The sequence below is a fragment of the Podarcis liolepis genome (genome assembly GCF_965112155.1).
Source record: "Podarcis liolepis genome assembly, chromosome: 4".
Taxonomy (NCBI): domain Eukaryota; kingdom Metazoa; phylum Chordata; class Lepidosauria; order Squamata; family Lacertidae; genus Podarcis; species Podarcis liolepis.
The window spans coordinates 15,937,423-16,009,511 of NC_139558.1; positions in this window are offsets into that span (position 1 = coordinate 15,937,423).

Below are 72,089 nucleotides of genomic sequence, written 5' to 3' on the forward strand. Positions count from 1 at the left end.
TCACACAGAGTCAATTAAGGTTTGGCAGACAGCCAGAAGGTCATGTGAAGGAGTAAGTCTGCCTGGTGAAAATGGAGATGTAGAGACAGCTCCCTGATTGGTCAAGCTCTCTGAAATGAGTGATAATTAATGGCCTACTAACTGGAATGTGTTAGTTCAGAGTTCAGTGTTCAATGGTTCAGTGTGTCAGTGAGTGTAGGAGTTGTGAGTCATGTCAGAAAGAGCTAGCTAAAGATCCATGTTCTGTTCCTGTAAATAGTCCACTGTATATAATAAACCCCTAACTACAAGTTCCTGGTTCCTGCTTCATCTATCCTGTCTGCAGCCAAGCTGCCAATTACTTCTGTGGATTCTGTGTGTACTCTGCTAAGTCTGGCTAAGGTCCTGCAACTAGTCAGAAAGTTGCGAAACACCAAATAGGTTTTGCCAATAGCCTGCCTAGCAAGACTGTTTCTATATTTTTTTTTAAATGTGCCTTGCCATGCTACCACTTCACCACACTATAGCACAGATCTCCTGCAGAAGCAGTCAACAAATATGTATGGATTGGAGAAGAGCATTCCCACCCCCATCCACATTCATTGAATGATCAGGAAATTGTCAGCAACAACATCCAAGGAGGGCTAGCTACAATCACAACTCACCGTGTGTTTTTAGATTCTATCAATGGGGTGAGGGGGACAGCGATCTGTGATTTTGGTGGTAGCTACCTGCCTCCTGTGCTTAAGAATGGGTGAATCTGTCAATTTTGCTTTCCCTCAGTTTATCTCTCTCTCTCCCCCCCCCCCATTTCTACATCAGTTTGTAATGGGTTGGGGAAATCCTCATGAAAATCCGTCTGTGAATTTCTCATAATTTTGTATGCAATTTTGCAACAACAACAACAATTTATTATTTATACCCCGCCCATCTGGCTGGGTTTCCCCAGCCACTCTGGGCAGCTTCCAACAGACTATTAAAATACAATAATCTATTAAACATTAAAAGCTTCCCTAAACAGGACTGCCTTCAGATGTCTTAAAGATGTCTTCTAAAAGTCTGGTAGTTGTTTTTCTCTTTGACATCTGGTGGGAGGGTGTTCCACAGGGCGGGTGCCACTACTGAGAAGGCCCTCTGCCTAGTTCCCTGTAACTTGGCTTCTCACAGTGAGGGAACCACCAGAAGGCCCTTGGCGCTGGACCTCAGTGTCCAGGCAGAACGATGGGGGTGGTGACACTCCTTCAGGTATCCTGGACTGAGACCTTTTAGGGCTTTAAAGGTCAGCACCAAAACTTTGAATTGTGCAAAGCAATTTTTCTTCAATAGAATGCATTTTGTGTGTTATTTTAGCAAATATGTGAATTATTAGGCATAGTTTACCGCAGCATATGCATTTTTGTGTGCATTACTTAGCTGTGAACCACATTGCAAAATTCAGAGTAGTGTGAATTTTGAAGGAATGCTGCGTTTCATTTCTCATATTGTTTTGGAAAGTGAAGATTAGGTCAGTTCATCTCTAGATGTGACCTAGATCATATTTCTCTACTATCCCTATCTAGTTCTGTCCTCAGATCAGATTAGATAAAAGTGGTCCAGCTTCCAGAAGAAAACCTGTATTCCCTGCCTGTGGTTTACAAGAAACATTGGTACGAATGCCGAGTTTGATTGAAATAAGTTATTTAGATCTATATATTGGAGAACAGCTGGCAATCAGAACCCTAGAGAGGAGGATGGAGACATTTGTTTTGTTTATATTTGTTATATTTGACATTGGGAATTCTAAAACTGTTACACCATTTGGGTGGGGGGAAATATGAAAGAATAACTTCTTAAAATGTAGGGCTATTTTTATCCAGGGATTCTAGCTATGGTAGCAAGTGAATTGCATGTTTTGTGCTGGGAAATGCCTGGGTTGGAGAGGGAGCAGAGAGTCAGGATGTCAGTCCTCAAGCACCGTGGTGAGACATATACTAGAAATGGGGGCAATAATTGGAGCATCTCAGGCTCCCACAAGATTTGAGACATGTTTTAAGTAAAGCATCGGAAAGCTGAATAAATTACTATGGGAAAATCATAATTCACTGTGGCAGGAGCCTGCAATGTACACAAGGAAGGTACGAGGGAAAAGGCAGGAGAGAAATTTGGGTCAAGAGTGTAATTAGGTTCTTTTTGGTAGCAAATAGATAACACTGGAGAGAAACTGAGCAGAGAGGAGGGGAAATAATGGAAAGCAAAGGAGGTAGATAGAGGTACAGGGAGAGGCAGTAGTAGGAGGTGTTAGGGTTGAAGAGTTAGTGCCATAAGTTAAAGTAACGTGCTTTGGGAGGAAAGTTAAAAGCATTTTCTCTCCTCCCCCAATGTCTGGGAAAGGTTGGGGAGTAGAAAGCAATCATTCCAGTGCTCTAGGGGAGGCAGCTCCATTAATATCTGTTAAACTTTCAGTGCAAAACAATGTCTAATCAACTCTCCACCAGCACGAGTGATCCATGTTGTGGATAAAAGGGTCAATTAAAGCTTCTGGCCTTTGTGTCTGCTTGAGCTTGCCTGGTTCCTTAATATACCATTTCTAGTCTTATCCAAACTAGTTTTCAATTTACCAAGCAACAGCTGTAAAATTTTCTCAAGCTCATTATGGAACATTTTATATATAGCAGATGTATGCAAGATAAGGCAGCAATCTGCTTGCAGCCATATTATATTATATTATATTATATTATATTATATTATATTATATTATATTATATTATATTATATTATATTATATTATATTATATTATATTATATTATATTATATTATATTATATTATATTATATTATATTATATTATATTATATTATATTATATTATATTATATTATATTATATTATATTATATTATATTATATTTTTTACACCTCCCCCCCCAAAAAAAACCCCTTGCCTTTTAGGACAAAAGTCTCACAAAGCAACTTGCATAATTGGCATTAAAAGCAATGTACTACAAGTCCGTACATAACAATTTGTGATCCACAGAAATTACTTTGTTTCCTGCTATAATTGTTAAGAAACCCCTATTAGCTTTGCACAGGGGAACCCATATCTGTGGATGAGATTCAAGGGAGGAATACCGGGAGAGAAAAATCCATCAATAGCATTGTTTTAAGGTAAAGGTACCCCTGACCATTAGGTCCAGTCGTGGCTGACTCTGGGGTTGCAGTGCTCATCTTGCTTTATTGGCCAAGGGAGCCGACGTACAGCTTCCCGGTCATGTGGCCAGCATGACTAAGCCGCTTCTGGCGAACCAGAGCAGCGCACGGAAACGCCGTTTACCTTCCCACCGGAGCAGTACCTATTTATCTACTTGCACTTTGATGTGCTTTTGAACTGCTAGGTTGGCAGGAGCAGGGACCGAGCAACGGGAGCTCACCCCATTACGGGGATTCGAACCGCCGACCTTCTGATCAGCAAGTCCTAGGCTCTGTGGTTTAAGCCACAGCGCCACCCGCGTCCCAACATTGTTTTAACTTATACAATTTTATTTTGTAACAGCCACCTCCTAGACCCCCTGGGACCTATTCTATCTGAGCAGAGGGTATTCCTGGCTCACACAGAATGTACTATTCTGCTCAGTCCCGTTAAAGTAAGAGGGCCTTCTTGGTAGTCACGCCTGCCCTGTGCCAGCAGATAAGGAGATAATCTGACTTTCAGAAGACATCTGAAGGCAGCCCTGTTCAGGGAAGTTTTAAATGTTTGAAGTTTTATTGTATTTTTAATATTTTGTTGTGAGCCACCCAGAGTGGCTGGGGAAACCCAATCAGATAGGCAGCATATAAAGATGATGATGATCCACAGCTACCAACAGACAAGGCTTGAACTTCCAAAAAGGCTTCCCCTTATCAACTAACCTCCAAATTTCTTCCTAAGGTTTTATTTTATCTTATACGCTGCTATTTTTTTTTTGTACCAAACTGTCTTAGTTAATTGTGGTGTAATTAGTTTATTCCTTAATTGTTATTGTTTTTAAAATGTGTGTGTTGGGCTTGTCCACATTGCCACCTGTCTCGTGCCTAGATAGCACAGGTCTGAGTGATTTTGTCTTTGCCCTGCAACTTTCCCTCAGAAAAACCCACTCTTTGGTGATAAATCAGAGCAAATGGCAGTCCGTGGGAAACCCAATGGTTGTTTGCTCTGGTTCAGCACCAAACCACAGTCTTTTCTGGGAGAAAGCGGTGGGACAAAGAGAAGTGTGGCTGAGCCCTTAGTTTCTGTGGTAAAACAACAACAAAACATTTACATTATTCCACTTGTTTTTTCAGGCATTCTCTAAGGCTTGTTTCTGGGTCATTTACCATTTGTCTCTCTTCCAGATCAGAGGTTGCTTCCTGTGGGTTGACATTTCTCTCTCTCTCCTCCCCTCTCAAATACAAAGATAGACTATGTTTGATGGATGGAAATACCATAATACACAGCAGCCTAGACTATCTTGCACACTTGAGAAATATGACAGAGTGCTGTGACATTGGAATTATTGGACATTTAAACTCCATTATTAAGATGCAAAAAAAAAAAAAAAGTTCCTTTCAGTAATTACTTCGATCCCCCCTTCCTCTCTGCCTCTGAGGGATATTAAAGATTGGAAGAGTGATTCATTAACCAGATCTTCAAAAGGCTATGTGCTTGCCACTCAAGAGAAGAAAGCATCATAGCCACATAGTGACAAAATCAATGTTAGTCCTCCACATCCATAGCAACTTCTTTTTAGGAGAAACAGCCTGTTTGCCCTAAGCTCCCTTCTCATTCCCTTGTCCCATGGATGGGGAGCATATGGCCCTCAACATGTTTCTAAGCTGATACAACTCCCATCTCCCATGCTGGTTTGGGCTGATGGACGCTGGATTCCAACAACATTTGGAAGACAGCAAGATCCCCATTCTTGCCTTACCTAATTTGGAAAAACTGAGCAGGTCAAACTTTTGGAGAAATGGGTTGCACGTCAGATAGCATTCATCTGGAACCCAGATGGTAGTAATTAGTTTTAGTTCCAGAAAAAGTGGATCCAGCTCACCAAATCTGAAAAAATATGGAAACAAGGAGCAGATCTTCTCAGTAGAAAAATGCACAAGCAGCAACTCTAGAAATTTGAAGGTAAGGGGGACCAGGGACACGAAGCACAGGTGTTCACAGTTCCCCTTCCCTCCATTTTGCACAAGTCCCAAATGGAACTTGTACCTTCTTTCTAGTACTGATAGGTGTATGTGGAGACTGGTTGTACTGATAAAACCACAAGGGCTATTTTGGATCAGATTGAGCGCCTGACTGGCATTCTGCTTCTGGCCACAGATACCCAGATTGATAGCCATTTTTTTTTTCTAGGAAGCCCACAAACAAGGCATAAAGGCAAAAAGTTCAGGGATTGAGCAACTGCTCCTGAATCTGATAAAAATAAAGTTGTACTCTCACCCCTGAAACCTCTGCTAGTGTTTGCGCGTTGAGGTCCCCAAGACACCCCCCAAAAAACACATAATTGACACTTAATTTTTGTTTAAGGTTTTTGGCATAATTTTGGCCACAACTTTATTCAGATTACAGCAATGTGAGTGGTTGCTTAGGCATTGGTAGCACTAACTGATCCCGCACGGGGACAGCTCTGACATTCGCACCCCCAGCGAAGTCAGCAAGGGTAAGTCACCTAGGGAGAGAGACAGGACTGGGAACCATGTCTCACCTCTCCCCAGAATGCTCCCAGGGGCTTGCGTGGCCCTAGCCCCTTGCCAGGGGGTTTCGGACAAAAGCATGGGGAGCCCCTGGGTTCCTTTAACGGAAAACCCTTGCAGCAGCAGCATTTTGGAGGGGCAGGCACAGCCAAATCCATACCCCTCCACCAACCAATTCCAAGACCAATGCCTAACCGCAAACCTTACAAGTTGTGACGATTTGCTACGTAGTAGGCAAAAAACCAAGTGGCACACACTAATCAGCCAAATGGACAAAATTCCTACCGGGCCCCTGCCCCAAAGCAGACGACCCCATGACAGGCATAGCAAGGTCAAGCAAACAGCCTAAAATTAGGGAAGGAAGGGCGGGTGATCCGAAGTAAGCAGCGAAAAGAGGAAGTCCGTTGCTGTGTGCATTGTATTTAACAAATAGGGCTGTCAATCAACAAATGGCAACATCTAGATTTTCCCAGTAACAGCCCGCCCCTGTTTAAAGGATGGCCAAACCATTTGCCTAGCAACAGTGAGGTGTCTCGTCAGCCCCGCCTGCAACCCGTGCTCTCCATGAGGGAGAACACACTTTGTTGATGTTAAAAAACCAAGGAACAAGAGGCAACCCTGAACTGTGTCACAGAAGAAGCTGCTACAGTGGGTGTAGCAGCAGTCACCCACAGTAGCAAACTATTCAGACAAAACATAGACTTTGTTGTGGCACCTTAAAAATGCCTTATGACATAGGTTTTCATGAGCTGCAGTGCATTTCATCAGATGCACTATAGCCACAAATAGCTTGTGCCAGGGATGTCCAACAGGTAGATCACAATTTACTGGTAGATCGTGGTGTGTCCATGGTAGATCTTGCCCCCCTCCCTGAAAGCTCAAGAACTTTGGCTCCTTAAAAAAAAGCTCAACTTTGGTGGTTTACCACCAGTTTTTTTATAGTGGGAGTAGATCTCAGTATGTTGAAAGTTGGACATGCCTGGCTTATGACATAGCGAGATTGTCAGTTTTTAAGTTCCTGCAAGACTGCATTCTTATTTTTTTCCTTCTGCTGCAAAACAGCTGCTGCTCTGGAAACTATTCCAATTGTTTCATAGAAATCCTATAAATATAACATGAATTTACATTGGAACTTGATGAATATAAAACTGTTCCCATCAGTCATGTTTATTTCATAGTTATCATTCCCGCCAAAATTAATACTGCAAGACTATCCTGTAGTAAACTTATTTGTCTTTTGCCTTCCTTCTGAAATATAGCCTGTGGCACGAGGCTCAGCATTATAATATTAATATACCACCATTCTGAGAAGTTCAGCAAATTTGACTTTGTTTAATGGAAATCTGTTTAAAGTGCAGGTTTCTCTATAGCTTGTGTGTGAATCAAACTTGTGAATCTGTTGAGGTTCTTTGAAATTGGTGCTTTTCCATTTACCTGCAGAATTCTCCCTGATAATTCTGTCTCAGGCTAGCTCTTTTTGATTTCCCCAGTTTAATAGGAACATCCCCTGCAATGCCTGTGGTAAGGAAGATGCCTATCTATATAGTCTCTTGAGTCTCAGCACAGATATCTTCCTATTATCTGTCTGAGATGAGTAGGAGCTGATAGACTTCATTTATCTTTAGACGGGGATCGTAGGTATTCACCTACAAAGACAGCAGATACATTGGTAGTAGGCTGCTGCACAAAATGCTACACTTTCATTTACCATTGATACCCATTAGTCAGTTTCAATCATCCCCCCTTTTTTTAATCCCATCATTACAATGATCTACAATTAATTTATATTTATATTTTCATATGAGACTTGTGCTTGGACGTGACCACTGTCAGGACTGTAACTCAAAGGAGATTGCGTCTCCTCCTCCATTGCATTCTCGGTGAGTCTCCCCTTTTCAGAACAATTGCAGTATAGCAGGAAGAAATTCCCTATTACTCCTGCAAAACTATATGTCTGGAAGACCACCGGTGTATATGCATGTTTTGTCCTAAAAGTTAAGCCAGGGGTAGCCAGTTTGGGGCCTTGCAGACTTTGGAGCACAGGGGCTGATGGGAGTTGAAGTCCAAAAACACTGAGGAAGAATGTGCCACATCAGTTAGGTCAGCAGTAACACCACAATTTTCAGTCTCATATGCTCCACCCTTGTATTTTGTTGCCATGAACAGGAGAAAAGGAGAATCCAGTACCATTTTAAAGGTAATCACAGTTTGTTGTTTATGGTCTTCTTCTGATTGTGGCAGAGCAGAATGGAAGAACTCAATCACAGAATGCTAAACTATCTTTCAGCATTACATTTGAACTCGATATCTGTCTCTTCCACCCATTACAACTACTGATTTGCCAGTGAAAGTTGATTAAGCAAAGCAGATTTCTGCAGCCGATGGGGTTTCAGATATGTGTGCCCTTGTGCACTGTTCTGGGAATTGTCAGCTTGTGATTGCCTACCACAACAGCCAAAGATGTATGCAGACAATTTGATCCTTTACACTTTGCTAAAATTGGCAGCCTCCCGTTCTAATCAACAAGCAGGTGGGAGAAATGAGAGATGAAGTGAAAGCCAAACTTTAAGTCAATTTTGTAAGGTTTATAGAGTTTGTCATAGATTTAGAACTTTAATGACTTTGAATAATTCAACACTCTCATAACTTCAGCTGTGAGAACAAATGGAGGCAGGATTTCTTTTTATGTGCCTTCTCTTGAGCTGAAATTCACATTAGCATAGGATGAACCTTGTGCATTTAATTCTAAGTAAATGGAGGGTATGTTATCAGTTCTCCGGGGATAAATGATTGATTGCATTTGTAAAGGGGAAGTCCTGATACAGAGTTTTTAAGCACGCGGTGATACACAAGGAGCAAAAAAAAATTTTTTTTGTGGCACTAAGAACAATGTCATGTCTAGAACGAAGGGAATAGGAGGATATCCACCAGATAAATGTGCTTGATTTACTTTTTGAATTCATCCTAATTGCATGTCTAAAGGCAATTATTTTATAAAGGTCATTAACAAAATGATGAAATTATTTGTAATTACTCAAACTACGATCCTACTCTCAATTTTGGGGCTGTTGAGCTGAAGTATTACCCATCATAGAGCTGGATAAAGAGTAATACTCACACATAGTATTACATTGACCCTTGGGGAGAGTAATTTTGTTTTGTGAACAGTGTGTACAGATCACCATATTGGATGGTTGATCCACCATGAATTTCTATGGTGGAAATTCAAGCCCTATACTTTAAAAAGCTGCAACAACCAAACATCCCCAAGAAGAAGGGGTTCTAGGACTTCCGGGTTAGCGCCTCCGGCAATGGCGGATTTCCTCTGACCGGGAGGAATCCGCTTCATGGAAATCAGGGTCTGGACCGCCACGGCGAGGCGGAGACCCATCAAAAACCACAGGCGGGAGAATCCTGTGGACGTGGGATTTGGCTGGCACCTTTTGTGCCTCCCCTACTCGCAGGGAAACCTGGTTTCGGGGATCCAGAGCAACGTGGGGTGAGCGGCGCAGTGCTTCGAATCGACTGCTCTTTTCACGGAGTGAAGCCGCATTGCTGTTGCCGGAGAGCGCTGACTTTTTCCTGTGGACAATTGGACTTTAAACAACTACCCATGAGTAGGAAGTCCGCCTTCCGCTTTTGTAAATAGATTGAAGCAAAGACATTGCAAGCTAAAGTCTGGAAAGTCTTTTGTAAAGGATTAAACCTCCATCGGCTAAAATTACTAAACCCCCCTTGGAAGCAGGAGAAGAGGGGTGAAATTTCAGATTGTTTAAGCCTGCAGAAGAGAGAGTGAAGAAAGATAAATTACCACCGTTCTGAACCTGGGAACAGGCTGCCAGGAAGCAACGTTTTGGGAAAGTTCATTGACTGTGAATAAAACGTATGTTGACAGATAGTCAAATAAGAGAAAGATATTGATTCCAATGTTTCCTTTTGCACTTAAAAGGAGCAAAATATCTGAAAATCGAAAATAACTTTGTTGCTGGACCTGCTTGTAAAAGGACGGATACGATTAGAAATTGTTTCCCCTAGAGGGAGCTTTTGAAACTGTTGCAGGAGTGGAGCTGGGGAATTCTCCAGCTGCAGAGATTAAAGACCGTGAGAATTAGACATTGACCTTGGACAAGAATGTGGACAGAAGAAGCCTTAGTGATTGCTTTTTGCAAGACAAGTGCCTTATTGGAACAGCTTCATGAGAAGACGGATTTGATGATTACTAAAATTGACAATTTTGGACAAAAAATGACTGATTTGGGACAAAAAGTGAATACCTATACAGAAACTGCTCAGGAACCGACCCAGGAATCTGTTTTGACATGGCAAGCTGTGGAGAAGATAAAGGAGGAGGTTGTTGTTGAACCTCGAGTAATACAAGTGGAGAGAGCCTCGGCCTTGTATGAACATAAGCTGTTGTTTTTGATGACCGAATCTGGAGAAAGCCAGATTTGGAGAGATGGAGTCCCGCTTGGATTGGAGAAGGAAAGTTGGATAGATCCCCTTATGCAGGGACGTTCTGGCCTTTGAGACCTGGTTTTGGGCCAGGGGGAGATTGGAGTGGTGGGGGCCTTCAACTGTGGAGGGATTTTGAAACATGCTCTGAAATATTCTTTGGATTTTAGTTCTGACTATGGAGAGTGGGCTGACCCGTCGAGAAGGAATAAAGACATTGTTAGGTTGGAGCTTCCCAAGATCTACTCCTCAGTGTTAAAGGAAGGAAATTAAGAACAAGATCAGCAGAAGACAAAGTAAAGTGCAGGTATAAATATGAGGAAGATCTGCAGAAGGGACATGGAAGAGAGTTAAGAGCCTTGGACAGAAGGTCACCAGGTTGATGGACTATATGGAATGGATAGAAAGGACTGACAGAACCCAAGACCAGGGGGAAGAGACGGTGGATGAAGATTGGAAGAAAGTTTAAATTTTTTTTAGAGAAATACTGTAAAATTAATGAGTGTTAGAAAAATGTTGGAATGAAACTATTTTAGTAGAAATGTTATAAGGAGTTATGTACAAATAAGTTTTAGGGGGTTTTTTATGGTAAGATAAGGCTAAAATAAATTAAGACAATTAAATGACAGAAAATAGTGAAAGATGGAAAGGATTTGCTGAAATAATTAATAACTAGAATACAAAAAAGGGAGGTGTGAGGAGGTCGATGAAACAAGTTAATGAAAGATAAAGATATGGAAATATTGGATGGGTTTTTAATTGTTTTTGTTTTTATTTTTGCTTTGATGTATTGTGTGCTTTGTTCTTTTTTATTTATTTATTTATATGTACTGACTGGTATTGTTTAATCTCTTTTCACTCTCTTTTTCCTATTTTTTTCTGTAATCTTAAACTTTCAATAAATATCATTTAAAAAACAACAAGAAGGGTTTCTAGATCTAGATGGGTGACAATAATCACATAACATATTTGCAAGGAACAACCAAGAGAACTGACAGCCCTCACCAAACAAATGGCTGCTTGACCGGGTGGTCTGTTCAAGTAGTCTCATAACAATCAACTAGAATTTCATTAAGAGTAAGGAGTTAACATTAAAAAAATAATAATCTTGCCCAGCCACTGGTTTGGGTCTGCTGAATGTTGACAACAACTACACAAAATTTAATTTAGCATTCAAATTTAGAGAACTTCTAGGGGAAATGGTGCTTGATTCGTCATACAGCAGAACATTTGCAAATTCGCAAACTGAACCAGATAATTACTACAAATTTAGGTGCCATTACTAAACTTACTAGGTCTGTGTAACATCATTTTGGTAATATTGTTTTATTTGGGTAAAAGATCAGTATCATGACACTGAAACTCAACATTCATTCTTTTGGGATTATGTGAAATGTTAGATTTGAAATTATGTATGTGAATATAGATCTATCAACTACCCATTGTAGTTAGTGAACCTAAGGTAGCCATGTTCATTAAATTCAGTGGATCTACTCACAATTCACAGTTGGTTACAATGGATAGTATTCAACAAATTTTGACTCAGAATAGACCCATTAAAATTAATGAACAAGTTCCTGTTCTGTTTTAAGAAAATGCATCAGAAGCAACTATAGTGGATTTCCTTTGCCGACGGAAGCCCTATGACAAAATCCACTTAAGTACATAGTCATCCACAACAGAATGGGACCATTTTTCTTTATTAAATCACTGTGAAGCTGCAAAGGGTTTCTGGAGTCTAAAAGGTGTTTCAAGGCAGTTGCCTATGCGACAACAGAGCTTCATTTTATGTGGCACTCAGTAAGAAATCGTATAAACCCCCTGATGTATTGCCCCTGACATGTTAATAAAACAAAATAAAAATGATAAAATAACTTTGCTGCACTCACATACTCTAGTTGCTCTTTCATTTCATTGCATACAGTGCACATGTTACTTCACTGTCATAGTCTATGATTGGTTCATGACAGATTTTCCAGAATGCATTACGGTAGAATGGTTAAGCAAATGCATGAACTTTTGGGGAGAGGGTGGAGCGTCGATATCTGTATGCATATGGCAGCAGTAGTACTCCTAAGACACAATAAAGTATGTCTGTACATCTATATGGTTAACATGAGATGAGTAATGTCTTCAGACTCTGCAATTGGACATGGAGGAGGTCCTAAATATTTTAAGGCTCACTCCAGTTTCCATCAGCTGCAGCCTACATGACCAGTGGTCAGGGAAAAGGTAGTCAAATAATGTGTGGAGGACCACAGGTTCCAAACCCCTGCTCTACAAAATTGTAACAATTGGGACACGCACACACTTCTTCCAAGGAGCTCATGGTGCCATGCATCATCTCATCTCATTAAAGCAACCCTGTGAGTTAATAATAATAATAATAATAATAATAATAATAATAATAATAATAATAATAATATCTTTATTGTCATTGCCCCCTTCGGGGACAACGAAATTACTTGACTGCTCCATAAAAACACTAATTAAACAATACAGTATAATACAGCAAGGGAGATTAGATGACTTTCAAAGTCCGGGCTTCCCATTCAGGGCTGAGATCGCTCTGGAGAAGCAGCTATTCTTAAGACGGCTCGTTCTTGTCTTCATCGTCCTGTATCTCCGTCCCGACGGCAAGAGCTCGAAGAGACTGTGACCAGGATGCGATGGATCTTTTACTATGTCCAGTGCCTTCCTATGGCACCTTGTGGCATAAATCTGCTCTAAGGTGGAGAGTGGGCAGCCAACAATGCCCTCTGCTGCCTTAACAACCCTGCACAACCCCATCCTGTCCTGGGTAGTACAGCTTCCGTACCACACACGTAAGCCATAAGTGAGCACGCTCTCAATGGCACAGTGATAGAAGGCAAGCAGCAGTTTCTGCGGAAGATGGTTTTTCCTTAGTATTCTCAAAAAGTACAGTCTCTGCTGCGCCTTCTTCACAAGCCCCCTTGTGTTGACACGCCAGGACAGATCCTCTTGTAATTCAATGCCCAAAAATCTGAACGTTGTTACCCTCTCCACACAGACCCCATCAATCAAAAGTGGCTGGACGTTGCTCTTCTGTCTCCTGAAGTCCACCACAAGCTCCTTTGTCTTCCTTGTATTTATGAGCATGTTGTTAGCTCTGCACCACTCTGTCAGCCGCTCCACCTCATCTCTATAATCCGTTTCACCCTCTCCTTCAGGGATGAGCCCAATCAAAACAGTTAGGCTGTGAGAAGGTGAGTGGCTCAGATTTACCCAGGGTGGTTTATGGTTTTGTAGCAGTATGATCCACATCTACCTTAGCCAAGTCCAAAACAGAAGGGAAGCATAAGAATGATTTAGGCAGGGCTGCAGTTCTACACACACACTTCCTTGCAAACTACAGTCGTACCTTGGTTCTCAAACTTAATCCGGAAGTCCATTCCAAAACCAAAGCGTTCCAAAGCCAAGGCGTGCTTTCCCATAGAAAGTAATGCAAAATGGATTAATCCATTCCAGACTTTTAAAAACAACCCCTAAAACAGCAATTTAACATGAATTTTACTATCTAACGAGACCATTGATCCATAAAATGAAAGCAATAAACAATGTACTGCAGTCAAACAATCAACCAATCAGTAGCTGAACTGGGTTCCACACAGTCACAAAAACAAAACAAAAAAGGCACAAAAAAATGCAAAATAAATAGCAAAGACAGACAGACCTCAGCGTAACACTCAAAACGGAAGTGTGGCACTCAGAACGGAAGTATGGCAGCCAAATTGGAAGCGTAACACTCAAAACAGCACGTTCGTCTTCCGAAAAAACTTTGCAAACTGGAACACTTACTTAAGAGTTTGCATTGTTTGGGTTCCAAGTTGTTTGAGTACCAAGGCATTTGAGAACCAAGGCACTACTGCATATTGTTGCATATGGTGGAGGCTCATCCATTAGGGCTAATGGTGCACTGCCGCATCAATTTCAGCCAGCCCCCACCTTCCTACCTTCTTACTTACAGCTGGTCCTGGGAGATGGTATTGGCTTTCAGTTTCCTCCTCCTTAGTCCCAGGGCTGAACTCATAAGGGAGAAGGATGGAGCTCATTATGAATGGACAAAGCTCTCCACTGGCTGCATGGAGAAGGGTTTGCATACCTAACCAAGTTCAACTGCAGCCTAAAAGGAAAACAGAGAGAATAGTAATTTTTTTTAAAAAAAATAATATTCAGAATAGTAAGTGAAAACACATCCATTCCCACTCATGAATAGTATTTGTAGGCAAATACTGCTTATCACTGTTTGTGCAAATACAATATTTTTCTTCCCTGGCATTCTAGTGTTGAATGACTTCTGTTTCTTAGAGGAGCTAGGGGACATGCAAGTAAACCACAGCCTGTTTCCTATAATGCAAAAACAGATATTATACTTGGAAGGCAGACTGAATGAAATAAGGGAAACCATTTAAAATCCTTCCTGACTAGAGAGTGTGTTGGTTAGATGTTGGAGACTATATATTAGATTTTTTCAAAGTTCCTGCTTTGCAGTCCTTCCCATGGAACTTCCTTTGTTGAAGAACCCCTGTAATGTTGGGACAGGGGGTTGTTCTAGAGTGCACAGTTAGTTCACACAAAGTTCTGGGCAGAACTTTTTTGTAAAATTTGTATTTGCATTTTCAAAAACAGGAACAGAGACCATATTTAACCCCCCTCCCCTTCCCCTGTCCCACTGTACAACTGTACCAAATACAGCATATACAGTGGTACCTTGGGTTAAGTACTTAATTCGTTCCGGAGGTCCGTACTTAACCTGAAACTGTTCTTAACCTGAAGCACCACTTTAGCTAATGGGCCTCCTGCTGCTGCCACGCCGCTGGAGCATGATTTCTGTTCTCAGCCTGATGCAAAGTTCTTAACCTGAAGCACTATTTCTGGGTTAACAGAGTCTGTAACCTGAAGCGTATGTAACCCGAGGTACCACTGTATCCATATGCCATATGATTTCCCTTCCACACTTTTCTTCATTACTTTGCTTTTCTACTACTATGCGTAATGCACATCTTTTTAATAATCTAATTTGTTATCTATTAACTACTGTACCTATTTCAACTCTGCTGGATTTACTCGAGATCTGCTAAGCTATGCATTTGTCTATAATGGTTCTTAAAATATTTAATAAACATTGTCCATTCCTCCTTGTATTCCTTATCTTCATTTTCTCTTATCCTGTTTGTCAGAGTAGCCAGTTCAGTATATTTGAACATTTTACACTGCCATTCTTCCTTAGTGGGTACTATACTTGTTTTCCACCTTTGTTCCAATAAGGTTCTAGCTGCGGCAGTGGCATATAGTCATAAACTCTTGGGATTTTTGGATCTCTGCTGTTACCATCCCCAAGAGGAAAATCTCAGGTGTTCTTGGTTAAGTTTTTTAAAGCATATTTTTAAATTCATTATATATAGTTTCCCAATATTCCTTAATTATTTTACAGGACCACCACATGTGAACAAAAGATCCCTCAATTTCATTACACTTCCAACACATACCTTTTTCTTTTTTAGACATTTTCACCAATCTGGTGGGTGTGAAATACCATCTGTGGGCCATTTGCATCATATTTTCTTTTATTGCATAACAAGCTGTAAAATTCATATTTATTTCCCACAACTTTCCCCATAATTCATAATCAATATTGTGACTCACATCTTGTGAAAGTTCTGGGCAGGTCTGTTGCTCCTCACCATAACCTTCTGATCCTCTGTGGATGTGCATTGTATAGGACAATCAGTAACATTGGAAAACAGTCATTTTGGGGGAAGTTGGTCACCATTGTTGAGTTTCTGATTGGGGACTAAAAGATCTAAGGCAGTAGAAGGACAGAACTCCTCTATGGATGGTAGATCATAATGGAGCCTTTCACACACTCAAACAGCTCATTCTTATTTAACAACTGAACCAATTCTTCTCATTTCTTCTCCTTGTTTTCAGTCAGAGGGAGTTGTCTTGCTTTTGTTCTCTGGAGGTATTTAAACAGAAGCATCAACCTGTCAAAGATGTCATGGTTCCATGCTACATTTCATATCTTGCATTGAAACTGTTGGTACCCTTCCAACTCTTGAATCATATGAAACAAATATCTCCATGATTTCAATCTTCTTCTTTTTGTACAGAGATCTTGTTGCTAGTTTCCAAGATGTCATATATGAACAGGTTATGCAATGAAAATGTATGGTCTCTCCCCCCCCCAACGTATCAGGATGTATGGAAATGCCACCTTTTCAAAGTCACTGTGGGCTGCTTCACACTGACATGCTCATAACTTGATGGCTGTAGTCATTATAAGTTGTAAATGAGCTAAAAGAGCCAGAGGTTTTAGATCTCCCCTGCCCAGGTCCTCAAATTTTCCCCAAAATGTTTGAAAGACTCAGCTAATTCCAAACTGAGACCATTGGCTTTCTCTCATCACAAATAGAGACTCAGTAGAAGATCATTATCTAGCAAAGTTATTGAAAAGCACACAGACACCTCCTCAAAATGGGGGCAAAATAAGAAATGAGGAAGGTACCAGAAAATAAATACTATTCCTAGTAATTATGGGTTATTTGGAGAACATGGTAGAAGATAGGGAATAGCCATGCATATATTTGGAGCCATGGTCTGATAGGATTTTATAAATCTGTATTCTGTGCAAACACTGTTGCTGGACCTAATAATGAACCATTATTGTTTGCCAATACTACAAGAAGACACTTGGTGTTGATTACACTGCCTTTTCTGCTCTTCTCCCTCACTTCCAGAGAAAATTCAGTTGTTTGGATGTGCTCAACCAAAAAGAGCCAATAACAAATCTCTCCAAAGTAGGCCTTCACAGTGGAAGGCATTCAATAGAGAGGTCATTATCACTTGTTTCCTTCCAGCCAAGCAAACTGCTACAGTCACAGAAGGGATAATAGACTATATGGAGTTATTTATTTATTTGCCTTTCTGTTTGTAGCACAGCCTTCACTAAACAAGCATACATCCTGAAATGAAACAAAAAAAGAGAGGTTTTCTTTACAGGAAATGGCATCTTTTTCCGTTATTTAATGGTAGCAACACAGTTTGCTTCGATACTTCCTTTAGACTTCGTGATAGTCAGAATCCGAAGATTGAATGCATGAGTTCTCTTGGGCATAGATTGATAAAAGCGTGTGGCTGGTTCATGCCTGCCAAAGGCCAACACACAATCGCCTCAGCAGTGTGTCAGGCCTCTCCATGCCAGAAAAGGGGAAATAACAAGAAATATAATGTGTGTCCCATGGCTAGAAGCAAATATCTGTGCTCTAAAACACGGATGGAAACAGCTGTGGCTCTTCAGTTGCTGTTGGAATCCAACCTGCATCCAGACCTTCCAAGTGTCCCTATTTTCCAGGGTTAGCCCTGGATTTACAGAGGCCGCCCCAGTTTCTGATCCCAGAATGCCTCATTTGTCCTTAGGATGTCCCTATTTTCATCAGAGAAATGTCAGAGGGTATGTGGAGTTATTTAACCCCAGAGACATCTGAAGGCAGCCCTGTATAAGGAAGTGTTTTTTTTTTATATATAAAAAAATTAATATGTTATTATGTTTTTATATATGTTGGAAGCCGTCCTGAGTGGTTGGAGCAACCCAGTCAGATGGGTGGGGTATAAATAGTAGAATAATAATGATGGTGGAATAGGACGTCCCTATTTCCATCGGATAAATGTTGGAGCGTATGCCTGCCTCAGCCCCAGCCATCATGGTAGATGGTCAAGGAACGATGGCAGCTTCTGTCCAACAACATCTGGAGGTTCCCCAAACATGCTCTATAACACCCAAACATTTGCTTGTGCAGCAAGCCAAATATTCATTCTCATTGCTTTTTGCCTCCGTAACAAACGAATGTGTCCCAGGCACCACTGAGAAACAAATGACTGTAATGTGATGTTTCAGCAATATCTTCAGATAGCTGAAGAGCTGTCATGCAGAAAATGGAGCTGACTCTGTGGGTGGTATTCAGTGGAGTTTTACACAAAGCATACCCACTAAAATGAATGAACATGACTAAGTTAGGGCCATTAATTTCCATGGAACTACTTGGAGTAAACTTAGTTGAATTCACTATGTTGTTCCAGATGGCAGGACTAGAAGCAATGGGTAGAAATTGAAAGGAGATAGTTAACCAGAATACAAAAAAATTCCCAAAGTTAACAAAGCTGTTGGGCTTTCTGATGTATCTGCCTTCTGTGAGGCCACACCCACACCATACAATTTAAAGCACTCTCATACCACTTTAACAGTCAAGGCTTCCTCCTCAAAATCTTGGGAATTTAAGTTTCTTAAGGGTCTTGAGAGTTGTTAAGTGACCCCTGTTCCCCTCACTAAGCCACAATTCCCAGAGTTCCCTGGGAAGAGCCATTTATTGTTAAAACACTCTTGTTACTTAGATCCTCATCCTAAGCATCAGCCGCACATTACTTTTAACCCTTTGTCCCAGTTTTACGCTAGAGCTTCACTAGGTAGATACACCTTTCCCCACTTTTCCTTCATCATAATCATACTGGGAGCTTTGTGGCTCTCTAGGTATGAATGCAGTCTTTTAAACCCTTGTTTAAATGCCAGGTTTCTGCTTCTTGCAAATCTGATCTGAGTTATATATAATCTGTCTGTCAAGAGAGGATGATATTGAAGGATTAAGAATTTTTCATCAACAAGGCCACTATTGTGACCACATAGACTTCTTTAGCTTGGACAATGGAAAAAGGATGTTAGGTCATCATGCTTCGTAAGAAAAAGAGTCGTTGCTAAATTGAAATTGCTCTCATTCATATTCATGGTCTGATACAGGCATGTCCGAAGTCCGTTTCGGGGACCTAATTTGGCCCTCTGGTCGGTTTAATCCAGCCCCTGTGGCAGTTTATTTCCTGGGGTAAAATCTTAAAAAAAACACCTCAACAACTTCAACTTTAAACAAAGCTCAACAACTCTGAGGTAAAATCATAAAAAAGCTCAACAACTTCAATCCTAAAAAAGCTCAACAACTTGACACAGTTTGAGCACCACTGGCTCTGATAAATTGTACCACCAGTCTCTTCTCATCTCTTCTCCAAATAGCTTTTAAGAAGGCCAGGCCCAAAACATTTTGGTGCCTGAGGCAGAAAATCCAAATGGCACATGTCCCAGTAGTAAACATCAATGTCTAATTACAATTAGTAACAATCAATCTTCTAATCTGCAGGGAAATATGTTACGAAGCACCTCTCAATGGGCATCACCACTGTGTAGTGACTCAGGATAGGGCCTTCTCTGTGTTGGTGCCCTGCTTGCTCCTTTTGGGTGTGAACTAATCAGTCTTATTTCTGAGTTTTCATCACCAACCTGAGACAGACCTATTTATCCAGACCTCTGTGAGAAATGAATGTTTTGAGGTTCCTTCTGTATTTTTCCAATTCTTCGGTGCATTGGCATGTGGATTTGTAAGCTCTCAATTTCATCTACGTTACATGGCTACTATTTTCACTCTTTTATTCTCATTGTAATCTTAACTGGATGAAGGACCGTCTATAAACAACTCCAATAAATAAACCAAATGATATTAAAGCTAAGGCAGGTGACCTTCTCTACCACATGATAGGACTAGTTTGGAGTTTCTAACTAGAAAAGAACAGATGCAAGCACTACTCAGGTATTCATTCCCAGATGTGATTACCATTGCATGAGAGGAACAACAAGGGTGCACTTTTGCAATGGGGAACGTGCTTTGTGTACAGTATGTAAGGTCATCTCACAATTTAGAGCCCTGGATATCAATGTTTGAAATTGTGCAGAGAACCCACATTGGTAAAAGGGATCCCTTCTGCATAAGTTCACTCCCAACATTTGGGGTGCTGCAAGAACAGTGACAGTCACACAAATGGGATAGGGCATGGGGGACACCCTCCCTCTTCCCCTCACATGATGATAATAATGTGTGAGAGAAATCTGAAAGGATAGTGATGGAACAGGACAGAGAGAATCAAGGCTCATAACCTTATTTATTATTATTATTTTATTTATAAGTACACCAACATGGTTCTCCCCCCATCATTTTATCCTCACAAAAACCCTGTGAGATAGGTTAGGCTGAGAGGCAGTGATGGTCCCAAGGAAAATCCGGTGAGCTTCATGGACAAGCTGGGATTTGAACCCAGGTCTCCAAGGACCCAGTCCAACACTCATACCATTACACCACATTGGATGACCTCTGTGTCAATTTGATTTTCTATGGCTTAAGTCAATGGACGGGATGAGAGCTTCTTGTAGAAGTAGGTTGTGAGGAGGAAGTAGGAATTGTCCCGAAGAATAGAACAAGGGCTCATAATGGCAGTCCTTGAGTAAATTTAACTTTAGTTTGTGCAATGGCAAGAGCTTTGTAATGAGCACACATTAAAAGATGCTTTGAAATAGGATTCTGCTCTTAATGAAGGAAGTGGTAAAGTGCGAAAATGTGTCTAATGTAGCCAGAGGCTGTGAAGTAACAACTCAGTTTCAGATTTAGAGGCTATAAAAGCTTCTTGGTGAAGTTAATGATGTAACCGTTCTGTCAAAACAAAATAAAAGGCTGCCAGCTTTGTTATGGATGTCCTATTTACTTCATAAGACAAAAGGAGAACTTGGGAGATTTTCAAGTCATGACAACGAATGAATGGCTTTCAGAAATTCAAATACCATTTACACATTAATCTCCTTCTCAAGGGGCTGTGCTTGCAAACAGGCATCATTTCACATTCCCCTAAGATACCACATCAATATTCTACAATGTTTTTACAGGTATATTGTCCTGTAATTACATTTCCTGCCATTTAAGATCATACATCCAATTTCTCATGGGCTATCATGAAAACCTGGGATGGCCATCTTCTGTGTTATCCAGGCATCTGTATTCTCTTAAACCTGATCATCCCTGCCAACATTTCTCCAGTGAAAAGAGGGACATTCGATTCCATCCCTTCCAACATTTCTCAGTTGCAAATGAGGAAATCCTATTGCATCTCCTCCAACATTTCTCCAATGAAAATACTGACATTCTTCAAAAAGGGCAAGTGGGACAATCTGGGATCAAATCAGAAACCGGGATGGATTCTGTAATTCCAAGACTGTCCCTAGGAAATCGGGACATTTGGAAGGTCTGCTTGCTCCCTCATAAATAGTCAAGTCCTTTAATAAAGCTGGCATTGCCAAGTTGAGAAGGGTCGTAGCTGTCAGGACTTACGATCTCAACCCTCACACCAAGAGACAGCAGGCTGGTGGTTTTATAACATTCAGATTTTCTGATATTTACTCAGTTCGAGCACATAGTTCAATCATCATCACTTGATGGGTCAGTTGAGCCCACTGGCAGGTGGTCTCTTTTCCAACAGGAAATACGCCATCGGCTCCTCCTCCTCTTGTAGGCTTGACGCCAAGCCTGAACTCTGCCCAATCTCTGAGAGCAATGAGATTCAGGAACAGACTGTCCAAGCTTGTGTCTCCTCCCCAGAGAGCATGTCTGAAATTTCTGGCTCCTCTGCCTGCCTTAAGTCGTCCTGAGAATTTATGACTTGCATTCCAGGGGAGAAGGGGCTCACTTCACTCTCTGCCTATGAAAAAAGCAAGCCTCCGTCTCTTTCTGCCTACCCCCCTCCTTGGTCCTCGGATCCCTCACTTTCACTTGGGGCAGGAACATTCCTGAAACTATCTCATTGGTTGAACACATGCTTTTCATGGAAATTTCCCCAGGTTCAATTCCTGGTGAATCCCAATAGGACTGGGAAAGACTTACATGAAACCATGGCAAAATACTGCAAGTCTATGTTGATCTGACACTACTCAACTAGATGGACAAATTTGGCCTGACTTAGTAAGAGACAGTTAACTGTGTTTTCACCTGTGCTTGGGTGATATGAGGTCATTGACTGGGGTGGGTGCAAATTGTTTCATGAAACAATCCCTTTTAGATATAAGATTTGTAATGTTTCAAGTGCCCCGAGACTGTGTTACAATAATATCCCTATGAAAGACACACAATAGAAGTATTATTGCTTCTTTTACTTGCTAGGGAAATGGCAAGGAAGATGTTTTACTATACCTTGTTTAAAATGTGATAAATGAGGGATGTGGGGAGGCAGATAAAGTTGGCCTGGGTGGCAGATCAAAACTGAGACAAGCACCTTCAGCTGGCTATCCCTATGGATCTCATTTCACATTAATTAAAGGGGGGAAACTTTAGGATTGGGGAGACCTGGGTTTAAATCCGATCCTCATCACATAGTTTGCTGAGTGAACTTAGGGTCTCCCCAGGCTATACACATTTGCATCCTATACGCATTTGTTGTTGTCGTTTAGTCGTTTAGTAGTGTCCGATTCTTTGTGACCCCACGGACCAAAGCACGCCAGGCACCTCTGTCTTCCACTGCCTCCCGCAGTTTGGTCAAACTCATATGCATTTACCAGCTTGTAAACTCAATGGAAGTCAGTGTAGCTTACTTCTGAGTAGACTTGTGCAGGATGGCACTGTCATTCTGCCTGTTGCTTAATTGTTACTTGTTTGGGGAATAAAACTGATAACTTGAACAGGGTGCTACAAATGATTTAGGTTTACTGAATTTATGAATCATTTCCCACAACAAAAAGTCCCAAAGTGGTTTATGACATCAGTAAAATACAGAAAGTCAAAATGAAAACTTCCAATCTGCTCAGATTCCCCAGAAAACAGAAATATCTTTGGTGCAAAAATGATGACAAAGTTGGAGTCAGTGTCCCAATCAAAGGAATTGCTTTATTATTTCTTGTGAGGTGGCCCTATATCTAGGGATTCTAGTCTGGCAGAATTCAGTTGGACAAACAGATGACTAATGTTTATATAAAGAAAACATTTTGATATGTTAAGGTATTGATTTTCTAAGTAAGATTAAAAATTGCACTAAATTCATGCATAGAAGTAGAAATTTCACAGAAAACTACAACTCATTCCAAAGACGAAGATTAACTGCTTTTGATTCTCCTTCATACTCACAGATGAGTAAATGCTGATTAACATGTACAACTTCCTCAAGGGCATTCCTATCGAACAGCAGGATACCAATCCTATAAACAAATAACGGCATAAATAAAGCTAAGCAGTAATTCTGATGTAACTTCTGAGTTTTAAAACCTATCTATCTTTTACACATATAATTCCCAATGCAGCAAGCCCCTTATGCATTGAGCATTTAGTTTTCCAAAGCTGTAGCTTCCCCAGTTATGTCCACTGGCTTAGGGTGTGTTTGAGAAGCTGATTTGAGAAAGTGTGTTCTCCTTCATGGAGAGCACGTGTTGCGGTGGGGTCAAGCAAAACACCCCCTCTTGGTTGCTGGGCAGGACCGTTTGGATGGCCATGACTGTGATTGGGCCAATTTGGGTTATTGGGGAGATTTTGAAGTTGCCATTTAGTGGGTTGGCCCAAAGGTTACCGTATTTTTCGCCCTATAGGACGCACTTTTTCCCCTCCAAAAATGAAGGGGAAATCTGTGTGCGTCCTATGGGGCGAATACAGGCTTTCGCTGAAGCTTGCAGAGCAAGAGGGGTCAGTGTGCACCGACCCCTCTCGCTCTCCAGGCTTCAGGAAGCTATCAGCAAGCCTGGGGAGCCCGCGGGAGTTCCCGCAGGGCTCCCTATGCTGCGGATAGCAGCATGCCGCCCGGCGCGAGAGGCGCCCTGAAGCAGAGCGCCCCTCGCGCCGGGCAGACATCGGCCAGCCCCACAAGCTCGGGGGACAGCGGGGAGGCGCAGCGCTGCCATACCGCTGTTCCCAACCTGGTTTGGTTTCCCCGATCTGGTTTTGGGGGGGAAATAAAGGGGGGATTTCCTTTATTCCCCCCCAAAAAAACTAGGTGCGTCCTATGGGACGGAGCATCCTATGGGACGAAAAATACGGTATATATTCTTGGCACGCAGCTTTTTTCAGCCTCTTTTGCTGCATGCATTGAATCGCCTGCCCACCCTCCCTAATTTAGGGCTGTTGCGTTTGACCTTGATATGCCTGTCATAGGGTCGTCTGCTTTTGGGGCAGGGGCTTGGGAGGAATTTTGTCCATTTGGCAGGTTGGCTGGTGCCATTTGGTTTTTGCCTACTGCGTAGCAAATCGTCACAACTTGCAAGGTTGCGGTTAGCCATTGATTAAAACTTGGTTGGTAAAGGGGTAAGGGTTGGCTGTGCCTGCCCCTCCAATGCTGCTGCTGCAAGGGAATTCCATTAAAGGAATCCAGGGGCTCGCCATGCTTTTGTCCGAATCCCTTGCAAGGGGCTTGGGCCACACAAGTCCCTGGGAGCATGTGGGGAGGGGGGAGGGGGTGGTGCCTAGCCCCATTCTCTCCCCTAAATGTTTTCTCTTACTGACTTCCACAGGTTTCAGTTCTGTCCCGGGGCGGGGACAGATAGTCGTAACCAGTGCCTAAGCAACCACTCACGTTATGTATTTAATAAAGTTATGGCCAAAATTATGCCAAAAACCTAAAACAAAAATCCTGTGTGAATTGTGATTTATTTAGGGGGTGACTTGGGGACCTCGACACGCAAAGAACACTTCAAACAGTAGTATTCTATAACAAAGTACAGGATACATAAGCATTCTGGTTAATGTTATATGAACACAGATAAGAAAACTCAGCACTGGAAACACAAGGAGAGCATCATAATAAACAGGAGTGTCTTACTGTGCCTGGTCAGAAATCCATGGTAGCAAAGGTAAGATGCTCTTCAGTGCCTGGTAATACAATACAGACAGAAAGCTTATTTCTATATGTAAGCCACGGGCAACCTCTTTTCACCCACAGACTTCCCCGAACCATGCATTTCACAGAAGTGATGTGGGTAGAGCCCATGAGTTTTATTGTCAGTGATAGACAAAACTTTTTTAAAGCAAGGATTCATCAGAGCATAGAATTAACTTCAAAATCTCTTCTCCCACCTACACCCTTTGTGTAAAGCTTTTTTTCAGTAGCCACAACTGAAGGGGGGGGGAGAGGGACAATGAAACAGTTAAATAGACATAGAGTGCTTTAGAAGGAGAGCTGAGGTACATACAGCCCAAAGTTAATGTGCCTCAGAGAAGCTAGAAATTGGATTAATATTGCTTGCTCATGCTTGAAGCACAGAAAATTGCTCAAAGGCAGATGGAGGGAGAACTAAATTCTAAAAATAAAATTCCCAAGAGAAATGAAGATTTTCACAGTTCAAATTGGAGTTCTTTCCCCCCTACTAGGTTACATGTCTCTGAACACTAAAACAAATAAGTTACAAGTGGAAATGTAAGAACATTATGTAACTTGAGTATATACCTGAAAAATGATACGGGGGGGGCGGCGGGGGACAGGACCCAAGCCTGTTGGTTTTCTGTCTCTTAAAAAAAAAATTTGACAGTCAAGGATAATAAAAGCATCAACCACTTATTTTAAAAGGTCAGTTTTGCTGACTAACTGAATTTTAGTTTGGCTTCTTGTAAAATGCCAGTATACAAGAGTCCAAGGAAGGAGTAAGTGACAGATTCTTGGAGCCACTGAACACAACAGAGTGTCTAATATTTCACAGCTCAACATGAACTACCCAGTGGATATTTGATCTGTATTCCAACCAACAGTCTTACCCAGGAATTGTTTGTTGTTTAGTTGTCTTAGTCGTGTTCGACTCTCCGTGACCCCATGAATCAGAGCATGCCTTGGAAACTCTCACTCTCTTCTCAAAGCTTCTCCTTTTTTATGTCCATGGAGTTTTCTTGGCAAAATACTGGAGTGGTTCCTTCTCCAGGTGAATCCCATTTAGTCTAAACTCTTGTCTATGACCTGTCCGTCTTGGGTGGCCCTGCACGGCATAGCTCATAATTTCTTGGAGTTATTCAAGTGCCTTCACCACGACAAGGCAGTGATCCATGAAGGAGTACCAGGAATAGCAGTTGGCAAAATATCAGGTAGTTCAAAACCACTATCTGTTGATAATGTGGTAGGTGAATATAGGAATTACATATGAATTCATTCCAGGCCCCCACCCCCCTCCAGTCATCCCCAGCATATATTTTTACAGCCTGAATTTGGATGTAAGGAAAACTCTACACAGTACACAACAATTTCAACTTCTATGTATACCCCAGTGATTTCCACACAATCATGTTGGAAGTTTACATCAAATTACAATTTGATGTAGAGTTGGAAGGGACCACAAGGAATCTTTGACCCCACATGGGACTCAAAACTATGACATTGAGATCAAGAGTCTTCTGCTCTACTGACTGAGCTATGCATGCATCTTTTAACCACGTTGCAGCTCCTAGAGCCCTCATTTGCCTGGTGGTCCCAGATACGTGCACACAGGTCAATAAAGACACACTTAACGTGATAAATGATTCCCCACTTGATAACACTGATGTAATGCCAAAGTATACACTTCAAAATGATTTACCCTGCATCACTCTCTCGTTCGCTTTCCCAGCAGCGCAGACATTGATTTAATTACCATGAAATATCAAGGGCAGAAAAACAAGTGGCGAGCTTTATGAAACCCAGAATTCTTGTTCAGCTCAAGTCTACAGAAGAGCTTCTGGCTTACGCAGGAAGCCCACCCACGCACCCATGTGTCTTGTTAGCTTTACAATTCCCCGAAGGTTTTTCCATTCCAATTATACTTACTAGACACTATGGCAGTACAGTGGTACCTTGGGTTAAGAACTTAATTCGTTCTGGAGGTCCGTTCTTAACCTGAAACTGTTCTTAACCTGAAGCACCACTTTAGCTAATGGGGCCTCCTGCTGCCACTGCATGATTTCTGCTCTCATTCTGAAGCAAAGTTCTTGACCCAAGGTGATATTTCTGGGTTAGCGGAGTCTGTAACCTGAAGCATCTGTAACCTGTAGTGTCTGTAACCCGAGGTACCACTGTAGTAGCAATGGCAGTAGCAGTGCCCCAACCATGGTTAGAGAAGCAGGAAAGTAGGGAAAGTCTGTGTGAGTTGTAGTTTACCTGCAGCGGCCATAGCAACTGCGGAAGAATCTACAACTCCCAAAGCCCAGCAAGGCTTTCCTTCCTGATTTGCTGGTGGTACACCAGAGAGGAAATACAGGAAGAGATTTTTTTCTGATAGATTGGCTCAGTATACAATTTTTTTGGGGTGGGGGAATAGTTTGGCTTATACAGAGCCCCTCTCATTTGGGCTGGTGAGAGATCTCCCATCTTAACTATAATACTAATACTACTAATAATAATTTATTATTTATACCCCGCCCATCTGGCTGGGCTTCCCCAGCCACTCTGGGCAGCTTCCAGAAGAATATTAAAATACTGTAATACACCAAACATTAAAAGCTTCCCTAAACAGGGCTGCCTTCAGATGTCTTCTAAAAGTCTGGTAGTTGTTGTTCTCTTTGACATCTGGTGGGAGAGCGTTCCACAGGGAGGGCGCCACTACTGAGAAGGCCCTCTCTCTGGTTCCTTGTAACTTGGCTTCTCACAGTGAGGGAACCGCCAGAAGGCCCTCGGTGCTGGACCTCAGTGTCCGGGTAGAACGATGGGGGTGGAGACGCTCCTTCAGGTATACTGGACCGAGGCCATTTAGGGCTTTAAAGGTCAGCACCAACACTTTGAATTGTGCTTGGAAATGTACTGGGAGCCAATGTAGGTCTTTCAAGACCGGTGTTATATGGTCTTGGCGGCCGCTCCCAGTCACCAGTCTAGCTGCCGCGTTCTGGATTAGTTGTAGTTTCCGGGTCACCTTCAAAGGTAGCCCCAAGTAGAGCGCATTGCAGTAGTCCAAGCGGGAGATAACCAGAGCATGCACCACTCTGGTGAGACAGTCTGCAGGCAGGTAGGGTCTCAGCCTGTGTACCAGATGTACAGTAACTACTGTGCTTCCTTCTACTACCATCTCATTTCAAGTTATTCTTCTGCATCTTTTCTCTCAGCTTGTCCTAAATTCAGGAGAAGGAGCCATGCAAAAGCATAAAAGAGCCTACTGGCTCCCATTTAATTCAGCATCTTGTTCTCACAGTGAACAACCAGATGCCTATGGGTTTTCTATTAACTCCTGACATAGTGCCTGGTTCAAAATAGCCTTGGATTGTTTTCCAGGCATATAACTCTTCACATTTTCTCTGAATATTCCCCATTGTTTGTATGTGTGGTGGTCATCCTTCCCCACTCACAATCCCCCAGCATGAAACTGTCAAAAAAATGGAAATCCTGAGGAATTTCACAAGCTTTCCTTAAAATTCTCGAGACATTTCATTATGAAAAAACTTCCCATTTCATCTTGAATTATTTAATATTTATTCCATAAATAATTGATAATTCTGCTCTGGGCAAATGATGTATAATTCTGTTCCGGACAACATTCAGTGGCAATTCACTAAGTAATTCCATATAACATACAATTTAGCATCATCAAAGAGAAGGGTATCTTCCAAGTGCAAACTTTTACCAATTATGAATTTGATTTCCTGTTGTGGCTTTAAAAAATAAATAAATAAACTGCCTCCACTTTGATTCTAAGCATTTATAACTGGAAGTTATTTCAATTCCAAGCTTGCTTTCCAGGATGTACTTGTGATATGGTTGGAAGGCTGTTTATGACAGTAATGGTTTAGGAATGGTGTTTAGGGATGCGGGTGGTGCTGTGGTCTAAACCACTGAGCTTCTTGGGCTTGCTGATCAGAAGTTGGCAGTTTGAATCCACACGACGGGGTGGGCTCCTGTTGCTCTGTCCCAGCTCCTGCCAACCCAGCAGTTCGAAAGCATACCAGTGCAAGTAGATAAATAGTTACTGCTGCGGCGGGAAGGTAAATGGCATTTCCATGTGCTCTGGCACTTGTCATGGTCCTGCGTGCACCAGATGCTGTTTAGTCCTGCTGGCCACATGACCCGGAAAGTTGTCTGTGAACAAACACCAGCTCCCTCGACCTGAAAGCAAGATCAGCCGCCACAACCCCATAGTCGCCTTTGACTGGACTTAGCTGTCCAGGTAGCATCTTAAAAGGCAGAAACATCACCTTACCAACAAAGGTCCGTATAGTTAAAGCCATGGTTTTCCCGGTAGTGATGTATGGAAGTGAGAGCTGGACCATAAAGAAGGCTGATCACCGAAGAATTGATGCTTTTGAATTATGGTGCTGGGGGAGACTCTTGGGAGTCCCATGGACTGCAAGAAGATCAAATGCATCCATTCTTAAGGAAATTAGCCCTGAGTGCTCACTGGAAGGACAGATCGTGAAGCTGAGGCTCTAATACTTTGGCCACCTCATGAGAAGAGAAGACTCCCTGGAAAAGACCCTGATGTTGGGAAAGATTGAGGGCACAAGGAGAAGGGGACGACAGAGGATGAGATGGTTGGACAGTGTTCTCAAAGCTACAAACATGAGTCTGACCAAACTGCTTGAGGCAGTGGAAGACAGGAGTGCCTGGCGTGCTCTGGTCCATGGGGTCACGAAGAGTCAGACACGACTAAACGACTAAACAACAACAATGCTGGCAAATCTGAGAGCTTCCCAGTGTCCCTATTTTCCAGGGACAGTCCCAGATTTACAGTAGCTGTCCTCCTTTCTGATTGATCCTAGAATTTCCAGCTTTTCCTTAGGATGTTCCTATTTTCATTAGAGAAATGTTGGAGGGTATGGAGGTATGAGACCCCTGAACCCAGGAGATTCTATACAACTTTTAGAATTAGTATTCATGTCATGGAATAGGACAGGCATCCCCAAACACAGCCCTCCAAATGTTTTGGGGCTACAATTCCCATCATCCCTGACCACTGGTCCTGTTAGGTAGGGATGATGGGAGCTGTAGTCCCAAAACATCTGGAGGGCTGAGTTTGGGGATGCCTGGAATAGGATGTCCCTATTTTCATCAGCTGAAATATATGGATCTGCCACAGAAATAACCCCTTAAAAATTTCACAGAATTACCAGAAGGAATAGTAAGTTATAGGAAAATCGGCCGCTCAGGTAGAAAATAACTCTTGACATAGAAACATGGATCTGAATGGGGTTCTCAGTGATAAATATATGGAAAAACAGATAATCTGTCTTTTAACATTAAGCCAAGATACACAATCTTTCTAAGATGTGGAATGTATAGTCCCTTTAGTCACCTCTGCATTACTATTTTTTGGACTTACTGGTTGCCTGTTTATGAAAACTTTAAGCAACAACAAAAGCAACAATGATTTGGTCACCTCTGTGTGAAAGGTCTCTTCAGCACTTTTTTATTTTTGCCAGAGTTCTACAGGGAATAAGTCGTATTTTGCTGAATGCTTATGTTATTTAGCTCGAGGGTTACTTTTCTCCTCTTTCAGCATTATGGGGTTTTCAGACAGGAGACAGCACTTCCCTAAGCTAAAGTACTTGTTACGTATTAAGTGGAATTTAGAATCTCACAAACACACCTTGTCATGAAAGCGAACATGCCTAGGCTACTGTTTTTCTAAGTGACACGACTTTTTTATCTCCTGAAACACCCAGTTTGTTATCTTCTCTAGTTGAAAACCTGAATATCTTAGGTGCTGCCAAGCAATCCTTTTCACCCATAAACCGTAGCACAGCTTCAAGTTATTGTGTAAAATGAAATACATTACTACAGCAAGTGCATTTAGAAAAAAACTGCTACTGGAGTGTTCTATATTTTTCCATTTCTGCACTTAAGATGTTTTTGTCCTCTCCATCTTCCATACATTTGTAAAGCATTGATACATTATACTTATTCTATGGCAATTTTAAATGTGAATTGGAAGTGTTTGGGTATACACTTTCTAAAATATTCTGCATTTATTTTCCCCCCTCCCTGCCTTTTTTAACAAAGCAATACCATTTCTAAAGACCCAAAGGTTATGAGCTGCTCAGCTAGTGGCGAGAGATATAAAATGATGAAATACAGTTTTTTATTGGATCCAGCACAGAATAGGTTGGGGGAACAAGGTATGCGCCAGCTCTGGGAGTTTTCTTCCCATTGTAATCAATTGAGGATGGGAATATGGAAGGGCTTTGGGTTTTGCAGCTTGTCTGCTTCTACACCTGCCTTTGCCACCTGGTAGGATTGTATAGTGGATTTTGAAATTTTGTCTTCCAGAATGTGATCAACAGCCAAAATCCCCACAGAAACATGGGCATATTCTCATGTTAGTGAATGCACAATGGTTAAAACACATGATACTCATCCACTTAGTCTAAAATATCATGGGACACATGTCTTCTTTACATATTTATGTATTGATATTTATATGTTTTTAATATTGTTTTATAGATTCTAAATGCTGCATTGATTTCTTAATCACATGACTTGCCATAATTGTGAGGTTTAGCTTATTTTTTTGTTGCTGTTTTATTAAGTTTTTTATAGATTGCAACTGTTTTATTGATAATTTGTTAATTGTTTTATATGATGTACACTGTATTTGCGATGTGCTATTACGTTTTATTAAGGGACACAGGAGGTGCTGTGGGTTAAACCACAGAGCCTAGGACTTGCTGATCAGAAGGTCAGCGGTTCAAATCCCCGCGACGGGGTGAGCTCCCATTGCTCGGTCCCTGCTCCTGCCAACCTAGCACTTCAAAAGCACGTCAAAGTGCAAGTAGATAAATAGGTACCGCTCCAGCGGGAAGGTAAATGGTGTTTCCGTGTGCTGCTCTGGTTCACTAGAAGCGGCTTAGTCATGCTGGCCACATGACCCGGAAGGTGTACACCGGTTCCCTCGGCCAATAAAGTGAGATGAGCGCCGCAACCCCGGAGTCGGTCACGACTGGACCTAATGGTCGGGGTACCTTTACCTTTATTACTTTTTATTATGTTTTGGTTATTTACTGGTTGTAAGCTGCTTTGAGATTCATTTGAATGAAAAGCAGCTTGGAAATACAATCAATCAAATCAATCAATCGATCGATCAATCAATCAATCAATCAAAAAAGTGTGTGTACACACACACACACATATATACATATTTACACAGTGTCAGTCAGTCAGTTTTATTGCACATAGCCATAGGCTGCTGCAATGTACACAGAATCATTCGACAATTAAAAGAAAATATACTGGATTGATACAAAAGACTTAAAACATTTATATTATCAAAACATTACGTACTCTAAACAGAGCTATAAAAGTACCCCAATATACAGATCAAGACATTAAACAATAAAATTCATAAGCTAAAATCATCACATGGCCACTAATATATCAAAAAACAATGTCAATTAATAAAGTGTGCAATTTATACTCAGAGTTTGGTGACAAAGGTAGAGCATAGCGTGATGTAAATAGATAGGGTCAAATAAATTCATCTCCTTTACAGTTGATAGCTATATAATTTGCTCTAATTTTCCTAGCAGCAGTTGCAAAGAGTGCTACACGCCAGGTCACACACTTATCTGTGTCTGCGAGGAGATATAAAACCATGTCATAGGGGTTCTGGCCAGTGGACCTTGTCATTATACGTACTAAAAATCTTTTTCTTGCATCATTATATAGGGGACAGTGAATATATACACAGTGGTACCTTGGTTCTCAAACGCCTTAGTATTCAAACAACTTGGAACCCAAACACTGCAAACCCAGAAATGTTCCGGTTTGCGAACTTTTTTTGGAAGCCAAATGTGCTCCATTTTGAGTGCCACACTTCCGTTTTGAGTGTTACACTGAGGTCTGTCTGTTTTTGCTATTTATCTTGCATTTTTGTTTTTGCACCTTTTTTGTTTTCTTTTTGTGACTGTGTGGAACCCAGTTCAGCTACTGATTGATTGATTGATTGATTGATTGTGTGACTTCAGTACATCATTTATTGCTTTCATTTTATGGATCAGTGGTCTCATTAGATAGTAAAATTCATGTTAAATTGCTGTTTTAGGGGTTGTTTTTAAAAATCTGGAATGGATAAATCCATTTTGCATTACTTTCTATGGGAAAGCGCACCTTGGTTTTGGAACGCTTTGGTTTTGGAACAGACTTCCAGAACGGATTAAGTTTGAGAACCAAGGTACCACTGTATATAAGAACTCCGTTCTCTCACCAACTACAAGAGCCCCACATCCTTTATCAGATATAAAAATGTTACAGTGCTTTCTCAGTGCTCAAGTATGAACACCAGGAATAAAGATTCTCTCATTCATTCAGTGGAGATGGCGAAACCCCAGTGGATCTTCATTATGAGAGACAGCATGACAGAGATATTTTTCATTTCAGAGAGAGAGAGAGAGAGAGAGAGAGAGAGAGAGAGAGAGAGAGACTTAGAAGCCCAACTTTGTGGCTACTTCACCCAAGCATTCCATGGCTATTATCCAAGCACTGTAAAAACAGTACTCTTTTTTATCACCCACTGAGCCAATTGCCACCGCCTTTCTTCTCCGACAGGTCCTGGACTTTACATCGAGTAAATTATGCAAAATGATTTCTTGAGTGGCAATAAAAACAAAATTGCCTGCTTGCGATAAACAGAGACAAAAGGAATCAACAAAAGGGAATTTAGTCCCGCCGTTCTTTTTCTCTGGTATTTATCCCATTTCCATGGGGAAATTGCAATAATTAAATCAACTCCCACACACATGCAGCCGAGTTCGTCTATGAACAGTGGCAATAGATGCAATTCTCATTACTACTTCTTTTTTTGCCAGTAAGTGGGTCAAGTGGCTATTCAAAGTCGACATGGGAATACTTTTGTCTTGATAGGTATGTGTTCTTTTAAAATATTCATGTCACACAATGTTGCCTTGACAAGATGTTATTCAACATCAGTGTCTGTTAAACAATCCCTGCAGCGCCAGAGGAAGAAAAAACTGCAAGGGATTTGCCCTTTTTTATGAGTACTCCATCACCTTGCCTTTGACGTGCAACTTTCTGTTCAGCAAATGCTACAGGCATGTTTTTAAATATTGCACCTGTTTGTGATGTATGATTCCATATTAAATATGCACCAAATTTATTAAATCCCAACTGCCAGGCAACTCAGTAGGCACATTTCAAGGTACCTGTGTTCCATATCCATAGAAAAACTAGAGTTTCAAATAGCTCTCAACTCTGCAGGCAAATTGATTTGGTAAAACAGGGAGATCCAGTTAATTAAAGATTTGTTTTGTGGATGGCAGAGCCACTTCTTCAAGTAGCTTTTTATTAAGTTTTTAGCTGTCATGAATGTTATGAATTTTGTAGAACTCCTTTCCAGTTGAGGTCAGGCAGGCCCCTCTCTACTGACTTTCTGGCACCAAAGTGAAGTATTATTATTTTTATTCCAGCAAACATTTTAACTGAAGTTTGATTTTATAGTTTTAACTGGTTGTGGGTTTTTTGTACTGTATCTTTTCAAACCACCCAGAGATTGTTGTAGTTAAGTGGTATATAATTTGCTTGAATAAATCCATAAAATTAAGTTAAAAACCTGTTCCATAACTCAAAAAGGGGGAGCTGCTTATGGGTTACATCCATCTTTTTCCTCTAGAGAAATCAGAGATTCAGGCAAGAAAGATCATTTTACAGGTGCAAATGCACTGAAAGGGTAAGAGGTTCAGAGCACAGGGTCACAGTGTTGTTATTTTGGTTTGGCATTTCATACTGGCAACTTGGTACAGTTATGCAGGTCCCAGGGACAATGGCCTACATGCAACAGAGCCATGCAAAAGATTTTTTTTGGGGGGTGGCAGTGAACATAACCTCCAATATTTCTCTGATGAAAATAGGGACATCCTATTCAATATTATTGTTGTTGCTGTTGTTGTTGTTTTATATATACCCCTCCCATTTGACTGGGTTTCCGCAGCCACTGGGCAGCTTTCAACATAACATATATAAAAACAATAAAACATTAAACTTTTTTAAAAAACAAGACAAAAAGAACTTCCCTATACACAGCTGCCTTCAGATGTCTTCTAAAAATTGTATCGTTACTTAACTCCTTGGCTTAATGAAAATATGGACTACGATAGAAGGACAACTATGACTTCAAGGAAGAATGGGAACTTCTTACAAACTATTTAAAAAGACAACAAAAGGATTTGGATTCCTTGGCAGGTTTTGACTGTTGTTGTTGTTTAGTCGTTTAGTTGTGTCCGACTCTTCGTGACCCCATGGACCAGAGCACGCCAGGCACTCCTGTCTTCCACTGCCTCCCGCAGTTTGGTCAGACTCATGGATCACTGCAGCACCCCTTCATGGATCACTGCCTTGTCGTGGCGAAGGGGCTTGAATAACTCAGAGAAGCTATGAGCTATGCCGTGCAGAGCCACCCAAAATGGACAGGTCATAGTGAAGAGTTTTGACCAAACGTGATCCGCCTGGAGCAGGAACCGGCAAGCCACTCCAATATCCCTGCCAAGAAAACTCCATGGACAAAGGCATCCACAAATTTATTAGTAGAACATAGGATAGATAAGTTAATGATATGTATAACTTTTTAACCTGCAGAGAATAATATGTGTGAACAATTCAGAGAAGGGAGCTGAGGTAAGTATCTGGAGGGTGGGAGAGGGAGGGATGGGAGAGAATAAAAAGGGGGGAAATGTAATTGGTTATATTGATGGATAATCTGTTTGTTAAAATTGTTCAATAAAAATATATTTTTAAAAAGAAAAAGAAAATATGGATATCCTACCATACCATCCAACATTTCTCCGATGAAAATAGGGACGTCCGAAGCGGTTTAGTCATGCTGGCCACATGACCCGGAAGCTGTATGCCTGCTCCCTCGGCCTATAGAGCGAGATGAGCGCCGTGACTGGACCTAACGGTCAGGGGTACCTTTACCTTTTTCAGGAAAGGCATCGGAAACGGCTTCAGTAAATCTGGAACCGTCCCTTGAAAATAGCAACACTTGGAGGGTCTGAGAGAAGTGAAGGGAAAGGGAAAAGTCAAAGAGGGCAACCAATATGAGTAGCTACATCGAAGAGGGAAATAGGTAATTGGGTAGCTTTTCTCTAATACAGTAAAGATTAATAGTTATATAGAATCCTGTAAGGTCGTGTGTCCCCGTCCGTTGTCCCCCCCCCCCCCGGCTCTCTTTTCTTTCTCAGCCTAGAGTTTGGCGGTTTCTTTACTACCTACTCAGAGCCTATTGCTCTATGACCATGAATGCAATGCTCTTTGAAAGCACAAATACAAGTCCTGGCTGCTTTTGTGATTCAAGGGTGAGCAGCACATGCTGTCAAATTGTATTTATAATTTGAGAGCTTGTACTGCTCATCCTTGTATCACAAAAGCAGGCAGGTCTAAAGGGTTTGTTATATGAGTGGCAAAGGCTAATCTCATATAACAAACCTGGCAGTAAAAGAAGAGGCATACGATTTCACCCTGTGAAGTATATTTCTTCTTTAAGTGGGTTAAAGGCTTTGGACTTATCCCTTTTGTCAGTAGCACAGTGTTCGTTGTGTGCAGGGCTGGGGAACTCAGGCCTGGGGGGGGGGGGTGTCAAATGAAGTCCTCCAAGCATGTTGACCTGAGCCTCAAAACTCTCCCTTGGCCACGACACCTTTCCAGTCTCACCCCCTTGTGGTTCAGCTTCCCACCATCTTTGATTGATTGATTGATTGATTCTATTTCTATGACACTTTTTATTCAAATAAATCTCAAAGTGGCTTACAAACAAGAGATAGAAATAACATAATGTAACATCATGAATACAGCATAAATTGTATAGAATACAATCATCAGTAAAACAATCACAAATCATAAATCAAACAATTACCACCTATGTAACACTCTTAACAAAAGAACTAAACAATAAGCTAAACATCACAGGTACACCAAAGATCATATTATAGGATTCACAAAGGACGACAGCATTTGTATCAATAAAGCAATATTAGTAACATTAACAAAATAGCAACAAAACAAACAAACAAAGCCTTGTTGAATTTGTACAGCTGTTTTCTCCACTGCCATGACTCATAAACTTTCATTCCATTCAATGCATCAAAATACACCTGCAGATAATGTTCCTGGCAGCAACTCCCTTCTGAAGGATCCTTGCAATAGAAGTGGTCAGCATCTTTGAGTGTCTTTGCCTAGCTGGAATGTGTCCTTGAATGCCTCTCGCTTGCCTGGATGGAAGATTGCATGGGGTTGTATGAATGTGCACAGAAACTAGCCTACTGAGCGATAGCTCAGTAAAGTGTGAGAGTCTTAATCTCAGGGATGTGGGTTCGAGCCCCACATTGGGCAAAATATCCCTTCACTGCAAGGAGTTGGACTACATGATCCTTATGGTCCCTTTCAACTCTAAAATTCATTTTATTATTTTATTTTATTTTATTTTATTTTATTTTATTTTATTTTATTTTATTTTATTTTATTTTATTTTATTTTATTTTATTTTATTTTATTTTATTTTATTTTATTTTATACCACCCTGTATCCAGGGGTCTCAGAGCGGTTCACAGAATAAAATCAAGATATAAAACTACAAAATACAATGACTGCTCCCCTCATCAAATGGGGGGTGCCTTTTGCACGGTCGCGTGCACCGCTCCCCCGATCCCATGTGGCTCCCAGCAGTCCAGCCTGGATTGTGCCCCCCCCTGGACATCTGGAGGCAGCCGCCTACCTCTGCCAGTTACCGAATCCTAGCTGGGGAGGCGTTGCCAGGAGAGAGTTGGCCAGATAGCCCCCACAAAAAAAACCCACATTGCTTGGGGGGCGCATAACTAGTTAGCATGCCAGAGTCTCGCTTGTTATCGGAATTAACCAGACAAATCACTCCACCAATTAAGAACAGCCATGCACCACCATCCACAGAATCAAGAAAGAGCTATCAATCTCTCAGTCCTTTCCGTGTCTGGGCTGGGTGAGCTTTCCTGTGTTCAAAGGTAACATTTGGATCCAGTGCTCCACCCGTTTTGTCTCCAGCCCTGGCCACCCCTTGCCCCTGTCCCCCAGAAAGGAATGTCATCAACAAGCAGAGAAAGGGTTCATCACTCCAGATAAATGTCTTCTTCCAAACTTCTGCTGGGTTAATGGCCATTCTGTGAGGCTACGTTTTCTGATACCATCACTTTACAAAACTTTAGGAGAGAGCACTGATCAAACTGTAGTAGTAGTAACAAAATGAAAAAAATCCTTCCAGTAGCACCTTAGTGACCAACTAAGTTTGTTATTGGTATGAGCTTTCATGTGCATGCACGCTTCTAGTAATAATATGTAAAGGTAAAGAACCCCTGACAGTTAAGTCCAGTTGCAAACAACTCTGGGGTTGCGGCACTCATCTCTCTTTACTGGCTGAGGGAGCTGGCGTACATCTTCCAGGTCATGTGGCCAGCATGACTAAGCCACTTCTGGCGAAACCAGAGCAGTGCACGGAAACACTGTTTACCTTCCCGCCAGAGCGGTACCTATTTATCTACTTGCACTTTTTGGCGTGCTTTCGAACTGCTAGGTTGGCAGGAGCTGGGACTAAGCTATCTTTTCCCCCTAGTATTATTATAATTATGTGTTTGGCCATAAGCCATAACAGTTATTAATATACTGCTTTATCAATGCAAAATAAAATCCCATTTCATTGTTACGTCATATATAGATTATTCAATTATACAGGTAAAAATAAATGACATAAGGAAGCGAATTTGTTTGATGTTGCTCTGCTGGAGCTATAATGAAAACACACACAGCTTGTATCATGTCCGTATCACCAACAGAAAATCAATTTATTTATTGTGCAGATTGTGCCTGATCCTTAAATAAAAATTGATATTTTTTTTTTCTTTGTGTCTTTCAGTAATATGACAACAGTAAATAATAACAAGGTTTCCATATTACTTCCACCAAGGAATTCAGGAGGTTGTAGTCGCCATAATAAAATGCCTGCTTTCTTCTTTAAAATCTAATCAAATCATCCAGATATTTCACACAGGAATATTGATGATGGATCACTGACTGCTTAGGTGACATATGCACAAAATATATTAACAAGTGTATATGTTAGAGATCAAATTAGGAAGTGTCTTGTTTTGAGACGCCATCAAAACTTGTATTCTGATGCAGCTGGAAAGCTCTTTGTGTTGAATCTTTTTCTTCTTCTTTTTTTTTTGCATTGCAAGCTCTATATGGTGAATCTTCTTACTTGCTGCCATTTTAATTCCTTGTAAATAAATTGCAGGCTTGAGTGCTGAAATGGTTTCCTTTCATATCACCAATTTTCCCCTTCATGGTTAGCCAGTATAATAACCCTTTCTGAAGGAAATCCGAATATGTTACAGGTTCTGCCCCAATAACCCCTCTTTTCCCATGCCAATAAATATGTTTAGTGCAGTGATATATGGTATCTAAAATATGCCTTGTCTGTTGCTGGTTTGGTTAGTCCTCTAATGCATAAGGATTATTTACTTTCATCCAGGTATGGTTTATGATCCAGAATCTATGATGATTGCGCCTGACCTTGGGGGAGCAAGAGCCTGAGATTACAGCTACCTAAAATCCTTCTATAGAAGTAAACACTAAGTGCCGTCGCTTTTCTCAATCTGCTCGGGAAAGCTTTTAAGCAGGGAGGAAATGTGGCTTAGAGCTTGTCAAGCCACAGAAAAGAAGGGAGAGGGAGAGAAAGAAGAGGGTGGGGGCAGAGAGATGGTGCAGCACAGTGCAGAAAAAGGAGATGAGATCAGCAAGTTACGTTTAAGGTTTTCTTCCTTCTCGCTCTCTCCAATGTCCTTTGGACAGGAAGCCAAACATAGGGCTCCATAAAGAGGTGGAGCTGCTACAATGATTCAACTTCAGTCCATCACTAACACCCTGCAGACAGATGCTGCAGTGTTATTCTGACTCACCCTGACAAATTGATGAATGTTGTCTGGTTTGCTGTAACAAAGAAATGCTCTAAGTGTGCAAATGGCTTGCAACAAACAGCTTGTTTAAGAGGTTGCTGAGAAAAAAAGGTTTAACTTTTAAACGGTGAAGGAAGGGGAGCATGATTTAACAGCACAATCCAATCCTGAGACCAGCCAGGGTGAGAGAACTTTGATCTGGTGGATCTTGGGCTGAGCTGGAGATTATTCCTGCCTAAGTTTCGGTTGCAGCCCAGCTGGAAGAACTTCAGCTGACATAAATTCCAAAAGGACATTGTGGATGTAGGGCAAAACAAGGAGAAACTTACACCTACTGTATTCCTTTCGGCTCAGGCACATGATCTAGCAGGACTTAGCCAGCAAAAAGAGTGTTATTGTAAGTCAAATTCCTCCTGGAATAGAGGAAACTATAGTTTGGATGGCTCTGTGTGTAATTTTCATTCAAAATGTTAATGATGCCTTACATCAGAACAATATCAGAAAAGAAATCCAGTAATGATCATTCAAAATGTTAATGTTGCCATAAATTGATCAAAGATGCAAAGCATCCCTTTCATAGTATCATAGAATTTTATGGTTGGAAGGGACACGAAGGGTCATCTAGCCTAACCCCCTGCAATGCAGGAATCTCAGCTAAAGCCATCCAACCTCTGTATAAAAATATCCAAGGAAGGACAGTACACCACCTTCTGTTCCACTGTCAAACAGCTCTTTCTGACAATTTTCTTGCAACTTGAAGCCATTGGTTCATGTCCTACCCTCCAGAACAGGAGAAAACAAGCTTGCTCAGTCCTCCATGTGACAGCCCTTTCGATATCTAAAGATGGCTTTCATATCTCCTCTCATTCTCCTCTTTTCCAGGCCAAACATACCCAACTCCTTCAACCGTTCCTCATAAGGCTTGTTTTCCAGACCCTTTATCATCTCGGGTGCCCTCCTCTATACATGTTTCAGGTTGTCAACGTTGTTCTTAAATTGTGGTGCTTAGAATTTTGCACAGTATTCCAGGAGTGGTCTGACCGAGGAAGAATAGAGTGGTACTGTTACCTGCTTAGATCTGGACACTATACTTCTGTTGAAGCAGACGAGAATAGCATTAGCCTCCCACCCGTTATCTTTCATTTCTTATGATGCCCTTCTTAAAAATCAGCTCCTTTTGCAACAACACCTGTTTCTTCACATTCATCTCGCTTTTCTTTCTTGTTGGAATTGTCTGCAATTGTGTCTTCAATATTTCACCTTTAAGAAACTCCCATCCACCTTGGACTCTCTTCTCTTTGAGTATTTCTGACTACAGGATCTTCACTCAGTAGTTCCTTAAGCTTTTTGAAATCAGCCTTCTTAAAATCCACAATGCACGTCTGACTACACTAAGCTTTCCATTGCCTCTGTATCGTGAAACCAAAGAGGACCATCCAGCCAGTGTGGTGTAGTGGTTAAGAGCAGTGGACTCGTAATCTGGTGAACCGGGTTCACTTCCCCGCTCCTCCACATGCAGCTGCTGGGTGACCTTGGGCCAGTCACACTTCTCTGAAGTCTCTCAGCCCCACTCACCTCACAGAGTGTTTGTTGTGGGGGAGGAAGGGAAAGGAGATTGTTAGCCGCTTTGAGACTCCTTAGGGTAGTGATAAAGCGGGATATCAAATCCAAACTCTTCTCTTCTTCTCCCAGGGTTCCCATTACCTCCACTTCATTGACCAGTTCCTCCTTGTTGCTGAGGACCAAGTCCATTCCTTGCAGTGGTATTCAGAGGCTCCTCAAGTTTGGTTTTCCAGCAACAAATGCATTCCAGGCCACTTCATTTGAAACCAGTGTGTCTTCTCAAAACTTAATGGACTCTCATTTGCCGATAAATGCATATATCTATATATGTTCGCTTCTCTAATATGTTCCGATCACCATCTCATGAGAGCAGATGGGATTTTTAAGACACTGTGATAGCAGTCAGCTGTGAAACAACTAATGCAAATTGTCAAAAGGGGCAAGTAATGAAGCTGCATGCATAGAACCATGTCTTGAGAAGATTTACATGATTATATTTTTCACATAGTGCTTGTAATGATCCGGGTGTTTGAAGATTCCATTACATGGTGCCTCCGTGATTGCTCTTTCAAGAGCATCAGTGGGGAAGAAATCTGCAACACAACAGGTGTAATGATATGAATGAATAATCAATCATATACAAAGAATTGTATTTAAACTGTGTTTTTTTATTATGATTTTAAAAATCCATCACAACCAATCTGTTTCTGTTGACATATTGCATTTTGTGATAAAATTAGAGATTGTCTCACCATATTGCATTCTCTTTCGTCATCCAGTAATATTTAAGAACAATCACCATACAGTGATATCATCTTTTGTTTGCATTTTCCTGCCCTTCTCCACAGAGAAACATACCACATTAGGATGTGATGGTTGGGAATGGGGAATAAAAAGCTCCAAATTTCACTCAACTATCCCCAACTCTCTCCTCTCCCCACCCCAGAAACATGCACTGCCTTCTCTCAGGCTTTATAAAGAGCAGGTGAAGCATACAGAACTAGCAGATTTCATAAAACTGGTTTACCAATTTCCACGACTGACTGCAACATGGTAGTGTCATTCTAGTGCAGGCCCAATTTTGCATTAACTCAATAAAAAGCTTTGGGACGCACACTTTGCGAAAAGGTTCTAGCCAATCTCTTATTCCTGACCCTGTGAAAACGAGTTCAGAGATGGAAACAGACACCCTAGTACACTCCATCTAAGTGCAGCAGTGCTGAAATGCTCCAAATGGAAATTATGGGAGGAGAATTATCCACTTATCACATTATGTGATATCCACTCCAGTTTGCACCACTACCATTCCAGGGAAGTTGGCACAAACCTGGTGGTTGCAGCTAAACCTAAGGGCAAAAATTGTTTATGCACAGCGGCAGAACAGCACTGGATCATTACCTCCTACCTGCCAGGAATAGGATGGAATGGAACTAGCTACTGTAGATTTTTTGGGTGCAACAGCTTTGCAGGATAAGGTCTTTGGTCTTCAGCTATTACTGTTGCCATTAGAAAATATAGCACCTTATGGCCACAGCAAAAATGGTGGTCAGGAGGTCTTCCACTTTTCTGGAAGCTGGAAGAAGAGGCAATAGGCAGTGATAAATGGATACGCTTCACGCTGGGAAAGAAAGACAAGGAAGCGAGCAGTTTCTGAGCAGGAACGTGGTACAGTATTAAGAATGGAAAAATAATACAATTCCTCACTATATCAAGATAGAAAAAGAAAATGTCATACCTGAACATAATGCAAATAGAACACAGGAAAAAACCTGTATAAAATACAGTGGTACCTCAGGTTACATACGCTTCAAGTTACATACGCTTCAGGTTACAGACTCCGCTAACCCAGATATAGTGCTTCAAGTTAAGAACTTTGCTTCAGGATGAGAACAGAAATCGTGCTCCGGCAGCATGGCGGCAGCAGCAGGCCCCATTAGCTAAAGTGGTGCTTCAGGTTAAGAACCATTTCAGGTTAAGTACAGACTTCCGGAATGAATTAAGTACTTAACCTAGGTACCACTGTATCACATATTTAAACCAATCAAAAAATTCTGTACACCTATTATTTAGAATGGAGTGTGAGAGGCAGAAGGTCACTGAATTTTGGGGTCACACAGGGTGCCAGTGAAATTTTAGACCCCAAGGTCCGCCACTGTGGGTAGTGGTAGCATCCTCACCCCATTTCATCCCGATGTACCATTCGATCTACAGTGCTGAGGAACAATCAGCAGTAGCTAATTTGGACAGCTCATTAGCCAGAGTCTCAAGGGTCCTCCTTCATCTCTGTACACAGGACAGAGATTCACAAAGGGTTACAAATACATTGAAAGTATAACGATGCTTCTGGTTCCTAGAAGAATGCAGCCTTGAAACAGTACCATGTTGGCCCGAATATAAGCCGCATTTTTTTTCCAATTTCTGATCGTGAAAAGTTAAAGTGTGGCTTATATTCACAACCTTACACTGCAAGCAAAGCGGCGCAGCTCCACCCCACCCCAGAGAGCAGCCCAAGATCACAGGGCAATAGCACCCATCGCGTCTGTGGCTCCCAAGCCTCCCCTAATTCACAAAATTTTAAAGGTGCGGCTTATTTGCGGGTGCGGCTTATATTCGGGCCAATACAGTATTAGGAGTGGAGCAGCACTGTCTATGGCCGTATCCAATTGGGACTCCTCAGCTCAGAGATGGGGAATCTGTGGTTCTCTTGATGCTGTTGGGCTGCAGCTCCTATAATCCCTGAGGGTTGACCAAGCTGGATGATGATGATGATGATGATGATTTATTTGTACCCTGCCCATCTGACTGGGTTGATGGGAGTTGGAGTCCAACAGCAGGTTTCTTATCCCTTCTGCAACCAAGCAGCTAATTGATTTGCTGATGGTATGTTTGTCTGCTGTGTCAATTGCAAACCCGAGTTGCTGAATTCACATAGATTGAAGGGATGGAGAACCTACTGCAACTTTTAAAAACATTTCATCAGTTTTTGCCATCAGAAGAACAATGCAAATTGTCAGCACGCTCCAAGATGATAGAGAAATTCCACTGCTGTTTTGGGCAGAGATGGGCTACTTAGCATGAAGTTAGGAGCAGATCAATATGGTGGGGAAAGATGGCTTTATGCCACTTTGTGTGTGAGTCATCAAGTTTAATTTGACACATTTTAGAAAAAGTTATTGGGGAGGAAACTGGGTTTTATCTAAATCTGATGAAGCTGATTAAAGTTTAAAACTAGGGGATAACATGGAGTCATTATAGGAAGAGCTTGAAAGACAGAATCCATTTTGAACTTGGTGTGTTCTCCGTTTTCATTGCCAGCAGTCACTGCTAACAAGAATAACCTTGCACAGCATAGCCTGAAGAAAGGACATACTATCCCCGAGGTATCATTAATAGCATGATTGGGACTCAAATGAACTTTTAAGAGACTCTGTATCCTCTCAATCAAGACACGCAGAGAAAAAGAAAGACAGCTCTCTGAAGAAAGGGAAATAACAGTCTAAGAAGAACACAACATGGCAGTGAACACTAATTATAAAGAAATGACGGTACGTGTTCTGTAACTCTTTCTGAAGCAGAACCTCAGCGGACAGAGCTCTCTCAAATTAACACTGCCTCAAAGTTAAAGCTCTGAAGCTTAAGACTGGACTTTGATTGCTGAACTTGAAATAGCACTTGAAAATAGCAGTGTCAAAGTAAGTGTGTTCAATTTTGTTCTCCCTCCATTGCCTGGGTTTTGTTCAACAATATATATTTGCTGTTATTAAAGAACCACACACAAACACATTTATAGCACAATTGTCTCGTAAACAAGACCTACAAATGCCTTTTGTCCTGTATGAAGAGGAACTCAAGGGTTTTTTAAATGATTTTGATTTTTGATTTTGCCCTAAATAAGCAGATTGCACAGTTCACCTCTATGTAGTTTTTAATCTGCCAATGCAATCATATGCATGAATACTCAGAGGTCCACTGCCTTCAATGTGCCTTACTTTTAGGTAAGCGAACAGAGGGTAACAGCCAAAGTTGTATTTTAAGCCTTTATATGTCTTATTTCCTTTAACTTTATCTCATCTGCCTTCTTACTTTTTTTAAAAAATAAAGCAGCTAACACAATATTTTAAGAGAGCCAGTGTGGTGTAGTGATTAAGAGCGGTAGTCTCGTAATCTGGGGAACCGGGTTCGCTTCCCCGCTCCTCCACATGCAGCTGCTGGGTCACCTTGGGCCGGTCACACTTCTTTGAAGTCTCTCAGCCCCACTCACCTCACAGTGTTTGTTGTGGGGGAGGAAGGGAAAGGAGAATGTTAGCCGCTTTGAGACTCTTGAAGGGGAGTGAAAGGCAGGATATCAAATCCAAACTCTTCTTCTTCTTCTTAATAGCGTAACAGGAAGGGAGAATGGAATTTTTTTTTTATCACCGCTGGTGAGCCTTTAACTACAGTCCTTTTTTCCGGGGGGGGGGGGGAGCATTGGAATGCATAGACTTCTACTACCATTGGTTGCATTGATCATTGCATTGATCACGGGTTTGCTGATAGAAGATCAGAAGGTTGCCAGTTCAAATCCCCATGATGGGGTGAGCTCCTACTGCTCTATCCTAGCTCCTGCCAACCTAGCAGTTTGAAAGCACACCAGTGCAAGTAGATAAATAGGTACCACTGTGGCAGGAAGGTAAACAGTGTTTCTGTGCACTCTGGTTTCCATCATGGTGTGTCGTTGAGCCAGAAGCGGCTTAGTCATGCTGGCTGTATGACCCAGAAAGCTGTCTGTGGACAAATGCTGGTTCCCTCAGCCTAAAAGCGAGATGAACACCGCAACCCCATATCCGCATTTGACTGGACTTAACCGTCGAGGGGTCCCTTACCTTTTATCCTTTTACCTTTTTTACTCCAATGACATCAGGAGGGCATCACATAAGTAACTCCTAGATTACTGTATCTCCTGAAACTGAAGCAATATTGATGTGGGGCTTAGCTGACTGGAATAGTTATATTGCTGATCAAGGTAAAGCACACAGCTGTACAGGGGGCATGACACTACTTATATTGGTCATATACCAATAACCAGAACAATCCTACAAATGCTTAGTTAGAAGTAGACTGCACTGTCTTCAATGGTGCTTCCTTCCTTGTAAATGCTTTTACGACTGAGTTCTAATTGGTATTTCTTTTGACTGCTGCACCATTTACCGGTATGTCATTATGGTGCTGATGGTGAGACTGTTTTGTGAAATAATTCTGGATATTGTATATTGGTGAGGCTTCTTATTAAAAGGCATCCCTAAACTCTCTTATAAAATGAGGGTTTTCAGAGCCCAGGAATATCTTTGAAGCATCAATTTGGTAGACTATACCTTTGCAAGCTCTGTAGTATTTTAATCATTAAATGTCACCTTAGGGAAGAAACACTGCATTATGTGACATAAAGTCATTTTTCAGTCTTTTTTTTTTTTTTAGTACACCTAATATTCTTCCATGACATTGCAAAGCACCATTATAGCCAATACATGTAAATCTAATAAGAATGTGCTGTAGTCTTTCTTGTTTTAGTTTACTGTTGACTAGCTGGATGAAGTAAGTTGTTTTTTTTAGTTTTTTTAAAAAAGAATGATAGGAGAAAGTAGATAATGCTAATAAACGTATCTCAAGGGGTTGGGAGCTGGGGGCACTGTTATACAGTGGTTCTGCTCCTTCCTCCTGGGCCGTGTCCAGAAAGTGGTGATGGGGGATGAATGTCCAGACCCCTGGGCTCTCACCTGTGGGGTGCCTCAGGGTTCCGTCCTCTTCCCCACGCTTTCTAACAGCTATATGAAGCTGCTGGGAGAGATCATCAGGGGGTGTGGGCTGGGTGTCCATCAATATGTGGATCATACCCAGCGCTACCTCTCCTTTAAATCAGAAACAGTAAGGGCAATGAAGGTCCTGTGTGTCTGGAGGCGGTTGGAGGATGGATGGTGGCTAACAGCTTGAGGTTGAATCCTGACAAGACAGAAGTACTGTTTTGGGGGGGACAGGGGGCGGGTGGGTGTGCAGGAGTCACTGGTCCTGAATGGGGTAACTCTGCCCCTGAAGGACCAGGTGTGAAGCCTGGGAGTCATTTTGGACTCACAGCTGTCCATGGAGGCACAGGTCAATTCTGTGCCCAGGGCAGCTGTCTACCAGCTCCATCTGGTATGCAGGCTGAGACCCTACCTGCCCACAGACTGTCTCACTAGAGTGGTGCATGCTCTGGCTATCTCCCACTTTGACTACTGCAATGCACTCTATGTGGGGCTACTTTTGAAGGTGACCCAGGAACTACAACTAATCCAGAATGCGGCAACTAGACTGGTGACTGGGAGTGACCAATGAGATCACATAACACCGGTCCTGAAAGACCTACATTGACTCCCAGTACATTTCTGAGCACAATTCAAAGTGTTGGTGCTGACCTTTAAAGACCTAAACAACCTCGGCCCAGTATACCTGAAGGAGTGTCTCCACCCCCATCATTCAGCCCAGACACTGAGGTCCAGCTCTGAGGACCTTCTGGTGGTTTCCTCATTGCAAGAAGCAAAGTTACAGGGAACCAGGCAGAGGGCCTTCTTGGTAGTGGGACCTGCACTGTGGAACACCCTCCTGGCAGATGTCAAGGAAATAAACAACAATCTGACTTTTAGAAGATATCTGAAGGCAGCCCTATATAGGGAAGTTTTTAATGTTTGATGTTTTATTATATTTTCAATATTTTGTTGGAAGCCACCCAGAGTGGCTGGGCAAACCCAGTCAGATGGACAGGGTATAAATAAAAGGAGGAGGAAATAAAACATACCCCCCCCCTTTTGGATGGAAAATACACCTATCATAAATTTAAAGAATAGTTTTTTCTACAGCTTTTGATTACCTATTATTTTTTAGCCATATCAAAATGTTGAAATGATTGGAGGAGTGTATTTCTTGTATTTGACTAGGGTTCTTCTGGATCTTAAAAGCTAGAAAAGGGCTAGTCTTTCTTACTGCTGATATCCCCAGGCTGCTCCAGTTTTATTTCATTTTTAGAGCTTGAGAAAAGTACTTTTCCATGAAGATAACCTTCATAAAAACCATATCAGGAGTGAAGATTATATTCGACAGTAGTTCATAAAGAGCGGTAAATGGCTCTGTTACCCAAATGGAGTCTTCATAGGCATAGTGGAGTAGGATAGGCAATAATGCATTCCCTTCAGCTTAAAAATTGTGATAGAGCCATATTTATGGAAAATGCACAGAATACTTCCTCGTGTGTAGGAAGTGAGGAAGTATGTAGAAACCTCAGAGTTTTGTGTAGCTGGAATGTAGCCTACTGTACAAAGATAAAAGTCACATATGTTGCTCCACCTACTTTTCCCTCTAGCCATAGCAGAGGCTGCTCATAAAGGAATTTGGTAATAATAATAATAATAATAATAATAATAATAATAATAATATCCTGCCCATCTGGCTGGGTTTCCCCAGTCACTCTGGGCAGCTTACAGCATATATAAAACCACAACAAAACATCAAACATTAAGAAACAGAATATCCTGTGCAGTGATACCTTGGTTGTCGAATTCAATCTGTTCCGGGAGTACGTTCATCTCCCGAAACCGTTCAAAAACCAAGGCACGGCTTCTGATTCGCTGCAGGAGCTTCCTGTACTCAAACGGAAGCCGCGTCGGATGTCTGGCTTCCGTAAAACATTCGCAAACTGAAACACTTACTTCTGGGTTTGCGGCATTCGGGAGTCAATTTGTTCGACAACTAAGCCATTCAAGAACCAAGGTACCACTGTACAGGCAACAAACCAACCAATAAATCAATAGAAACCAATAATAGGAATAATAGCAATGACAACAACAATAATAAACAGTTTACAAATATACCCAAATTAAAATAACCGCCAAACCTAACCCTTGGACTGGAAAAGGAGTCGCCACTCCTGCTACAGCTCAGAAGCACATATATATAGGATCAAGCAGCCAATATATTGGAAATACTTTCATTTATTGTACAATTTAAGAGAATTGATAACACTACTGTGTGAAGATAATTAGATACAGTAGTACTGTGCCTATTTTAAACTATTCTTCCTAATGCATGCAATATATCATACCAAAATAGAGAACTAATTATAAGCTTTTAAAGATTCTTAAGAAAAATAAAAGCTTGAGATACATTGTCATTTTCCATGCAATCAAGTGTCATTGATCTGCTATTTGTGGTCCAGTAGGAAGCTGGGAGCCATACATGAACCAGCTATTAATTAAAATACACTTCATAAAGAAACAGCCTTGTCAGTGTTTGCAAAATCAAGAAACCATAAGAAAATGTGCAATTAAATGAAATGAGCTTCTGGGAATACTAACACACAGTGATGGACATATTTATATGAGCCAACCTTATTTGGTGTGTGTGTGTGTGTGTGTGTGTGTGTGTGTGTGTGTATTTCTGGCTTGGGCAAATGTTATTGCTGTCATTCCCACCCACCTGCCATCAAGAGTTCAGTTCAAAGTGAATATAATAACACATTCTAGGTTTGAAGTTGCATGAAACAGCCATTCTGTTCTTGCAAAACTGGTATGCCAGCTGACGTTTCAGATGAATGGAGGGACATTTGTAGCATTCTTGCTCTTAAAACAAGGATCATTTCCTAAACATTACCTGCCTACACAATTACTCACTGGTGAAGGTTTTCTTTCTTTTTTGTACAATCTTTTTTATTCAGTTTTACACTGGACATATAAAATCAAACATTAGACATAATCGTCAGCATTTAGGATTCCCTGAATCCTTAGACTCGCCTCCACCCTTCCATGGTTTCCATTTGCAATCTTTTTCAACAGCATCACATGAAAAAGCTTTTTACCTTCGTTTTTAGTGAATCACAAGCCTTACTCAAATCCTGCCAAAGTTTTTAGTTGTTTACAGTGTTCTCTTATGTACATTGCAATTTTTTCCCATTCCTTATTAATGTTCCTCTCTTCCTGGTTTCTGATTTTCCCGGTCTTTTCGCCATTTCGGTGTAGTCCATGATCTTCATCAGCCATTTGTCTCTGGTTGGGACTTTATCTTCTTTTCATCTCTGGGCCAGCAGTATCCATGCTGCTGTCGTCGGATGCGTAATCACACATGTCACAATCGTTTCTGCTCCTTTCGTATCTATGCACCTAAAATTCCTAGTAAAAAAGCCTGGTTTTTTCCAAAAACATTACTTAAACATTTTTTTGAACTCATTACATATCATTTCCGAGAATGCTTTCATTGTCTTGCATGTCCATCACATGTGGTAGAACGTGCCTGTCTTCTCCTTACGCTTCCAACATACGTTTGAAGTGGTTCTATACATCTTTGCTAATTTTGTAGATGTTAAATACCAACAATACATAATTTCATTGGTGAAAGTTTTCACACACTTGCCAAAGGAACCTGTGATCCTCCATATGCTGTTGGACCATACCTCCCATCATCCCTGATGACTGACCATACTGGTTTGAACTGGTGGGGGTTGGAGGACCACCCTCAGTCTGCTTCTCATGTGACCTGATGTCCATTTTCCCTGTTGTTATAGAACCTCTTTGCCCCAACACCTGTTATTAGACACCAATTCCTATCTCATCTAAAATCTACGTCTGTACCTAGGGATGGAGGAGAAATTCGACTCAGTCTGCTTTTAAAGCCAAATTTATCCAATTTGGACTTTCTGAATCAATATGTGAACTAAAACACAGCTATCCTTTGAAATTTCTAAATATCTGAATTTTGTGATGCTGCTCTCGAACCAAAAGACAAAAATGCATACATTCGGAGGAAGTATGCATAAAGATGAATATATTAGTGAAATAACATTTAAAAAATCCAATTTATAAGAGGAAATAGCTCACAAAAATGTGTACGTTATTCAAAACTGAACACAAAAAGTTGCATATCAAGAGAAATCCATACAACAAGGCGGATGAATTTTCATGAGGATTTTTCATGAGGATTTTTTAACTGAATTGTTCTTGTTTTTATTTTGATATGTATTATCTGTGTTTTTATATGGTGATTTTATCCTGTAAACCACCCTGAAACCTTTGGGTATAGGGCAGTATACAAATAATAATAATAATAATAATAATAATAATAATAATAATAATAATAATTTTAAAATGCAAATTGTTGCAAAATGTGGAGAATTGAATTCAAGAGTTGAAAAATAAGAACATGAGTGAACCAAACGTGACAGATTCTTCCACGCATAGCTACACCTCAGCGTTTCCTTTCCTTCAAGCATACTTTTGAGTTATATTGAAAAGCTCCCAAGGCTCCAATCTCTGATTAATCCTCTGGATTTTCCCTAACTGTTACGTCTCTCTGATTAACACTCATTCTTGGCTGCACTCCTATTCCCTGGACCATGGTCCTTGGCTTCTCTTTGATACATTAACACTAGACTTACAGATTTGGCATGAGTTGGGCAACCCCTGCTACTGCCATTGTACCTTTAGGCAACGGCAGTTGATTGCTGGCAGGGAAAAAATAATAATTTACATCTTTGGCATTGTTTTCATTTCCACCAGTCTCCAGCTAGCCTAGAAGCTCAGACTAAACATTAGCACATTTTATGTAGGACTCCTCTGAGATATTTGATTTTTTTTAATAGATAGTTAAGCAAGTTTTGGGGAAAGTGTCACTTAGAGAGAGAAGAAGGCCTACACTAGCTGACCTGCTCTTCTCAAGCTTTCAAAACTCAGAAGCCAAGAAGTTGCAATAAAAAAATAGAGCTTTATTTTTATGCATCCTCTGCCTCCACTGCCAAGCTGGCTATCTACCAGTGGTTTGTCCATTCAGAACTGGAAGGAAACAACATATATTTGGAGAAATAAGTACATTTTTGAGGTTGTTATTCTTCTTGAAGGTAAAGCAAAGCACACAGCGGGCTGGATCCAGACAGAGTTGAGCTGTACAAATCAGTGACTAACTTAGCTCCCACTGATTTCAATCATAATCATCATAATAATTTATTATTTATAGCCCACCCATCTGGCTGAGTTTCCCCAGCCACTCTGGGCGGCTCCCAATCAAGTATTAAAAACAATACAGCGTTAAATATTAAAAACGTCCCTGAACAGGGCTGCCTTCAGATGTCTTTTAAAAATAGGATAGCTACTTATTTCCTTCACATCTGAAGGGAGGGTGTTCCATAGGATGGGCGCCACTACCGAGAAGGCCCTCTGTCTGGTTCCCTGTAACCTTACTCCTCGCAATGAGGGAACCGCCAGAAGGCCCTCGGTGCTGGATCTCAGTGTCCGGGCTGAACGATGGGGGTGGAGACGCTCCTTCAGGTATACAGGACCGCGGCCGTTTAGGGCTTTAAAGGTCAGCACCAACACTTTGAATTGTGCTCGGAAACGTACAGGGATCATCTACTCCAAGCAAAACCAAGGACTTATCTGCACTTTATATTCAAAACAGTATTATACCACTTTAAACAAGAATAGCTTCCTTCAAAGAATCCTAGAAACTCTGGTTTGCAAAGGGCTGCTGAGAGTTGTTAGCTCCTGGGGACCAAAGGACACATAAATATCCTTGTCCCCTATAAAAGAAAACTATCAGACAGACCCCAATCAAGCAATTAACGCAATTAAAAAGACGGCCTGTGGAGCTCAGCCGAAACCTCAGTGCCATGTTGACCAGAAGTCTAAAACGCAAAGGGATGAAGGTGGCGCTGTCGTCTAAACCACTGAGCCTCTTGGGCTTCCAGTCGTAAGGTCAGCAGTTTGAATCCACGCTACGGGGTGAACTCCTGTTGCTCTGTCCCAGCTTCTGCCAACCTAGCAGTTTGAAAGCATACCAGTGCAAGTAGATAAATAGGTACCGCTGCGGCAGGAAAGTAAATGGTGTTTCTGTGTGCTCTGGCATTTGTCATGGTGCACAAGAAGTGGCTTGGTCATGCTGGCCACATGACCTGGAAAGCTGTCTGTGGACAAACACCGACTTCTTCAGCCTGAAAGCAGAGGTGAGTGCTGAAACCCACTGTAAAATTTGACTGGACTTAACCATCCAGGGGTCCTTTGCCAAAAACGCAGAGGACCAGTCTTGTTGTGAGATCAATGATTTCCACAGTAGGGCCTCCTCGCTTCAAGCTATTTTGGATAATTAGTTGGCGGTTGGGGATTTAACTGTAACTTTTGTTACTTACCTGTTAATCTGAATGGTTCAGTGTCATTTTATCCATATCTTGCCACATGGATACTGTCCTGGTAATGTTCGTTGGTTATCAAATAAACATGTTAATAAATAAATTAATAAAAAATAACTACCACCATCAACATGGATCAAAGGTCAGGTAAAAGGTAAAGGTAGAGGGATCCCTGACCATTAGGTCCAGTCATGGACGACTCTGGGGTTGTGGCACTCATCTCGCTTTACTGGCCGAGGGAGCCAGCATACAGCTTCCAGGTCATGTGGCCAGCATCACAAAGCTGCTTCTGGCGAAACAGAGCAGTGCACAGAAACACTGTTTACCTTCCCGCCCCATCAATACCTATTTATCTACTTGCACTTTGACGTGCTTTCGAACAACTAGGTTGGCAGGAGCTGAGACAGAGCAATGGGAGCTCACCCCATCGTGGGGATTCGAACCGCTGACCTTCTGATCAGCAAGCCATAGGCTGTGTGGTTTGGACCACAGTGCCACCCGCCACCACCAACATGGATCAAAGGTCAGGATTGTTCTGTAAATGGTGCACAGCCTAATTTAATGGGTTATATCAACTTTTCAAAAGACCAACAAAACCATTATCTGGTCCCTTGCACAGGAATTTCATTTTGGTACATAGAACTAAACCTAGTTTTCCTACAGCTCTGGATAGCTGGATTTTCCTTCCCTGCATTCCAATCTTTGTACCACATGTGAATTCCACAAACAGTTTTGACACTTGCGACAAAAGATGCTTCCCCCTCTCTGAGTAGCGCAAGAATAATAGTTCAGCTCTCAACTAGAAAGGAAGACAGAAAAGTTGTTCAATTAGAAACTGATATTCATGTACCATTGTGATTAAAAAACCAACCCTAAAAGAGTTAGTTTGACAGTCAAACAGTGAAAAGCTGATAACTGCTTGTTCACTCATATTCTTGGTCTTGTGTGAAATGTTTATATACAGTGGTACCTCGCAAGACGAATGCCTCGCAAGACGAAAAACTCGCTAGACGAAAGGGTTTTCTGTTTTTTGAGCTGCTTCGCAAGACGATTTTCCCTATGGGCTTGCTTCGCAAGACGGAAACGTCTTGCAAGTTTGTTTCCTTTTTCTTAACTTTAATACAGTTGCGACTTGACTTTGAGGAGCAGCTCATAGAACGCGGTGTGGTAACCTTTTTTGAGGTTTTTAAAGACTGGTGATTTTTGAAGCTTTTCCAAAACTTTCCCGACACCGTGCTTCGCAAGACGGAAAAAATCGCAAGACGACAAAACTCGCGGAACGAATTAATTTCGTCTTCCGAGGCACCACTGTATCTTGATTTTCATATGTAGCAGCAGTATGTAGCACAGTTTGCCCAAAATTATAGTTGTGTTAGATTTAGCGCACAACTATAATCTCTCTCCCCTTCCACCATGTATCACTAGAAAATGCAGGCCCGCTATTTAGAGGGAAAAAATCCTTAAAACTGCTCCATGTGCATTGTGAAGAACATTGTGACAGCTTAAGAAGATCTCGCTTTTCAATTAACGAACTTGTACCCTATGAAACTTCAAAGGGGACATAGGCTGTATATCTCTTTCAGGAAACTGAAAGGAAAAGAGGATAGTTGAGGCCTGTACTCTCTCATACCTCATAGGTTATTTCCAGGTATCATTGAACCCTTCAAAGCCTTTTCTGCGGCAATGACTTGCCTGAGTTCAATCTGTCAGCTGTACAATGATGTATAAAATTTTAATGGTGGAGCCAACTCAAAGAGTGTTACTGGGAAGCCTTCCAGGTGAACTCTGGGATGAATAAATCATATCAGCCATTGAAAGGCTTTAGCGAGGAGGCAAACGCGGGCGACTGGACTGGTGCGAATCTGTCAAAGTTTCAAATATAAAATGTACACCTCCTGCCTGTGCCCAGTGCTTGTGGAACAGCATTCGAAATAAGCTGGTTGCCATATTGTGATGATGCAAAGGAAAATGCTTAGAATTTATATCAATAAGTGAAAAGAGAAAAGGGGATACAGAAAGCCTGATCAGGAAATGTAAACATCAGGATTTCTGGATGTCAAAGGTAATATTGATGACTGGGAGACTTTTGCATCTAACAGGATATTAAAAGCTGACATTTTTTAATGAAAGTACAATGCAAGACTGAAGATGTTAGGAAGAAGTAATGAGCAGAGCAATCCCATACCCTCCAAATGTCCCACTTTTCCAGGGACAGTTCTGGAATTATGAAAGCCATCCCAACTTCTGATTTGGTCCTGGCATGTCCCCATTTCCCCTGCCAGTGCTGCCATCACCAAACTCAGTGGGTGAAGAGCCAGCACTTGTCACAAGCAATGGTAGTGGCAAGGGAACACCCTGTTGCTTCTCCATGGCTGTTGTTGCTTGTCTCCTTCCTTGCATAGTTCACAGTGGCTGCTGGAGAGCAGGTGAGGAAGAGGAGAGGCTGTCGCCCCTGAGGCCAAGCCCCACATGCTGTGCCAACTCTGAGGGCAGAGGGCTTCCTTGGGCAGGAAGAAAAGGGAGTGGAGAGGAGCTCTAGGAGTCTTGATTTTTTAATTAAAAAATAACAACCCTTTGTGGGTCTGCATCTAATCTTGCCGCTTTCTATTTTTTTGTGTTTGTGTGTTGTTCTTTTAGTAAATTATTATCATATTTATTTATTTATTAAATTCATAAACAGTGGTACCTCTGGTTACGTACTTAATTCATTCCGGAGGTCCGTTCTTAACTTGAAACTGTTCTTAACCTGAGGTACCATTTTAGCCAATGGGGCCTCCCGCTGCTGCTGCGCCACCGCCGCGCGATTTCTGTTCTCATCCTGAAGCAAAGTTCTTAACCCGAGGTACTATTTCTGGGTTAGCAGTGTCTGTAACCTGAAGCGTATGTAACCTGAAGCGTATGTCACCTGAGGTACCACTGTACTGCCCTGTATCTACAGTTTTCAGCATGGTTACAACATAAAATCACAATATAAAAACACAAAATACGTAATAAAATGAAAACCACCCAATTAACCCCACACCCTGCCCCAACACATTTTAAAAGAGCATTGGATGTCAGTCAGCCAAAGGCCTGGTTAAGGAGGAACATTTTTGCCTCGTGCCTAAAGGTGTAAAATGAAGGTGCCAGGCGAACCTCCTTGGGGAGAGCTTCCACAAATGGGGCGCCACTGCAGAAAAGGCCCATCTACTAAATAAAAAATAAAAAAATAGGTTTTCTCAGGGGCTCAAGGAGGGTCAGGTGGGGGGGAGTGAGAAACGTCCCTATTTTCATCTGGAGAATGTTGGCGCACATGCAATTGAAACCCTTCTTAGATTTAGAGGGGTTGTGTTGGGCAGAAGCTAAGCTGGCCTCCTACTTAGCTGCAGCGAATGGAGCTGCAGCGAATGCACCCGCGTTCACTTTCTGAATGATCATGCATGTATGCTGCCAGCAGGATCCTAGCTGGTGGTCAACAGCAGAAGGCCCCTGAGGAGGAGCCAAGGGAGAGGATGAGTCACTGTATCACTCTGAGCCACTGTCGCTGCCATTCAGAACGATATTCAGCCTCATCCAGGCCTGATTGTTGCACCAACTTGGGGTTGGGGCAGCTAATGGCTCCCTATTCCACCTTTCACCCTGGCCACCAAGAGTGACAGAGCTGTAAATTACATGAAAATGATGTGTAGGTGGTATCTAACTCTGGTTAACCTAGCAAAAATGTATAAATCTAAGGAAAGCAAGTGTTGGAAATGTAAAATCACAGAAGGGACATTTTTTCATATGTGGTGGGAATGTAAAATTATAAAGAAATATTGGGAAATTATTTATAATGAAATGAAGGAGATGTTTAAATTAACCTTTGTTTAAAAAAACCAGAAGCATTCCTGTTAGGTATTATAGGAGTGGATCTACCAAAATTGCAAAAGAATTTATTTATGTATGCAACTACAGCTGCACAGACACTATTAGCACAACATTGGAAAGAATTAGGTGTCTCAACTAAAGAAGATCGGAAAGTTAAAATTAATGGAATATGCTGAAATGGCAAAATTGACAATGCAACTAAGAGGAAGAGATGACAATGAATTCAAGGAAGAATAGAAGATGTTTATTGCATATATACAGAAGCATTGGACACAGGTTAATACATTAGCAGGGTTTTAAGATTACTTGTAATTTTTATGAATGGATAATAGGTGATTTAAACATGTTATAATTTTCACAATGTACATGCAGCATCTTGAGAAATAATGGAACCAAGGAAGGAACTAGAGGGTAGTTAATTTTTTTTTTGTATTTGTATTGTTGTTTTTATTTTTATAATTGGAAAATCAAAAAATGTTATTAAAAAAGGAGAGAGTGGCAGAGCTGTGGATGTGGAAATGGCCCTGCCACTCAGACTAGCCCTGCTAAGGAAGGGAGTTTCAATTGTGCTTCTAGTAGAAAACTTCCTGTTTACATCTTAGAGAGACTGACACCCGAGATTGACATATCCATATACTATGTATACCAATAGGAGAGATGCAGGTGTTATTATTCTGGATATTACTTTGGACATAACAGCATATATGTGAAAAAAGAGATGCATAAGCTGTTCTTGCATTATTTTCAGGTGCATTGTAGGGATAGAAGGAAAATCAGTTCAGTTCACATTTTAATGCAAATCCATGCTTTATGAACCAATACATGAACCGAAACACAGCTATCCTTTGAAATCTGCACTCCTCCAAATTTTACAATGCAGTTCTCCAGCAGAAAAAGAAAGTGGATGTTAGAAAATGGTGCACACAAAAATGTAGGCAATATTGAAATTTATTCAGTTCATCGTTCACTCAAGCAGCATTATACGGGAAAGTGAAATCTCCCTATAATAAATTGTATTGCGAAATATGCCCAAACCAACAGTAAGGTATAGACTGTAACAAAGTTGCTGTGGCAACGTGATGACTGACCACACTGTTGCCTGGGAAACAGATAAATATTTCCATGGTGACAAAGGGAGTGACTCTTTTCACTGAAACGTTTTTATCCAAGAGGAAGACACAAACACAAAGCAGCTGTTGATGAATTAATTAATAGTGCTGTTATTTGAGTTGCTGTTCCTGAAAGCTGTTAAGTAATGCGGTACTGTAGAAAACACCTTGTTCGAGGCTTCTGCTTTTTGAAAAATGCTTTGATGCCAATTAAGCCACGAGGCTACATGTTATCTATTTCTTCTCATTAAATGATACGTACTTTGAACATACCTGTATTCATCTCAAGAGTTATAGCCTGCTTTTGATATTGTGCAAAGTGGCTTACACAAATTAAAACCAGCATATAAAAATACTTAATTTTTTATTTCATAAAATTTATATACTTCTTGATCATAAAACCCCCCACACAATCAAAGCATTTTTCATTATTCACCGCTACTGTTTTCATTCCACAATTGGCATGTAACTGACGCTGCTCCTCGCATTAGCGTTGTGTTTCCTTTGCACTGAAACAAATGAAATGAAACAACGTTATGCTAGAGCCATTAATTTCGTCATTAATTACAGGAACCACAGTGGACAGCAAGATGAATGACTACTTTTTGTTGGAAGCAGAACTGCAGTGGAACAGAAACAGTGCTGAATAGAACAGAGCAGAAATTGATGCCTTCCTACATCCTTAGCCGGATGGCATGGTGCACTGAAACAATGTAAAATGTGCTACCCAGCCTACCGGTGTCAGGGCTGTGAAGCACAAAAAGTAAAGTGGATTCTGCTGTCTGATCTGATTAGTGAATGCCCATTAATGTATTCACTGCTACTCTCGGAGTAACGTTAGCATTTAATCTGACTTCAGTTTAGCTCTCTGCATTTTTGGCCTTCTGGGAGTACTAGCATGGATTTATGATACTGTCATTTTTGCAGGGCCATTGACATTTTCAAAGTTGAGAAGTAAAAGCTTTGCACATATCATGGCCAATTATTAAAACGAACGAAGGACAAAAGGTATACCCTAATGCAGTTCAGTATGAATACTGTTTCTGCCTAGGCGAGGGAATTTAATAACATACTACTATACCCACAAATTAACAATCTTACACATTAAAAGCACCAAACTCGGGAACAAAGTCATTCATGGTGTGATGGATTAGTTAAAGGAGCCATTATAAATATATGTAAGATTTTTAATTCACTTGTCAGTTTCCAGGATTTGCTTTGATCATACATTCAGGTAGAGGAGCTCTGAAATAGCCTTGTGGAAGAACACACCTCTCTCCTTAACCATGAAGATATATTTCCTTTTGAACTAGTGTAGTCGCTTTGGTGTTTGTATCATCATCATCATCATCATCATCATCATCATCATTATTTATATGCAGTGGTACCTTGGTACTCAAACGGCTTGGCTCCCAAACAAATCAGCTCCTGAACGCCACAAACCCAGAAGTGAGTGTTCCAAACGTTTTTCAGGAGTCAAACGGACTCCCAGAATGGATTAAGTTTGAGAACCAAGGTACCATTGTACCGCCCTATACTCGCAGGTCTCAGGGCAGTTTACAGGATAAAATCAGAATATAAAACCACAACATACATAATCAAAATAAAAACAGCAACAACCCCATAACACCCCCCAACACATTCTGAAAGGCCATAGGATGTCAATCAACCCAGCTGAAAACAGAGAAAACACTTGAAAACAAATTTTAAAAGATGTGTATGTTTGTGGGTGTGTTACACACACACACACACACACACACACACACACACACACACTATTTAAAACCAATTTAAAAGAAGAAGCAATATTCTCTGCTGGGTAGCAGCAGCAGCCCTTACATAGCCTGCCAGGTCCCACCCTGGGTGAAGAGAGGCAGGAGCAGGGCCCTCAAGCTCTCAGCACAGTCTGTATGAGTTTATTAAAACTCAGCTATACAGCTGCAAATGAAGCATTTTAAGATTGTTTTAAGTGCAATATACAAGGTGACACTCAAAGGCAATGGCAAGCCTTGTGGAAAATTCAGTGTATTTTTAAAGACACTTTTTTTAAAAAAAGCATTTTCAGAATGATTTTTATATATTTGTAGATTCCACCCCAGGCTTCATCTAGCCCATCACTGCCTCCAGAGATTGACACTGAGCTTGCGCCGACAAACCACATTCAGATGCTTCCGAAAAATAGACTTGGATGTCCTCAGCACACAGGCGACACTTTACTACAGATCTCCAAATGACCACAAGCAATGGTTTCATGTAGATGTTAAACAGCACAAGGGCAAGATGGTACCGTGTGGGATCTCAGGGCATAGTTGCCAGGATCCAACAGGCATTGATCCAGTGCTGCACTCTGAAACCAGTCCTGCAAGTAAAACTAGAACCATAATAACAGTGCTCCCAATTCTCAACTGGCCGAGCCAGTCCACGAAGATATCATGCTTGATGCTATCAAAATCTGCTGAGAGATTAACTAAGTGCATCACATTCCTCTTATCTCATTCTTAATCAAACTCACCCATCAGGGCAACCAGTGCTGATTCAGTCCCAAAGCCAGGTCAAAAACCAGACAGAACTTTGTCTGGATAATCAGTATTTTCCCAAAATGCTTGCATTTGTGCCACTACAACCCTCCCAATCACCTAGCTCTGAAAAGCATGTTAGACACTGGGTGGTGGTTGTATAAAACCTTATGATCCTTTTCTGTGAAATTCCACAAGGTTCCATCTAGTTCCCTCTCCTTTTCATTGTCTATAAAAAGCCATGAGATGAGGCTGTGAAAGCTGTCTTGATGTATTTATTTCTGGGAATAAACTGTAAATATTTAAGCTACTCCGACAAAGCTTCATTACGGAAACATTAAAATGTATTTCCAACCATGTTTGTCCTTCTTAATTTATGCATGTACACAATTTTAGTTCTTACGAGCTTTTGTTTAAAAAGGAAAAGCCAGGCCATAAACAACTTGATATTTTTTATTTTATTTTTGCCAGTGTTGATGTCTTTATGGTTCGACACAAGCTCTCTGTTAGCTCTCTGCATTATGGATGCGTATCCTGAAATATTAATTGCCTTCCAGGAAAATTCAGTTTGACTATTTCATTGGTCTCTTCTTACTTACTCGCCATGAAATGAGCAAGCTTACATACAGTACCTCACATTTATTTATTTACATTTTGTGGACTTGGTGTTGTAGACATCTACAGATCTGCTTGTGTGCCAATGCAAACATTTACACAAACATATATTGTATAAATTTGGTTGCTAAAAGGTTAATTTTGGGGTGCATAATGAAACAATGGATGAGCAGAGCTGGTCCTCACCATGTGCCATAGCCACACCTCTCACTGCGGATGTGCATGGTTTCAATGCTTTGCCACCATCCATGCACACAGAAGCCATGGGAACATGCTCTTTATGTACACTGCATATGGGTGGAACAAGAAGACCACTGATTGGGTCAGAGTACATGTATATCTGTACATGTGGTAAACTCCTTCCCCCCATTGAGCTTGCAAGCAGTGGGGGAAGCATTTGAGCCATGCATAGCAGCCGTTGGAAGCATGGCTGAAGTGGGTAGCAGTGAAAGCAGGCAGGGCTGGCCTTGTCTCAGCACAATGAGAAGTTTATGAGAGCCTCTCTTAAGCTACAATCCATCAGGAAGTTCTCCTGTGCTCACCTCATTAAAATAAATGGCGCTACTATCCCATTCATTTTAATACAACTCACACAGTAAAACCTCTCATTGCGAAAAGAGTGCCTGAACAGCTTAGAAAGGTTACAGAAGTAGTAACTTCACAGGGGTTTTGTTTAACAGACCGGGGGGGGGGGGCACTTTATTCTGGATAACGTTAAGGGCACATAAAAGCAGAGTACATGAAGCTTTAATTAAAGTTCCATTTCTGAACATGAAAATCATTGATTGATATCTTAATGCGCAGAACATGCTTCAGAAAAGCTTTCATTTAAAAGGTGTCATGCTGCAGCAAGTAATTCTTAAAGCTTTTTGTTTCTTTCCCTTGGTATAAATGAGCAATTTCTTTGCTCTTCTGATTTGTTAATTCCCCCTCAATCCAATTTAACTTTGGGATTTTACAGTAAAACACCTCTGTTCATGCCAGAAATACACAATGTTTGGTGAAACATTCTCGGGATATTTTAGAGCGGTACTCTACACCAGGATTTTGTGGGCTAGCCTATCCATAATATATGAAAACCTTAAATAGTTAAGAGCAAAAGGAGTAACACTGGAAGACGAATCTACTCTCATCAGTCATGTAAAAGGAAATTTAGCAAGCGAACTAAATGTGCCACAGAAAATTAGATCGTAGCATACATAAGAAATGAAAAGGGTGCAGTAACCAATAGCCAGTGACAGCATAGATGAATAAAATGCGTATCAAATGAATAAATGCTCATAATCCCATTAATATCTTAAATTCCTTAATGCAGGCCTGAAGTGGGGGCTACGGGGAGAGTTTGTCCCTCTTCCCTTAGGGAACATCCCTGCCCAGACTATGTTTTCTTTTGGTTAATCTGGTTAATTCCCCGATTTATATACAATAAAATAGAATCTTCCCCCCAATTTGCCTTTTCTGGGTCTTCTTTGAGGTATGATGGCAACACGTCTTGCTTTCCCCCCAAAATGCCTTTTTAAAGCACCTTGCGCTCCTGAAACACGGAAAGGCAAACAGAAAGTCACATTAATGCCTCCAGCTCTGAAAGGCAGTTTAGAAGCTGAGGCAATTAGTTGCTCCACAGCAAGTGAAAGAGGCGTCATAGCTTTGGAGTGGAGGTTTTATTGCCGGCAAGTAAAACTGCCAGGTAAGGTAAATGTCAACTTTAAAACACTACTCTTCCAATTTAATGTTGTATGTTTGCCTCTGTTGTTTCTGGGGGAAACGCTGATTCTTTTAGTTTTACTTAACCACCTCAGCTTGCTTCCTCCCTGTGACTTGCTGACATCACATGCCACCCTCAGCTGCTATATTGGGCAATAATGGAATTTATTACCTCAAAGATTACAGCCTTATTTTCTTCCAATCATTCTCTCTCTCCCCCCCCCTCCATGCCAAAACAAAGCTTCATTTCTGAACATCCTTTTCAGTTGTTGTTCAGGTAGGAGCTCAGCAATATTATTTACGTAAGTATTGCTTTGCACCTGTGAATGCTGGCCCATTCAGTTTCTGAATCAAGCCCCAAATCACAGTTGGGTACAGAAAAATACTTCCAAAAATGTATTTCAGAACACACCAGAAGCAGGTTTGTCACATCATTTGGTTTAATAAAGTGGTTTCTGCTGGGAATTTCATCTCCAGAAAAAATGGGTAGAAGTTAAGAATCACCTTGGTTGCCCTCATAGATGTTTAGAAAGAAACCAAGAAGAAATGGATTCTTTTTATCAGTAAATGGAAATAAAGGGGCCTAGTATGTTTTGAAAATAAGAGTATTGTGGACAAGAATAAATCAGGACAGGGCATTCTAGGAGCTGACTCACTGGAGTTCTTGATGGATACTTAACCGATGTTTTCCACAGATAGCCACTGCATGGTAGACAAAAATAGATTATTTTTCAACATATGGATTCTGGTAATCAAATATAATTTTAAAAGATGGAAATTGCTAGCAGAGATTTTACTAAAGCTGCAATCCTAGGCATCCTTGCATGGGAGAAGAAATACATATTTTTTCTGAATATATGCCAGATTTGAATGCAATGGTCTGCTTAAGGATGTAGGGCAATGGTTATAAAAATGTGTGATTTGTGGGCAAATCACAAGTAAGATAAACATCCCAGAAATAGTCATCTCTATAGACAGGAGTAGCCAATGTGGTGCCTTCCAGATATTTGGAGTATCAGCCTCAGCCACTCGAGTCAGTGATCGTGCATAATGGCACTTGTAAACCAAAAGTATTTGGAGGGCACCATGTCATAAAGTTGGGGACGCGGGTGGTGCTGTGGGTTAAACCACAGAGCCTAGGACTTGCCGATCAGAAGGTTGGCGGTTCGAATCCCCGTGAGAGGGTGAGCTCCCATTGTTCGGTCCCAGCTCCTGCCAACCTAGCAGTTTGAAAGCACATCAAAGTGCAAGTAGATAAATAGGTACCGGCGGGAAGGCAAATGGCATTTCCGTGTGCTGCTCTGGTTTGCCAGAAGTGGCTTAGTCATGCTGGCCACATGACCTGGAAGCTGTCTGCAGACAAATGCCAGCTCCCTCGGCCTATACAGCAAGATGAGCGCCACAACCCCAGAGTCTTCCACGACTGGACCTGATGGTCAGGGGTACCTTTACCTTTATGTCATAAGGTATGAAAACATGACAACTGGTGCTCTTAAAATACATTGCTTTAAAATAATTTTAAAAACCCGCTTACCTAGGGCTCTGGGTGGGTGACTTTTGCCGCATGGTGTGGCTACGGTGGGTCCAAGGAGGCTGCCATCTTCTGGCGCAACCGGTGGGAAGGGTTGGTCACCAGGTGCCACCCCACCTCCTGCCACAAGGCCAACCAGGGCAGGGGCTTGGGAGCTGCGCCCAGCCCACCCTAGTCTATTTAAAGGGGTGGCCTGATTGTCACTGGATTTTCCATCCAGTCCATTAAGGCCCGCTCAATGAGTGAGCAGGCGAGGGGTATACAGACCTTGCCATGGTTTACTCGGTTTACTCACCAGGGAGGCCAGGGAGGAATTTTCTCCTCCAATGTCCGGGAGAATTCTGAGGAGCAATGGACAGAAGAGGAAGACAGGGAGATGACACATGAGGCAGAATAGGGGGCAGAGAGCAGTCAGGGAGAACAGGGGCTCAGAGATGCTGGAGAGCCCTGCAACCACCCAGAGGCTCAGGAAGGAAGCTCAGACTCAGGAAGGGAGGGGGCTTTCAAATCAGCACAGACATGGAGGGAAGTGAAACATAAGGATCAAAGATGCCTCGTGCGATTCCTAGGCCTACTTTGATGGCGCGGGAATCGTAGGAAGCCACTCCCCGAATCTGACTCAACGGGTTTGGACTGGTAATTCTGAACTGTAGCTGTTCTTGTATACAGTGGACGCTCGGGTTGCGAACGTGATCCATGTGGGAGGCATGTTCGCAACCCACAGCATTTGCAACCTGCAGCGCCACATCTGCGCATGCGCAGCTTGTGATTCAGCACTTCTGCGCATGCGCAAAGAGTGATTTAGCACTTTTGCGCATGTGCGAGCGCCGAAACCTGGAAGTAACCCATTCCTGTACTTACAGGTTTCGGCGCATCTGTAATCCGAAAATGCGCAACCTGAAGTGCCTGTAACCCGTGGTATGACTGTGTATGTAATCAAGACTATAAATATCACGCTGATTGTGCTGGAGTGTTACTGCAAAGGGGAAACACTACCTTTACATCCAAACAGATTGGCTGGGTTGCAGGTCTTCACCTGCTTCACAGCAACTGTCACAACTTTGGCCTATAAGGCACTGGGCTGGATCCTTAGTCGCAGGGATACCCCATTAGAGAGGGTTCTGGAGGGGCGATTCTGTCCAGGAGTTCACAGGGGAAACAATGGGCCAACATATCTTGCCCAATGGTGGCCTCCTATGGGGTTGTGGCACCCAATCTATGTCGGGGACAACTCCCCAATGCAAGGTTGACCCTACCAGGTTCCTACCAGGTAGCAGATGGGCTGTCTAATGCTGGATGCATGCCTGATGCCTTAGCCAAACCTACACTTTCATATAATCAATAGAGTTGTAGCCTAATTCAACCCAATACCAGTCTCCTGTGGCCCTCCCTGCACCTGCAGTGGCCATTATGCACCTGTGCTGGCAATATTGTAATCTTGAGTAGATCCAAGAGTGAGCTAGAATCTTTCTCCCCATTACTGAGATCTCCTTCTCTCACCAAACTATAAAATGAAATATTGCTCTTTTATAGAACTTTAAAAGGGGAGCAGCAAAGAATATATCAAATGAAGTAAATAAAACTCAGGAGCACAATCATAAAATGCTCTTACTTTTATAATTATAGCATCACCCCTTTCACTTTTCAGAATGCACTACATACACAAATTACAGATAACTATTAAGGCTGGAGTCTGGATAACAGGTAAGGCTGGGAGAATGATGCCTTCCCCAACCCTGCTTGAGATACACTGCTGTATAATCTGGCTAATTCATATATTTATGAGCTGACAACAGCCTCAAGCCTAGCGTAAGGAATCCTGGCGGTATCATATCTCTTATAGCTGGTTGTGCTCTGGTGGGGGGGAAAGGCAAAAGGTAAGGTTTGGATTGGAATTGCTAGAGAACAGGTGCCTAGCCTGTGGCTTCGAGGCAGCTCTGAGAGAGGATATGTAGAAAACATTTGGGAGTGCTCTTATACTAGAACCAGCTTCACAGTGTCTTGAGGCTACTGGCACCAGACAGCTTTGGGGGTGAGGGAATGGCTAGGTGATAGAACCGCTTAGTCGCAAAAGTAGGGAGAACAATGAACAATGACAGTGGTATTTGCTCCTCTTTGGAGGGGGAGGTGAAGGGTCATGTGGACATAAGGAATGCTGGGACAAAATCTGAGAAAACTGGCAGATTACTAACATGGTTGTTGAAGCTTGAATGCATGATCAGGAAATATCCTCTCTATAAAAATTGTGCCTGAATTCTCATTCTGACTTAGCTTCCAGGAGACACTTTATCCTATCTATTATAATAACTGTGACATTATTGCAAGGTCTCTCTGTGTGTGTTTGAATATTAATAACACAGCTTTTAATGGAGTAAAAGCCTGTATCATTTTTCCTCCCCTCTCACCAAAGTTAACTAATGATCAAGGCAACCAATGGTAGTAGAAGTCTATGCATTCAAATACTCCCCCCCCCCCGGAAAAAAGAACTGTAGCTAAAGGCTGACCAAGGGTGATAGGCAATGGAGGGGTAGAGAAATTCAATCCTTTGCTGGTTGCCAGTCCTCTTATTCTCTTCTCTCACAGCCATAGGTGCTGAGTAGGGTAAGGTAAAAAGGTAAGCAAGGTAAAGGACCCCTGGAAGGTTAAGTCCAGTCAAGGATGACTATGGGGTTGCTTTCAGACCAAGAGAGCCAGTGTTTGCCCACAGACTGCTTTCCGGGTCATGTGGCCAGCATGACTAAACCACTTCTGGCTCAACGGGACACCGTGATGGAAATCAGAGTGCACAGAAACACTGTTTACCTTCCGCCACAGCGGCACCTATTTATCTACTTGCACTGGCATGCTTTTAAACTGCTACGTTGGCAGGAGCTAGGACAGAGCAATGGGCACTCACTCCATCATGGGGATTCGAACCACCGACCTTCTGATCGGCAAGCCCAAGAGGAAGGGCACAGCCCCCCGATATTTCTCATGAAAGGGCTGCCCTCCAAAAGTTCCACAGCAGCCGTGCATATATTCCATTGTGTGTGCTTGCATCACACGTGCAAGTCACAGGGCATGCTGACGTCATGCACACATGCTGTGGAGATGTGCGCACCACATGCTGACATCATGCAGCCCCAGGTCCCCTCAATTGTGGGGGCAAGTCGGCAGCCCTGCTCACTGCCTACTCTTGTGTACATCACTGAAGACACTGAATCAGGTACACCAAGGGACAGGCAAGATCTGCTCTACCCTCTGTTTAGGATGTGGGGTGTTTTTTTCTTTGTACAGTAGATTAGTTTCTGCATATGTCTGTGCATCCTCCATCCAGGCCAACAATAAGTGTGATTAAATTCCCCCCAAAAATGTTCCAGCCAAGCAAAAATATTCAGTAAAGGGTGTGGGCTGAGGAGAGGGTGAGACGGAAGTGATGTTAGGAGGGTCCCATAGGCCAGAGTGTGAGGTTTGGAGACTTGCATTTGACCACAGGGTTTTCATAGAATCATAGAATCATAGAATCATAGAGTTGGAAGAGACCACAAGGGCCATCGAGTCCAACCCCCTGCCAAGCAGGAAACACCATCAGAGCACTCCTGACATATGGTTGTCAAGCCTCTGCTTAAAGACCTCCAAAGTAGGAGACTCCACCACACTCCTTGGCAGCAAATTCCACTGTCGAACAGCTCTTACTGTCAGGAAGTTCTTCCTAATGTTTAGGTGGAATCTTCTTTCTTGTAGTTTGGATCCATTGCTCCGTGTCCGCTTCTCTGGAGCAGCAGAAAACAACCTTTCTCCCTCCTCTATGTGACATCCTTTTATATATTTGAACATGGCTATCATATCATCCCTTAACCTCCTCTTCTCCAGGCTAAACATGCCCAGCTCCCTTAGCCATTCCTCATAAGGCAGCGTTTCCAGGCCTTTGACCATTTTGGTTGCCCTCCTCTGGACACGTTCCAGTTTGTCAGTGTCCTTCTTGAATTGTGGTGCCCAGAACTGGACACAGTACTCCAGGTGAGGTCTGACCAGAGCAGAATACAGTGGCACTATTACTTCCCTTGATCTAGATGCTATACTCCTATTGATGAGGCCCAGAATTGCATTGGATTTTTTAGCTGCCGCGTCACACTGTTGGCTCATGTCAAGTTTGTGGTCAACCAAGACTCCTAGATCCTTTTCACATGTACTGCTCTCAAGCCAGGTGTCACCCATCTTGTATTTGTGCCTCTCATTTTTTTTGCCCAAGTGCAATACTTTACATTTCTCCCTGTTAAAATTCATCTTGTTTGTTTTGGCCCAGTTTTCTAATCTGTCAAGGTCGTTTTGAAGTGTGATCCTGTCCTCTGGGGTGTTAGCCACCCCTCCCAGTTTGGTGTCATCTGCAAATTTGATCAGGATGCCCTTGAGTCCACCATCCAAGTCGTTGATAAAGATGTTGAATAAGACTGGGCCCAAGACAGAACCCTGTGGCACCCCACTAGTCACTAGGTTTTAACTACTCTATTCCTGCTCTAGGCCATAGCAACAGCCTCCCTGCACTCCCCATTGCGTGGAGGCATTACAACAGTTACAGTGTAAAAATAAGTTATCCCTGGATAAATGCCATAAAACCTATTGTGAGCACAAACTCTTAGAAGGAGACATCCTTATTAGAACCTTAGCAAGTTATGCAAACACATTCTGTCTGATTTTTCTTACCTTTTCTAAACAAGTAAGAATATCATAATACCTCTTTTAGGTCACTGCAGCTTACTGAGAACTTTATTGCAACGCAGCCACAGACCAGAATACTTAGAATTCTTTTCCTTGAAGAGGCTACACCTAATTCAGAATCCATCAGTAAGTGCTGGCAGTCTAAATTGCTCTTTCCAATGTACATTATCTCAGGCTTATTGAGAGGCGCTTCAGCTAAGTCAAACTGCAATTGCTTTTTTGAAGACTCTAGTATTTGCATGCTACAAACTGTCACTACAAGTGGAGAATAAAAGGAGCTGGAAATCATATCAGTTTACAATCAGACTCATCCTCTATTCAACTGTGCAGAGGTTTTCCTTTTCTTACTTCTGATATCCACTCACATTCAATGGGTACAGGAGAAATGTCATATGACAGCTTTTCATTTCTCTCATTTGAGATTGGGTTAGCTACGTGGAGGGCAAGTGTTGGCAACCTGTTTCCACCTAGATGTTGCTGGACTTCAGATCCCATCATCCCTGACCTTTGACCATTCTAGCTGGGGCTCATGGGAGTTGAAGTTAAACAGCATCTGTATGAAAACAGGTCCCTCTTCCCCAGTGTGAGGTAAGGTAAATGTAAAGGTAGAGTTGAGTTTTGATGATGGTAGTACTGTAGTTGTGGGCCTCCTATCAGAAATAAAGAAGGATCGTACTGGATTGGACCAAAGGTTTACTGCATTGGAAAGCCCATCAGCAATATATGAAAACAACAACTCTCCCATTTATGTTTTCCAAGCATTGTCTGCAGCACCAGTCATTCTGAGGTAAGCTGCTTATGAACACGGAGGCTCTACCTTGATATCATGAATAATTGTTCCTGGCGAAACAGTATCTTCCGTCAAAACAAAAAAAATCCTTCCAGTAGCACCTTAAAGACCAACTAAGTTAGTTCTTGGTATGAGCTTTCGTGTGCAAGCACACTTCTTCAGATACCTGAAGAAGTGTGCTTGGTATCTGAAGAAGTGTGCTTGCACACGAAAGCTCATACCAAGAACTAACTTAGTTGGTCTTTAAGGTGCTACTGGAAGGAATTTTTTTGTTTTGACTATGGCAGACCAACACGGCTACCTATCTGTAACAGTATCTTCCGTGTTTGTGTGTTCTCCATATCAAAGCCATCAAACACAGTGAGCACCACCTCATCTTGTAGCAAGATAATTCCCACCCTTGGGCATTTTAGGAAAAATATATCAATAGCCCTCTTTCAAAAATAAAAAGCTGTATGAAATTGGCTGAATGTTATATGATACACTCTCATGCTAGTTTCCTGCTTGGCAGGGGGTTGGACTTGATGGCCCTTGTGGTCTATTCCAACTCTATGATTCTATGATTTTAGTTTTGGAGTGCACAAGGGTTGTTGTTGTTGTTTTGGCCTACAATTCTCCTTTGTTAAATGTATTTTTACGGTAGTTTTCACTTACTTGGGTCTTTACTGAAAAAAGACAGTGAGAAAATGAATAGCTGAAGAAGCGAAAATTGTTGTTTACAGAAACTTTTGTGCATTGTTCTGTTCAGTAGCATATGAGGCAAATAGGAAGCACTACATAGAGTGCCTTACTGAAGAAGGTACATAATTGTCACTTAAGAGTCATGGCAGGAGCACTGGATTGGCTCCACCACTGTGCTTGCACCATACTGAACTCCCAGACCCTTCACCCCTCTCCCTCTCCCTCTCCCTCTGGGTTATGGACAATGACATCTGCATTGGGATGCCAGGTAAGCATCCCCTGCCCAAACTGCTCTGCCCTGCAACTGACAAGTTCGGACCCCTGGTAAAAGGTATCTGTCCTTCCACTTACCATCTCTCAGGTAGGGAGAGAGAAGGAGAGGGAGAGGAAGAGGCCTCAGAGGAAGAAAGAGACAGAAGGGTGCCCATGAAAGAAAGCAGGGGTTGGATCCATCCTTTTCAGCTCCAGCCTCATCCTCTGTCAACATACAGACCTTGATAGGTTACCCCTAAAAGAATGTGCTCCTTGACAAGAACTGGAGTGAATTAATTGATTCTGGTTGGACAGTGTTCTCGAAGCTACTAACATGAGTTTGACCAAACTGCAGGAGGCAGTGGAAGACAGAAGTGCCTGGCGTGCTCTGGTCCATGGGGTCACGAAGAGTCAGACATGATTAATGGACTAAACAACAAAACTTAACTCATGAAACATCTGTTTGCTTCATTGTGATAGTCGTTGTATTCTTTGACATGATCTAGCTGGATGCGCTTCCTATTGCATGTGCAAAGTAATCTCCCCAGGATATAAAAGAAGAAGATAATTTCTCTTTAAGTGTTGTAATGGGGCTCCGTAAAGAGAGGCAAAGTCCATGGATCAAAGCATTTTGAAATATTGCCCTAAATACTGGTGGTTGCAAGTTGGCAATGCTCGTGACTGTTATCATTGAAAACGACAGCAAATGTAAGAGATGCCAAGAAATTTAATCATCACAATCCTTAAAAATAAATAGATGTCT